General features: G+C 39.1%; 2 protein-coding genes across 3 annotated transcripts; both read left to right on the forward strand.

Annotated features, from left to right (window-relative positions):
- The first annotated feature begins 15287 nt into the window (after positions 1 to 15287).
- On the forward strand, positions 15288 to 36276 carry BMT2 (base methyltransferase of 25S rRNA 2 homolog). Of its 2 annotated transcripts, none has more exons than XM_060777653.2 (5): positions 15288 to 15528; positions 28780 to 28921; positions 30095 to 30259; positions 32023 to 32137; positions 32876 to 36276. In XM_060777653.2, exons 1-5 carry the CDS (start codon positions 15375 to 15377, stop codon positions 33503 to 33505), a joined length of 1206 nt encoding a protein of 401 aa, XP_060633636.2. In that variant the 5' UTR covers positions 15288 to 15374; the 3' UTR covers positions 33506 to 36276. The 2 variants fall into 2 exon arrangements, with proteins under 2 accessions (XP_060633636.2, XP_060633637.2); XM_060777654.2 differs by lacking the exon at positions 15288 to 15528 and adding an exon at positions 15692 to 15793.
- A 3412-nt stretch (positions 36277 to 39688) lies between these two features.
- Positions 39689 to 58332, forward strand: TMEM168 (transmembrane protein 168). The gene is made up of 6 exons (XM_060777652.2): positions 39689 to 40026; positions 45171 to 45266; positions 45739 to 47005; positions 48924 to 49066; positions 50689 to 50963; positions 55085 to 58332. The coding sequence occupies exons 3-6, from the start codon at positions 45869 to 45871 to the stop codon at positions 55630 to 55632; spliced, it is 2103 nt and encodes a 700-aa protein (XP_060633635.1). The 5' UTR covers positions 39689 to 40026; positions 45171 to 45266; positions 45739 to 45868; the 3' UTR covers positions 55633 to 58332.
- Positions 58333 to 68202: the final 9870 nt, after the last annotated feature.

The following is a 68202-nucleotide window of genomic DNA, read 5'->3' on the forward strand; positions in this document are numbered from 1 at the left end:
ATGTCAAAACAATTTCCTATCTAATTTGCAGTCCCCATAGGACAACTGCAAGCATTTGCTTATCGCACTCTCCATAAACAAAGGAATGTAGTATACACTGAGGCTATGCAGTTATGCCGCTTGGATGGTTTCATAAGGTTGTTGACTGAACATTCTTCCCTGCATATGGCTAGGATATTGTTGTCTAATATAGAAAAAAAATAACTGTTTGGCATATGCAGGAATTACCTTGGTCTGTTGACTTCTACCTAAAAACCAAAAGGACTAAACCAAAATTAACATACTTTGGACATATGAGATAACATGGCCCATTGAAGAAGATGCTGATGCTTTAAATGATGGATCGCAGCAGGAAAATAGACGAAGGCATTCCTGGTGGATAACAAGAAAGACATGGCCCTGAGTTTGTAAGACCTCCATTAACCAAAAGGTTTATAACAAGTTGTCTTGGGGCTGAGAACAATAAGTACCCTCTCCCTAAACTACAAAGGCAAGGTTTCCATAGAATGTTATCATCACATTTAAAGTAGAATCATAGCACTATTACTGTACAGTGTGAAATACACCAAATAACTATAAGTTGTAAAATAATATCAACCATTGCCTAGCATGAAATGTCACTAAGATAATGTCTTATAAATGGTTCTGAAGAAGCATCCTAATATATTAATATGTAGTGAACAGGGGAACTATCCAATGGAGGCCCCTTCTACACTGTCATATAAAATCCAGATCATCATAATAATAAAACTTTATTTGTACCCCGCTACCATCTCCCCGAGGGACTCGGTGCGGCTTACATGAGGCCAAGCCCACAGCACATACAATAAAAAAAAGCAATAACAATAATCAATACAAAACAGTTAAAATAAACTCAAAACAGAAAATACACAATAAGCAATAACAATAACATATCGCAACATACAGCATTTAAAAACCTATGTCGGGGCCAAATGTAATAATTCAAATTTAAAATCAAAGAGTGCTGGGCATGAACAAGGTAAGACAAATAAAAATAAGGTTTTCAGAGAAAGATGAGGATGCACAGACAACCCTAAATCAATATTAAAGTGCATTTGAGGACATATTGCTAAGAGTTTTCCTTATTCTGGGAAGGCACACTGAAACAACCATGTTTTCAGGCTCCTCCTAAAGACTGCCAGGTTGTTAACTGGTGCACCTTTCACGTTGGGGCATGTCTGATGTCCCTGGAGAGTGAGTTCCAGAGTCGAGGGGCCACCACCGAGAAGGCCCTGTCCCTCGTCCCCACCAATCGCACTTGCAATGGAGGCGGAAGCGCGAGCAGGGCCTCTCCAGATGATCAAAGAGATCATGTGGGTTCGTACACAATGATGCGGTCATGCAGGTAGGCGGGTCCCAAACCGTTTAGGGCTGTGTAGGTAAGCACCTGTACCTTGAATTGGGACCAGAAAATGAACGGCAGCCAATGGAGCTCCTTAAACAGGAGGGTTGACCGCTCTCTGTAAGGAGCACCAGTTAACAACCTGGCCGCCACTCGTTGAACCAATTGAAATTTCCAGGCCATTTTCAAGGGCAGCCCCACGTAGAGTGCATTACAGTAGTCCAATCTGGAGGTGACTAAAGCATGGACCACCCTGGCCAGATCTGCCTTCACGAGGTACGGTTGCAGCTGGCGCACGAGTCTTAATTGTGCGAAGGCCCTCCCAGCCACCGCCGACGCCTGAGCTTCAAATGTGATGAGTCTAGGAGGACACCCAGACTGCGGACCTGTGACTTCAGGGGGAGTGTAACCCCATCCAGCACAGGTTGCCACCCTATACCCCGATCCGGTTTACGATTGACCAGGAGGACCTCTGTCTTGTTGAGATTGACCCTCAGCTTGCCCCTCCTCATCCAGACATCTTCTTGAACTGGGTGATATGGCAGTGTAGATTCATATAAGCCTGTTCAAAGCAGATAATCCACATTATCTGCTTTGAATTATATGGCAGTGCAGAAAGGAACTGTCTGTTGTAGGCTCCATCTACACTTATTAGAGCATATAACCTACATTATCTGCTTTGAACTGGATTATATTGGTCTACACTACCATATAATCCAGTTCAAAACAGATACTCTGGATTTTTATGGCATTGTATATTCAGCCTAAAACCTAATGGATTCTATATTTTCATTAATAAATTTCACCAGGTGTCCAGTCTCTGCTGCTCACATATTTTTCTTAATAGATGAAGCTTTTATATATGAGTCTACACTGCCATATAATCCAGTTCAAATCAGATAATCTGTATTTTATATGGCAGTGTAGAAGGAGCCTCAGTCATAGAGTTGTAATACACTGATAGCACCTTCAAGCAAATAACAACAGCGGCAAATCATTTCATCCAAGAAATGACAATTTGCTACTTTAATCCAATAGCCTCCTCAATGTGTGTGTGTGTGTGTGTGTGTGTGTTTGTGTGTAAAGGAAGTCACTTGAGAGTTATTTTTTTACAGTAATACATTTCTATAACTCACCTAGTCTGTTAGGAGCCCCCAGTGGTGCAATGCATTAAACCCTTGTGCCCGCAGGATTGCTAACCAACAGGTCAGCGGTTTGAATCTGGGGAGAGCAGGTTGAACCCCTTCTGTCAGCTCCAGCTCCCCATGCAGTGACATGAGAAAAGCCTCCCACAAGTATGGTAAAACATCAAACAGCCGGACATCCCCTGGGCAACATCTCTGTAGACAGCCAATTCTTTCACTCCAGAAGCGACCTGCAGTTTCTCAAGCTCCTCTTGACACTGGGAAAAAACCTAGCCTGTTTTGTTATATTGATTTGTTACATTGATGTGACATTTGCTATTTTAAGTAACTTTTTGTTACATTTGGAAAGATGTTTAAGAAATAGCAGAAACAGACTTTCAAATGCCCTTTAAAATAACTTTTGGATATATATTTTTTCGTACCAGGAGTGACTTGAGAAACTGCACGTCACTTCTGGTGTTAGAGAATTGGCCATCTGCAAGGACGTTGTCCAGGGGACGCCAGGATGTTTTGATGTTTTAGCATCCTTGTGAGAGGCTGCTCTCATGTCCCCATATGGGGAGCAGGAGCTGACAGAGGGAGCTCATCTGCACTCTCCCGGATTTGAACCTATGACCTGTCGGTCTTCAGTCCTGCCAGCACAAGAGTTTAACCCACTGCGCCACCAGGGGCTCCACTTTTGGAAATAATTAGGAAACAATACTTGTTATACCAACAAAATAAGTCACCTACTGCTCATTCTGCTATGGAATCATAAGAGTTGTAGCTTTACAATGTATTTACCCTTCTCTGTCAAAGATTGCTGGTGCCCCACCAAACTACAAAGCACAGGATTCCATAGCACTGAGGCATGGCAGTTAAATAGTGGCGTCAAGCTGCATTAATGCTACAGTGTAGATGGATCCAAACTTTCTCAGGCTCAGGATGCCATGGTAAACTCCCTTTGAAGAAATCGTGCCAAGAAAACCACCGTATAAGTGACCAAAAGTAAGGAATGACTTGAAGGCACCCATAAATGAATTGAAGGCAAGTCTCTTGTATTAGGACCTTCTCATTCTGTCACTACTAGTGAAACAACAGGGATGAACTTTATTCCTATGTCAAGGGTAGCCTTGAATGATATAGGTCCTGGGGCCAAGGAGGCATCAAATAACCACACCATTTGGACTGCATTACAACAGTTTCATCTTCTGTACATCTGCCCATGGACACACCTAGTCACTCATCACGCAATGGGACCCTTAAAGGTATTGAAAAGCCGTTGCCATAGAGCACAATTGCACTTCTATCACTGCAGCCTATAGTTTTGCATTGCCAGAAATCAAGGCAATTTTCAGAGTAAGTGTTTTTGCAACCGCAAACTGCCAGTGTTTACGAGGAAATAAAAAAAATATCTTTAAAGTTAAATCTAGCTGTTTTGCTTTTATATTTACCCCGAGGAAGGGAATCCAGTTGGTGTCACAGCTGCTTTTGTAGCTGATGTCATATCCTGATACACATTCCCTTCAGGTATAAGAGCATTTGAGGAAAAAAGGAGTCATTTGCTGCTGAAGCGAGAATACGGAATTATGTTATCTGAACCATTCCTATGCTTTTTATTTGTGCCTGCAGGTCATGTTAATTGCAGTTCTGACTTTTTTGATCTCCCAAATTATACTCTATAAGCAAAATGAAGTATAACATGTACACGCCATCTGTAGCAAGCAAATTAAAGTTTCCAAAAACAGTTTCTTTTGAAAGGCTAAATTTCCTAGCTGTTTGAAAATGTCTTAGGATTCTGGTTTGCTTCTAAAATGGCAAAAAATGTAAAAAGTACAGCTGTAACATGCTCCCACCATCCACTGACAAGGAACCACCTGGGTAAGTAGATGTCTCCATGTGTTGTATTAATAAATATGGAAACTAAATTAAATGCACATCTAAATGCCCATCTGGTGGGGGCTGTTTACACCTCACAATTATAGCTCTATATTCTACTATAACTTCAATGGCAATGTCTTACAAAAAGCTGGAATTTTTAGTTGGTGAGACACTAGATCTCGAAGGCTGAGAACAATAAGTACCCTCTCCCTAAATTACAAAGTCAAGGTTTCCACAGAATGTTGTCATCACATTTAAAGTAAAATCATAGCACTATTACTGTACAGTGTGAAATACACCAAATAACTATAAGTTGTAAAATAATATCAACCATTGCTTAGCATGAAATGTCACTAAGAGAATGTCTTATAAATGGTTCTGAGGAAGCATCCTAATATATTAGTACGTAGTGAACAGGGAAACTATCCAATGGAGGCCCCTTCTACACTGTCATATAAAATCCAGATCATGTTCTTGAACTGGATGATATGGCAGTGTAGACTCATATAAGCCTGTTCAAAGCAGATAATCCACATTATCTGCTTTGAATTATATGGCAGTTTGGAAAGGGATTGTGTGCAGGCCCCATCTACACTTATTAGAGCATATAATCTACATTATCTGCTTTCAACTGGATTATATTGGTCTACACTGCCATATAATCCAGTTCAAAACAGATACTCTGGAATTTTATGGCATTGTAGATCCAGCCTAAAACCTAATGGGTTCTATATTTCATTAATAAATTCCACAAGGTGTCCAGTCTCTGCTGCTCACATGTTTTTCTCAATAGATGAAGTTTTTAAAAATAATTTTGTAGTGTTGAACCTAACAGCTCTTCCACACAGCCATATAATCCAGAATATCAAGGCAGATAATCCACAATGTCTGTTTTGAACTGGGTTATCTGAGTCCATACTGCCATATAATCCAGTTCGATGTGGATTTTATACAGTTGTGTGTTAGGGGCCTAAGGCCCTTTCCACACTGTCATATAAAATCAAGATTAATTGCTTTGAACTGGATTATATGAAAGTGGATCTGATAATCTGGATTATTTGATTTGATAACCTGGATTATATGGCAGGTTTCCACAGAATCCAGTTTTAGACCCCTTCTACACTGCCATATAACCCAGATTACCAAAACAGATTATCCACATTGTCTGCTTTGAACTGGATTATATCAGTCTACACTGCCATATAATCCAGTTCAAAACAGATAATTTGGATTGTAAATGGCAGTATAGAAGGGGCCTTAGTGTTGTTTTTTTAATTTCATTTGTTAGGATTCCATTTATTAATTACATTAATTTATAAACTATTTTTCACACAAAAGTATACAGCTAGCCTTTCCTGGAGATTAATTTCTGAAAAGAAATATAAAATTGAGAAAGGGGGGATTGGTGATCCTGTCAGTTTCTGCTATTAGGGTTTCATTAGTAATAAATGTAGTAATACTAGCAGCAGAGGAGATACTAGCAGTACAATCCACACAATTAAAACAGGGTCACATAATTACAAGAAAATTATCATTAAAATGATAAAAATAATAAGCAACAGTGAAGATACAGCAATAATTTTAATGTAGAGTATCAGCAAACCAAACTATATCCCCAAAGAAAGCATTTTACTCTAGAAAGAAGTGGGATAAATTGGATAAAATCCATATTTTTAACCTTCCCATTTGAGATATGCTAGTGACAATAATAAATGCCTGATGAAGCACTGCTCAAAAAAATTCTAGACAGACATTTTGCCATCCAGTGTGGTTTTCTGCAGGTCTATACCAGTGTTTTTCAACCTTCCTAATGGCGCAATCCCTTAATACAGTTTCTTATGTTGTGGTGACCCCCAACCATAACATTATTTTCATTGCTACTTCATAACTGTAATTTTGCTACCGTTATGAATCGTAATGTAAATATCTGATATGCAGGATGTATTTTCATTCATTGGACCAAATTTGGCACAAATACCTGATATTCCCAAATTTGAATACTGGTGGGGGGATTGATTTTGTCATTTGGGATTTGTTGTTGCTGGGATTTATAGTTCACCTACAATCAAAGAATATTCTGAACTCCACCAACAATGGAATTGAACCAAACTTGGCACACAGAACTCCAACAGAAAATACTGGAAGGGTTTGGTGAGCACTGACCTTAAATTTTGGAGTTGTAGTTCACCAACAACCAGAGAGCACTGTGGACTTAACAATGATAGAGCTGGACCAAACTTGGCACGAATACTCTATATGTCCAAATGTGAACACTGGTGGAGTTTGGGTAAAATAGACCTTAACATTTGGGAGTTGGAGTTGCTGGGATTTATAGTTCACCTACGATCAAAGAGCATTCTGAACCCCACCAATGATAGAATTGGGCCAAACTTCCCACACAGAATCCCCATGACCAACAGAAAATACTGTGGTTTCTGATGGTCTTTGGCAACTCCTCTTACACCCCTTGTGCCCCCTCCCCCAGGGTTCCGACCTCCAGGTTGAAAAACACTGGTTATACTGACCTTATAATGTAGTTCCAACTGCATTATATAGTTTGGGACCCAGCCACTGTCTACTCAGAAGAGCAGAGGTCTTTCAGACTGCTTGAATATAGTGTATGTTACAAATAACTCGTAGTGTGTTACTTTTTGAGTCATGAAATTACTAATGTTATCATTTTTACAAGTAAAACAAATAAATAAAAGGATAATAAGTTCCTTTTTTAAGAACAATGTTACAAATGTGTTTTTAGAAACGTAATGAGGCTTGCTTGAGAATAAGTTTTCACCAGTGCATCAGATAAAGCTAAGGCCCCTGCTAATGCCAATTTGACCTTTCTGGTGCATGGCTGGGTAAGCATTTTTGCAAGCTGCAGATTTGCAAAAACTGTTCCCTATAAGTTGAGCTTGGAGACATGTTTAAATTAGAAAACGCTATTGTCAGCCACTTTGCCCCAGGAAGAAGAAGAAGAAAGGGCCAGTAGATCACTTGAAAGGAGCACAGGCATCAGCAAAGTAAACTTGTACAAACGCAGTGAAGCCAATGTTTAAGACAGATAAAGGAATCTTAATAGAAAGACTTGGCTGTTTTGAGTCTCCTTTGGGAGATAAGAAGTGGGATATAAACACTAATAATAATAATAATAATAATAATAATAATAATAATAATAATAATATGCTTTTCACCATCTACATGAAACCGCTGAAAAAGGTCATCTGGAGTTTTGGAGTTCAGTGCCATCTCAATGCAAATTACACCCAGATGAAATCCAAGGAAGCACCTCAGATACTGGACCAGTGTTTGGCGGCTGTGACAGTCTGAATGAGGGAGAACAAGTTGAAGATTAATCCTGACAAGACAGAGGTCCTCCAAGTCAGTCGAATGTCGGATAGGAGTATAGGGTGGCAACCTGCGCTTGATGGGGTTGCCCTCCCCCTGAAGACACAGGTCCGTTGTCTAGGAGTCCTCCTGGATGCAGCATTGATGCTTGATGCTCAGGTGTTGGCGGTGACTGGGAGGGTCTTCGCACAACTAAAACTCATGTGCCAACTGCGACCGTACCTCATGAAGTCTGATCTGGCCACAGTGGTCCATGCCTTAGTTGCCTCTAGATTGGATTATTGTAATGCAATCTACGTGGGGCTGCGCTTGAAGATGGCCTGGAAAGTTCAATTTGTCCAGACTGCTAACTGGAGTGAATTACAGAGAGCTGTCTATCCCCCTGTTTAAGGAGCTCCACTGACTGCCATTCATTTTCCGGTCCCAATTCAAGGTGCAAGTTATCACCTACAAAGCCCTGAACAGTTTGGGAACAGCCTACCTTCATAATTGCATTTCCTCCTATGAACCTGCGCAATCCCTTCAATCTTCAGGGGAGGCCCTTCTCTTGCTCCCGCCTCCGTCATAAGTGCAGCTTGTGGGGACAAGGAAAAGGGCCTACTCCATGGTAGCCCCTCAGCTCTAGAACTCGTTCCCCGAGGAGATTAGACAAGCACCCACCCCGGCAGCCTTTAGAAAAAGCTTAAAAACTTGGCTTTTCCAGTGTGCTTTTGAGGAATGAACAACTAATTCCCATACTATGTCCCGTGCCAGTACTAATTTGTCTTTTGATGCATTTATCTCATCTCTTAGTAATAATTTCATTGTTTATCCCACACGAGTCTCCCACTAGACACAGCATCTTACTTATCTGTCTCACCTGGGGTTTTACAATTCTACCCTTTGCATTTGGCTCAGCTTGTTTATGTTACTGTCATGATTGTTATTGTTTTATTCTGTTACTGTTAACCATTTTATTTGATGTTATTGTCTGTTTGGATGTATTTTATTTTGCCTTATTGTACTTACTTGGGCTTGGCCTCATGTTAGCCGCCTCGAGTTCCTTTGGGGTGATGGTGGCGGGGTATTGGTATGGGTATGAAAGAAAGTAAAAAACAAATGTAACAAGCATGTGTCAAAACAAAACAAAACACATGTCTTACTGCCTTATCACATTGAGAAAATTCCCAGTCACAGGACACTTCAGCCTCTTTTCAAGCATGGAGAGGCACTGAGCTCACTACATGTTAAACTACTTCTGGCAGTCAAGCATAGTCCTCCATGATGGAAAAGAGGCAGAAGTGTGCTGAAAGGAGGGAACTCCAGCAATTCACATTGAGAAATTTTCCCCTGATAGGACACTTCAGCCTCTTTTCTAGCATGGAGAGGCACTGGGCTCATCACATGCTCCAGGGATGAAAATAGGATGAAATGTCCTGAAAGGAGGGAGCTCTGAACATCGGAAAGCAATCGTGTTCAGAGCTTCTACCTCTTATCACACTTTACTCCCATGTTTACAACTGAAAAACAGGTGGGATGAGAACCAATAAAGTTTCCCCATACTGTTTCATTGCCCAACTGTCAGCAATATCTTATATCGATTCAGAACAATAGGATCCCATAGAAAGTAATGGTTTTAACCTGGTGCACTATCTCTTGTATCCTCTAGGGTTCCATGAAGATCAACAGGATCCCATGGAAAGCAATGATTTTAACTTGGCTTGCTGCCTCTTATATATTCTAGGGTTCCATGTTGATCAATAGGATCCCATGGAAACCAATGGTTTTAACCTCGCTCTCTGTCTCTTGTATTCTCTAGGGTTCCATGCAAATTGATAGGATCCCATGGAAAGCAATGGTTTTAATCTGGCTCTTTGTCCCTTATAGTCTCTGTGGTTCCATGCAGAGCAGTAGGATTCCATGGAAAGCAATGATTTTAATTTGGCTCACTGTCTGTTATATCCTCTGGCGTTCCATGCCAATCAACAGGACCTCATGGAAAGCAATGGTTTTAACCTGGATCACTGTTTCTTGTATCCTCTAGGGTATCTAGGTTCTACTGGAAAATATACTGTTCAATTATTTTTTTCAACTTGTTTGTAAGTATATGCACATATGTTTTGATCCTAGGTGATGGAAATGAGAGGTGAGCAGAACCCAACAGAGAATTAGACTGAAATATCATCAGTATGCTGACATTTCAATTCAAAGCTCTGTAGAACATCTGTTGGCTTTTTACAGATAGAGGCACACTATGGATCTCTGTGCAAAACCCTAAGCATAGGAGAAAACATGGTCTGCTCACCTCTCTTAATTGACTATTCTAGCTATGGCTGATTGAAGTCCAACTTCATATGAGGAACCACATGTTCTTCGTGCCTGATCTAGGAGAATTAACAACCACAGAAGTTCCCTGTCTACTCCCTATAAGACAATATATGACATGAAAATTTTTGTGATGTACAGTAATCATTTTCTTAAAAGGGAACACTCCTTGCACATACAGCTAGTTTCTTCTTTGTTGACATCTTATTTCGCAAAGTCCATCATTTAAAAATATATTACTTGTGTTTTCTAATATTTGATGTTTTTTTTTTTTTTTGTGGAACTTTAAACCCTGGCTCAATTGGTATCAAAATATATAATATGAGTTTCATTATTTCTGGCCTGTATCTTGGTTCCTTTGTGTTAGAGTCATAATACAAAGATTACAGCCATAATACAAAGATTAAAAGGAAAATCTTTTAAATGGAAGAAAAAAGATTATTTTAAACTTCTGCTTCCAATTTCCCTTATCAAGATGCCCTTCTAATCTTATAGGGACTGGAAAGGGGTTTTTTAAACAGCTATTTCTAAACATTTTGGACAATGCAGACTTCTCAAGGGTTGAAATTCTCCAATCCTGAAACACAGAGTGCATCTGCATTGTAGAATTAATACAGTTTGACACCACTTTAACTGCTATGGCACAGTAGTAAGGAATCATGAGAGCTGTAGTTTTACAAACTTCTTTAGCCTTCTCTTCCAAAAAGTTCTGATGCCGCACAAACTGCAAATCCCATGATTCTGTTGCAGTTAAAGTGGTATCAAGGAGCCCCCGGTAGCGCAGTGGGTTAAAGCGCTGAACTGCTGAACTTGCTGACTGAAAGGTTGCAGGTTTGAATCCAGGGAGCGGCGTGAGCTTCTGCTGTAAGACCCAGCTTCTGTCAACCTAGAAGTTCAAAAACACGCAAATGTGAGTAGATCAATAGGTACCACTTCTTTGGGAAGGTAACAGTGCTCCATGAAGTCATGCTGGCCATATGACCTTGGAGGTGTCTACGGACAATGCTGGCTCTTTGGCTTAGAAATAGAGATGAGCACCAACCCCCCGGAGTTGGACACGACTGGACTTAATGTCAGGGGAAAACCTTTAGCTGTACTTAAAGTGGTATCACTGTATTAATTCTACATTGTAGATGCACTTCAGGTCTGAATGCAGGTTGATGATGTTATGTACCTTCAAGTTAACTCCATTTTATGAGAATCCTATCATAGGCTTTTCTTGGCAAAATCTACCCAGAGAATGTTTGCCACTGCCTTCTCAGCCAAAGTTTCCTAGTTGAGATTCTGGTTTGTTTGGTTTTTTTAATGAACTTATTTTTGAGCTGTCAATGTGATAATGTTAATCCTAAGATTTCTAGAGATCTTTGAAAAATCAAGATCTACAAAGTAAAATGTTGAGAAAGGCTGCTCTTTTTATCTGGTGTCCCAGAGCCCTAGTGTGCATCTACACTGTTGAATGAATATAGTTTGACACAACTTTATCAACCATGTCTCAATGCTATAGAATACTGGGAATTGTAGTTTGATGAGGCACCAGCACTCTTTGGCAGTGAAGGCTAAAGACCTTATAAAACTAAAACTCCTAAGACTCCATAGCATTGAGATATGGCACTTAAAGTTGTGTTGAATTGCATTCATTCGCCCTTAGATGTTCCCAACACTCAAACCACTGTTGCCTGTCTCAAATGTTAAATACTTGTCTCCAATTGCTAATATGGGCTGGTTTTATGATATTTGAACTCAATAGGAATTAGTGTTTTCACATACACACCAAACCCCTCAGTATAAAATATATGACACATCTTGGATTTCTGGGGAGGAAAATGAACCTATTCATGTCAAGTTCGGCTTAATATCACCTTGTAACATCTGTTAGATCTGACTGACTGTTTTAAAGGTCTACAGATAAAAGAATTAGGATTTGATTTGCATCATGTAACACAGATTTGCATCATGAAGTTCATTTGCACACCATTCCAGTTTGTGCCGATTGCACAAATAGCCAGACTTTGGAAGAGTCTAAGATCTATTTTTTCAATCTGGTCAGCCTGTTCAGATTAGCTTTCCCTATACATGCGCACATTCTGTCATCTCGGCACTTGAACTGACTAGTAAGCAAGATTATACATAGCAAGTGCTGACAGAATCATGAATCTGTGCACAATACACTAAACAATTTTGAGTGTCATCACAACTGGAAAGTCCCTTGGACCGAATGGATCTTTTGACAACTTTTGCTAAACTGATAAAATAAACATAAGAATTACATATACTTGTCAAAGTTCAACCAAAAAGAAGGGTCCTTCCACACAGTCATATAACCCAGAATATCAAAGCAGATAATCCACAATATCTGCTTTGAACTGGGTTATCTGAGTCCACACTGCCATATACCCCAGTTCAATGTGGATTTTATGCATCTGTGTGGAAGGGACCAGGATTATATGGCAGTGTGGACTCATATAATCCAGTTCAAGGCAAATAATTTGGATTATCTGCTTTGATAATATGGATTATATGACAATGTAGAAGGGCCAAAAGTACATTAATTGTTAAATGTGGATGCATCCTCAGATACAACAACAACAATTTTACTGATTAGCCAATTGGCCTTATCAAAAACAAACAATGCAGACATAACATACAACCTACAACATACATCTAGTCCTATTAAAATCCTCAGAAACAGAAAACATGGAGCATGGGGAAGGAGCATTGATGGAGCTGGGTTATGACAAAAGCACTTTGCCATGATACTGGGAAATTCACCACAATGGAGCTGTGTCAATTTGGTATGACATCCATATCCACAAGACTGATATTTCACTTATCCAAGATCTTATGTGTTTGCTTGCAACCTCCTGTAAAAACTACACCCTCTTCTCCGTGTCTACGGCTGGATCTACACTGCCATATAATTCAGTTTCAGAATGCAGATTAACTGCACTATTTGCCTTGATATTCTGGATTATATGGCTGTGTGGAAGTTCCCCAAGGCCCCTTCTACAATGCCATATAATCCAGATCATCAAAGCAGATAATACACATTATCAACTTTGAACTGGATTATATGAATCTACACTGCTATATAATCCAGTTCAAAACAAATAATATGGATTTTATATGACAGTGTAGAAGGGGCCTAAGAGTGCATCTACAATGTAGAAATAACACAGTTTGATACCACTTTAACTGTCCTTGCTCAATGCTATGGAATCATCAGATTTGTCTTGGACACACAAGACGTCACATTTTTTATCTCGGCACAGTTCATAAAGCAACTGCTATTTGGCAGCTGACATGCCTTGGATGTTGATTGAGATTATTGTCATAGTTGGTCCTGAAAAGGTCAGTTTGTTTGTTTGTTTGGTTGCATACTGCATTAAGTCTTGTTGTGTCTGACACTGGGTGGTGGTGCTCATCTCTATTTCTAAACCAAAGAGCTGGCATTGTCCGTAGACACCTCCACTTCATTGGCCAGCATGACTGCATGGAGTGCCGTTACCTTCCTGCAAAAGCGGTACCTATTAATCTACTCCCATTTGCATGTTTTTGAACTGCTAAATTGGCAGAAGCTAGGCCTAACAGTGGAAGCTCACCCCGCTCCCCGAATTTGAACCACCAACCTTTCGTCAGCAAGTTCATCAGCTCAGCGGTTTAACCTGCTGTGGTTCTGTTTTTAGGAATTATGGGAGTTGAAGTCCCATAACACCTTGAGGGCCAAAGTTTGCCCGTACCTGGCCCATACTGTCATATAATCTACTTCAATGTGGATTTTATGTGTGGAAGGTGCCTTGTTGGAGTTCCAGCGCTCTTGGGCGGGAAAAGCTAAAAGCCTTGTAAAACGACAACTCCTATATTCCACAGCATTGAGCTACGGCAGCTTAAAGTCATGTCAAAGCTGTAAATGCAAGCATCTTCAAACTACGGCTCTCCAGCTGTTTGGGCCTTCAAATCCCAGAATATCTGACATTTTTTGTCATGTCAGGAGCGACTTGAGAAACTGCAATTCGCTTCTTGTTGTTCATTCGTTCAGTTGTCTCCGACTCTTCGTGACCTCATGGACCAGCCCACGCCAGAGCTCCCTGTCGGCCGTCACCACCCCCAGCTCCTTCAAGGTCAGTCCAGTCACTTCAAAGATGCCATTCATCCATCTTGCCCTTGGTCGGCCCCTCTTCCTTTTGCCTTCCACTTTCCCCAGCATAATTGTCTTCTCTAGGCTTTGCTGTCTCCTCATGATGTGGCCAAAGTACTTCAACTTTGTCTCTAGTATCCTTCCCTCCAGTGAGCAGTCGGGCTTTATTTCCTGGAGGATGGACTGGTTGGATCTTCTCGCAGTCCAAGGCACTCTCAGAACTTTCCTCCAGCACCACAGCTCAAAAGCATCAATCTTCCTTCACTCAGCCTTCCCTAAGGTCCAGCTCTCACATCCGTAGGTTACTACAGGGAATACCATGGCTTTGAGTAGGCGGATTTTTGTTGCCAGTGTGATGTCTCTACTCTTTACTATTTTATCGAGACTGGACATTGCCCTCCTCCCAAGAAGTAAGCGTCTTCTGATTTCCTGGCCACAGTCTGCATCTGCCGTAATCTTTGCACCTAGAAATACAAAGTCTGTCACGGCCTCCACATTTTCTCCCTCTATTTCCCAGTTGTCAATCATTCTTGTTGCCATAATCTTGGGTGTTTTTTTTTATGTTTAGCTGCAACCCGGCTTTTGCGCTTTCTTCTTTCACCTTGATTAGAAGGCTCCTCAGCTCCTCCTCGCTTTCGGCCATCAGAGTGGTGTCATCTGCATATCTGAGGTTGTTAATGTTTCTTCCAGCAATTTTCACCCCAGCTTTGCATTCGTCAAGCCCCGCACATCGCATGATGTGTTCTGCATACACTGTTAAAAAGGTTGGGTGAGAGTATGCGGTCGCTTCTAGTGTGAGAGAATTGGCCGTCTGCAAGGACGTTGCCCAGGGGACGCCCGGATGTTTTGATGCTTTACCATCCTTGTGGGAGGCTTCTCTCATGTCCCCTGATAATTGAACAAGTTGGAGGCCCAAACAGCTGGAGGGCCGCAGTTTGAGGATGCCTAGTGTAGTGTTTCCCAAACTCTGGGCTTCCAATTGCTTTGGACTCCACTTCCCATAATCCCTGATCATTGCCCAAGGCGGCTGAGGCTTCTGGGAGTTGAAGTCTACCAAAAACAAAGGAAAGGTAATGGCGGTCAGTCCTGTTCTAAAAGAAACCACACTTCCCAGCATGCGCCGGGAGCTGGGGCGCGTCACGTGACCGTCTCCGGCTGCGAACTTTCCCCCTGGAGTTCCGCGGCCGCCGCCCCCTTCCCGAGAGAGGAGCCGGGAGAGCGGGCGATGGAGCTTCAGGCGGGGGCTTCCAGGGACGACGTCTCGGCCTCCGTCCCGGCCCGGCCTCCGCCCCGGGAGCGAGAGAGGAAGCTGCAGCAGGAGAAGCTCTCCGGGGTGGTGAAGAGCGTCCACCGGCGCCTCCGCAAGAAGTACCGCGAAGGTGGGCTTAGGCCTCTCTCCCCTCAGAGAAGAAGGGGGAGGGGCGCCTCTCAGGCCTGGCCTGGGCCAAACGGGGCCCGGCTTCTCCCTCGGCGAGAGAGAGGCCTGTGCGGGAGGGAGGGCAGCCTGGGGCACCGCCCCCTTCCTTCTCGGCCTCCAGCCCCGGGTGCAAATGCAGGGGGAGGAAGGGAAGGAGAAGGCTTGGGCTCCAGGGCCAAAGAAAGGGACAGTCCGCCGTCTGGCCCGTTGAAATTGGATGCCTGGAGGTAGGTAGGTCGGTAGGTCGCCCTTGGGGCTGCCACAGGTTGAGCTTCCCTCATCTCAAAGGCTTGGGAGAATAAAGGGTTTGGGATTTGTTTTTCTTCATATTTTTGGCTTTGAATATTACCTATATGTCAGGCCCATATGGGCAAACTTCAGCCCTCCAGGTGTTTTGGACTTCAACTCCCACAATTCCTAACAGCAGGTAGGCTGTTAGGAATTGTGGGAGTTGAAGTCCAAAACACCTGGAGGGCCGAAGTTTGACCATGCCTGCTATATGCAAAGGCAGGCATTCCAAAACATAAACACACATACAGGCAGTCACCAAGTATGTAAGTCGGAACAGGTATGTTTTTGAAGTGTAACGCCAGCCAACTCTATATTTAATGGATGTGTGTGTATCAGTGGTTCCCAGCCTTTTTTTTTTTTTACCAGTGACCATTCTCCAACATTAGTATCAAAAGGGTTACGAATCAGTTTTTGTTCAACTTTAGATTCGGTGCGGATTCAGAAAATTGCATTGGCTAGACCACATCAGCTCTAGTTTCTGATACAGAATATATGCCACGGTCAGCAACAGGGAAGGAGTGGCAGATGGTGTGAAAAGAGGAGAAATAAAATTTAAAAATGTATAAATAAAATAAATAGGAAGAAGGCTTGCAGGCCAGATTTTTGTCCTCGTGGTCCACTGGTGGTCTGCGGTCCCCAGGTTAAGAACCACTGATAGATAGATAGATAGATAGATAGATAGATAGATAGATAGATAGATAGACAGACAGATAGACAGATAGACACACATACACATACACACACACACACACATGTACCTTACTGGATTAAATCTAGACTTGGAGATGAGACCCTAAACTGAAATCTATATACACAGTTTATATACACAGCCTGCAAATTTTAATCCAATATGCTAAATAATTTATATACATGTACATAATATGATATCTTAGAGATGCAATTTACATTTCTACATTCCTCTCAACTGAGGAGAAAGGAAAACACCACACCCCATTTTAGTGCCAAAGTCCTAATCTTCACTACCACAAGTGGTTTTCAACAGGATATTTTGATAAAACCCAAGTCTAAGCCAAAATCCATATACTCTTCATACACATAGCTTGAGAATTTGCTTATACATAATGTTTTGAATAATTTACATAGGCATATATGTACACAGTGAGATATTTCGGAGATCAGAACCAAGTCTAAACTAACATCCATATACACAAAATAATGTACAAAATAACTTAAATAATTTACATAGACATATATGTATGTGATGAGATACATTGAATCCAAGTCTCATATTTATGTTTCATATGCATCTTATAGACATAGGTAATTTTATGTGCAATGTTTTTAATATTTTCATGCATAAAACAAAGCCTAAGTATATTGAACCATCAGAAAGCAAAGGTGTCACTACCTCTGACATCTGTGTTCTTAACTTTTGGTGTAATTGGGAATTCTGGATAAAGGATGCGCAACCTATCCTTCTAGATGAGAGAAAGGTGTCTCTCTCCTACACTTCACATTCTATATGCCTCTAAGTTGAGAGAAAAGGAAAAAGTTTAAAAGGCTATGGAGGATTTCACATGGTTACAAAAATGGGAAGTAATTTACTCCGTTGGGAAAATAGTTGGACATTCTGCCATGAATGTAGTTGCAAGGAAGGTGTTGGGCAAGAGTGTTAAGAATAAAAGAAAGTACAGGCAGTCCCCATGTTATGAACAAGATAGGTTCTCTAGGTTTGTTTTTAAGTTAAATTTGTATGTAAGTCGGAACAAGTACAATTTTGAAGTGTAACTCCAGTCTTACACACACATACACAAGATTTGGGTAGCATAGAAAAGGATTAACAGGATTGGTGAGAAAGCTTTGGTGGAGACACCGTTATCCCTAGATAACTCTTCCAGGAGTGAATTTCCCTTCTGGGGGGTAGATTTCTCTCACTTTCTGTTGTCTCACTTCCATTCTTAACTATGAGTGGTTTGTAAGTCAGATGTTTGTAACTTGGGGGCTGCCTGTAATCAACTCCATCTCCCCAACTCCAAAGGTGATAGAAGAACTGAGGGTTCCAAGTTCCATGAAAGGTATTATTAGCACAGGTACATATTTTGGGTGCCATTGGGTTTGGAGGTGCACTTCCGTTAATCTTCCTGTTGTAAAAGTCCACTTGTTAAAAAAGAGTTTTGAATTATCCTGCACCATGACCCTAACCTAAACCTACTGTCTTCCCAGCCGTTCCATCAGGCTACAGCGTGCATAGAAAATTTCAATCTCAGGTTTGAAGAGTGAAGCCAGACAGAAAGATTCATACTCTTACTTACTTACTTAGGCGATTGCTCGTTGTTTGAGTAGGATGATTCTCCAGGGTCTGTGTGCAGTGTGCGGTGGGTCCATAGGTGACTCTGCAGCCCTATTCTTTATTTGCACCTTGGTTTCCAGATGGAAGGCGGTCCCAATTGGGGTTGACTTGATGTGTCTTCCTCATGGCACGTTTCTCTCTTTCGCCCTCCATTCGTGCCTCTTCAAATTCTACAGCACTGCTGGTCACAGCTAATCTCCAGCTTAAGGGTCAGGGCTTCCCAGTTCTCAGTGTCTATGCCAGAGTTTTTAAGGTTGGTTTTGAGCCCATCTTTAAATCTCTTTTCCTGTCCACCAACATTCCGTTTTCCGTGTATTGTTGAAGGCTTTCATGGCTGGAATCACTAGGTTTTTGTAGGTTTTTTCGGGCTATAGGGCCATGTTCTAGAGGCATTTCTCCTGACATTTCGCCTGCATCTATGGCAAGCCTCCTCAGAGGTAGTGAGGTCTGTTGGAAATAGGAAAATGGGTTATATATCTGTGGAATGACTGGGGTGGGGCAAAGAGCTCTCTGCTGAAGCTAGGTGTGAATGTTTCAGCTGACCACCTTCATTAGCATTTGAAGGCCTGTCTGAGCCTGGGAAAATGTTCTGTTGAGAGGTGTTAAGATGTGCCTGGTTGTTTCCTCTCTGCTGTTTTGCTGTTGTAATTTTAGAGTTTTTTGATACTGATAGCCAGATTTTGTTCATTTTCATGGTCTCCTCCTTTTGAAATTGTCCACATGCTTGTGGATTTCAATGGCTTCTCTGTGTAATCTGACATGGTGGTTGTTGGAGTGGTCCAGCATTCCGTTTTCCATTCTTGAGTTCAGAGTAGAGCAACTGCTTTGGGAGACGGTGGTTGGGCGCTCGGACAACATGGCCGGTCCAACGGAGTTGATGGTGGAGGACCATCGCTTCAATGCTGGTAGTCTTTGCTTCTTCCAGAATGCTGACATTATCTGCTTGTCTTTCCAAGAGATTTTCAGGATTTTCCTGAGGCAGCATTGATGGAATCGTTCCAGGAGTTGCATGTGACATCTGTAGACAGTCCACATTTCTCAGGCATATAGCAGGGTTGGGAGGACAATAGCTTTATAAACAAGCACTGTGGTATCCCTACGGATGTCCCTGTCCTCAAACACTCCCTGCTTTATTCAGAAAAAGGCTGCACTCCCAGAGCTCAGGCAGTGTTGTATTTCGGTGTCGATGCTGACTTTGGTGGAGAGGTGGCTGCCAAGGTAGTGGAAATGGTCAACATTTTCTAATGTTACAGCATTAAGCTATATCTCTGGTATTGGAGAGGGATTGGCTGGTAACTGCTGGAAGAGCACTTTGGTTTTCTCTATGTTCAATGCAAACCGAGCTTCTCGTATGCTTCTGCGAAGGTGTTTAGAGTGGCTTGTAGGTCTTCTTCTGAATGCGCACAGACGACGTTGTCATCAGCATACTGGAGTTTTATAACAGATGTTATTGAAACCTTGGTTTTTGCTTTCAGTCTTCTGAAATTAAATAGCTTGCAGTCTGTCCGATAGATGATTTCCACTCCTGTGGGAAGCTTCCCATCAACAAGATGAAGTATCATAGCGATGAAGATGGAGAATAAATTTGGGGCAATAACACATCCCTGTTTGACATATGATTCCACCTTAAATGGGTCGCTTTGGGAGCCATTGCTGTCCAAGACTGTTGCCATCATGAAGGAGCCGCAGGATGTTCACAAATTTGTTAGGGCACCAATTTTTTTGGAGGATGGTCCAGAGAGCTCTGCGATTCACTGTGTCAAATGCCTTTGCAAGCTCAATGAATGCCATGTACAGAGGTTGATTTTGTTCCCTGCATTTTTCTTGGGACTGCCGTGCAGTGAAGATCATGTCCACTGTTCCTCTAGAGGGGCAGAAGCCTACTCTTAAGACCACTTCTAAAACTTTTTTTAAGGCAGCCACTTGTATAGGATTACATGAAACTGCAAGTTAAGACCTAACTTAGGTCTTACCTACAGTGCCATATAATGGAATTTGAAACTGCATAATACTGTCAATGTAAGCCTGTATAATGCTTGACTGTGGTTGGAAATGGGATCTTGAATTTTGGAAATTTTGAATGCTTAGTTTAGGCATTCCTCACTCTTGATACTGTCATTTCTCATTAGTCCTTTGACCTTTCAAAACTTCTGTGTCCTACTTATCCACCCTATTGATAACTGTATTTTGAAACAAACACTATGTGCTAAAAAATACCCTTTCACTTGTTGGATTTTTCCCAGGCATATTGGAACAGACAATTGTGAAACGGCTAGTTTAATTTCTTCTAAACTAAATCCTAATACCAAAATAATTGTTCTCATATTCTAGAAAATTTAAAAATAGAGATTTCAAGAAAAAAAATGTTGCATGACTCCTCTCCAAAATGCTGAGGACAACTATGGTCATTGTATTTGCATTTTATATCTCTCGTGTCAAATACATGTGTGAAAGGCCAAAAAGAGTTTGTATAACCTATTTGCTGTAAACTACTGAGCTCACTAAAACAACTTATTGATCTTCATGCCTTTCAAGTCACAGACATCTTCTCCGGGGACTTCTGAATCAAGAGGATTTACTAAGACAAATGTACACATTATCTGATAGTATATATTTTGCATAACATGCAAGATTGCTTTAGTAACCTCATTGATTAAATCTACAGGCAATGAGTTCTGCAGTTCAAAATATCGGAGGTCTTATATTGTTTCTGGTGCCCATTCTTCAGACCTTCCCTTTAATTCTCCATATTATTTTATTTATTTGTTAGTGATATATTCTGTACAATTTGGATAAAACAATAAAAATACACTAGAGTCTCACTTATCCTACCTTCGCTCATCCAACGTTCTGTATTATCCAACACAGTCTGCCTTCCATCCGGATGCATAGCTGTTTCAATGCATTGTGATGTTTCGGTGCTAAATGTGTAAATACAGTAATTACTATATAACGTTACTGTGTATTGAACTATTCTTACTATCGACTTGTTGTAAAACATGGTGCTTAATTTATTTTTGTTTTTTTTTAAGTACCGGTAATTTGACATTTAATGGGCTTTTCCTTAATCCCTCCTTATTATCCAATAATTTCATTTACCCAAAATGCTGCCAGCCCATTTATGTTAGATAAGCAAGACTCTACTGTAGTTGCATTTTAGGGTACAGTAGAATCTCGCTTATCCAACATAAACAGGCCATCAGAACATTGGATAAGTGAAATGTTGGATAATAAGGAGAAATATACATGGTAACATTATGTAGTAATCACTGTATTTACGAATTTAGCACCAAAACAGACAAGGGTTCTTTCTTTCTCCCATCCTGGACATTATTCTACAGGTAAATATACACTCCACTTCCCTCACCTGTGGATCCGTGCGGGAGACAGATTGCATTGGATAATACAGAACATTGGATAAGTGAGGGTTGGATAAGCGAGATTCTACTGTATTTGGCAATAGCATCTACAAATGAACTAGATGGTTCTGTACTGCAGTCTTTTCAAACATTTGCTTCAAAAGTAAACCGTCTTGAATTTACTGGAATTTCTTTTCTGTAAATGAGTGCTGGATTACTGTGGAGTCTTGTATGAATCTTCATAGTATTTATCTGAGTGTAAGTTTGTGTACATACCAAAATGTGTCAGTAATATTTTGCATGCACAGTTTCTGCAGAGGTGCTATATTAATAGAAACGTGTGTTATACATTTCAGGGCATTAATTGATTTAAAAATACTCAAAAGAATTACTCAAATTAAACTTTGAAATTTTGAAATCCTCATTGATTACTGAATGAAGCTTAGTGTTCTCATTTCCTCTTTTTCTTCCCTTGTCCTTCCTCCTTTCTTTTCCATTTTCTATGAATTGTGGATGGGATTTGCCAGACTTAGCTCTTTGAAATCCAGAAAAAGGGGTGTGGCATCCACAATAAAACTGCTGAAATTATTTCCAGTGTATTAAATATACTGTCTTGGTATCTGAGACTTTTCTTACAGATGTTTGTTTAATCCATACACGCATGCACTTAAAACCAATCACTTGGTGCCACTGTATCTATAAGATGAATCCCTAGTGTTTTTTTAATCTTTGTCCTGGAGCTGTAATGTAATCCTGTAGGTCCCTGTTAAACTGATGGGAAAACCTAACATACTGTTTTTTTAACAAATGCTCAGTCTAATTCAAGTAAGACTTTCAGCTTGACCTGCCTGGAGCAGAACAAAGAAATGGAAAACTTTCAGCACATAGTTACTGAAAGTAGAACCTTTCCCTATTGGAAGGATTTGAGAAAAAGGGCCTCAGGTCAGAGCTAGATTTCTTGCTTTTAATTCTGTGCTTACACATCTTTGCTGGTTTGCACTGTTCATCTCTTGTTCAGCAAGTGGGAGTTGAATATGTACAGCTTTGTTGCTGGGAGAACTACATATCAGTGCTCTACAGCTTAAGTTATGTTTTAAAATTGTTGAAATATGTAGCTTTTTCAGTGAAAAAATCAGGGGAAATTTGTTCTTTGCTGCCTTATGGAAGTGAAAAACGTGGTAATCCTGCAATCTAATCCTAATTAGTTTGTGACAGTGTGTTTTGAGGCATGGCTGTCAATACATTGGCTTTGTAGCAGTGTTATATATTTGGGACACTTCTGTCATTAGTGCTGGTAATGCAGGTTTTGGCATTGAGATGTTAGATTTGTTTTCCGTATTCATTATGAAGACACGGTTGAGTTATATATTTCTGATATTTTTGGCTAGCAAATATCTTGGAAATTTGGAAACTGATGTTTGACTAAATGGCTGTTTTTGTCGGTCCTTTTTTTCAGTAATGTGTTATTGCCAACATAGGGCTGTAAGGAGGAGATCTAGAGATGAATGAACCAATAGTTTTCTATGTAGCAGGGGAGTATTTTGTTTAGTCACCAGATGTTTTCAATCACTATTCAACACCTTACCAAATCCTCTGGCATGCGCAGAAAACTTGAGGCGAGAGCAGGAATTGGTCTGTCACTTTTGTGGTGAGTTTTGATGCCAAGAAGTGATGTGAGTTGCTCCTTGTGTTTTCGTGTCTTTGGAGCCTGGTATGAAGTGAGAAACTTGTGTATCAAGATCTCTGCAGGGACCGGATAATATGGATCTCAGTGTTAGCAAGAAGTAGGTGTAATTGGAAGAAAAGGAAAGATCATTACCGCTGGAGCCTTTGCTTGGGGTTCGTAATATAGCTTGCAGATTTCTCTCCCAACAGATGTAGTCATATCTTTTTTTTAACAAGATTTTTTCCAGTCTGTATTTCTATTTTCTTTATGGACTTCCTATTTTAGCTTCATTTAAACTTTTTACTGCAAATGAGATGTGTGCACTTCAAAGTTTGTATTAAATTTCTCATATCTGACCCACCTACAAAGTACGTAGAAAACTTGGTAATTTTTCACTCAAAAGGACAAGGAAAGAGAAGCTTCAGAGATACCAAATTAGCAATGATGTGATTTGCCTGAAATTTTTGCTGCAAAAAACTAGAAAATGTGATGTAAATTTAAGGTGTTGTATAAATATCTGAAAACTGTCCCGGTAGTTAGAAGTAGCTGAACTGAAAAATACTTGATTAAGAATAGAAGGAACCACCAAGGTACATAATGTGGTCTAAAAACTACTTTGAGACAAATTTAGAGCTTTAATTTAAAGCTATTTTTATTGAAATATTTATAAATACCAAAAGACAGGACAACTCAAAAGCTTCAATTTCCATCAGATTATTTATATTTTAAGGAAGGAAATGAAGACAGAAAGAACTGTTCACATTAATTTTAACGTGTTTGAAGAGCTGTGCTTAAAAATGTAGTTATTCTGGTTTTATTTAATACTATTGTATCCATTTGTTACCCAATTGTAATATTTTAATAATAGCGATCTCTAAACCGTAAAAAAGAGAAGTTCAGTGTGTCTAACAAGTTGCATGTGAAAAGAAACAACTAGAGTCCATGAACTTTGTATTAAGTATAAAAAACATTTTGAACTTTTTATTGGCCATTTCTTCCAAAATGTTTCATGAGTAACATTGTTTTCACCACCTCCACTTTCCTTTTTATTTCCATTTTGGTGATGAAAATTATAGTTCTGAGCGGGAGGGGATGTTAACATACTGGATCTAGCAAAACCTAGACACATAATTACAAATCTACTAATTCAGTTTACTTTGAGATGCTGAAATACAAACATAGTTCCTTTCTTAATTTCGGCTAGCATATGAGACAACATAATCAGACAAAAATTAAAGTGGAAAGTTGAAGATATATCCATAAATCAGAATGCAGCCTGGTATTTTCAGATTGACATCTGCCTCCTTGGTCAAGTAGATACAGAAAATACTCGTTTTTAGGGTAAAAGATGGAATTTTACTCATATTAAGCTAAATCTAATTGATATTAACAACCTTTAGCGAATCCATTGATTCAATGGAGTTTAAACGATAACATACCAAGATCCAGTAGTCTGTTATAGTTGGGACCAATGGTTGCACTTAGTCCATTAAAATATTATTTATTAACTTTGTTATGGGATTAATGGAGGGTATATTTTCTACCCCACTTTCATATCAGTGATTCTGTTATACTGAATAGAATTGTGCTGTATGTGGTACTTAAGAGAGAAGCTTGCCAAGTGCTTTATTTATAGGTGGTCAACTTGTGTTTTGATAGAAGCTGCAGTGCTTTATCCAATGTTCTAATAGGCATCTTTGTATCCACCTACCTCTATTTCTAAGTAGCCCCTCTATTTTTAAGTAGAGTATATGATTGCATGGTCAAAATTGAAAAGTTGGAGATAGTGTGTTGCTTGCGCTGCCCCTTCATCTGGAGGCAAGGGAAAAACAACTTGCCCAAGATTTGTGAGGCACAAGCGTTTTTTAAATGTTTAAAATCCCTTGTCAAAAGGAAGGGCAACAGTGTCATTTGTCATGCTTGGCATTATATGTAGGCAGAGCTCAGGTAAAACCTGTTCGGAATGCTCTTCTATAATACTTGTTTATGTTTCTTATGTTACATCCATTTGCAAACCTCTGCATATATGAAAAATGGAATGTGACTTTCCTTCCGGAACAGAAGTAATCTTGAACAAGTATGTCTTTATGCCAAATGGCTATGACACATACTTGTTCTTATTTTCAAAGCATTTTTGAGAGGATTTCTTACAAAGTAATACGGCTTATTTAAAAAATCTGAACCTAAACAAACCAAATGTGCTAGCTGTAAAAATACTAGATATAAACGTATCTCTTTAATTTTATACAATCTATAAATTGCAGAATAATATTAGCTAATTCCAAGGGGGGAAAGAATATATTTCGTGAGGAGTACATTTTGTAGAATTTTATGTCTTTTAAAAATCTTCTTTATGACTGTGACCTTCTAGTCAATAAAAGTTATTTGAATTACCTTTTCTTGTAAACTCTTTTAAAATCCCCATGGTATAGTAAAAGCTGCATAGTCTCCTGCAAATGGACCTTTTTTAATTAAAACAAGAATCTCAGAGATTTCCTTAATTACAAAACAGTTTTATAAAGAAAAACATTTTGTATAACAGAGGCTATCAGTGAGCTAAAACCAAGTGTGTGCCTGTAAGGCTGTCTGACCTAAGAATAATAGCATTTTTATATCAGATTAATGGCCTGTTTGTTATAAATTATTTGATAGTGGTAAAGCATATACATATGGAAATCTACAAGCAGAAAGAAACACTCCTGCCTTCCCCCTCCCCCCAAGTGTTGTTGAGAGACTTGCTGAATAGCCTCTATAAATGTGCCTAATCTCATTTGAAAGGTGACTCAGTTGATATCCATCGCCACATTAAATAGTTTACTCACAAACTAGCAAGAGTGGTCTGATTCAGATGTTTACGAACTGATTGTTTTGAAGCAAAGATTGGCTTTTCCATTAAGAAGATACAAAAAAGTCAAATGGCCTACTAGTTAATCTTTGTGGACTATAGAGTTGCTTCTTTCTAATCTTTTGTTTCTGTTAAGGAAAATCTCTACATTGTTAACTTTCTTGCAAAATTGCGAAATTATTTATAGTGGCTGACAAACCAACACGAGTTGCCAACGTAGTTCTGCATGTAACAACTAATATTCTGAAACCGGATGCAGGCAACTGTGGTACCAATATTCATTCAGTATCTATAAACTAGATAATATTCTATTGAGTAAAAATAAAAGTTAGAATGATAAATTGTGGAGAGCTTGATTAGAAAGCTCTTAAGAAAATGGCAGTGGCTCACTTGGAGAAAAGGATAATAAGAGAAGTGAGTCATTAGTTTGTATTTTTAAAATAGCAGAAAGATAATACCAGATCTTTTCAGACCAAGCCCTGTTGGCCAATAGATTAAAGCAGTTGGAAAGTTAGGATAACTTCCAGATAGCCATGGCCATTGAAAAAAGCCAAGGCAAATAAGTTGCGGAATTGTAGTCCATAGTGAACAGCTGGGCAGGCATCTCTCACAAAATTAATTATGTAAACATTCTGTTTTTAGTGAGCAGCTCCAGTTCAACATTAGTTTGTTTTTTTAAAAAGCTTACAGTACTGTAATGGGAGCCCTCAATGGCACAATGGGTTAAACTCTTGTGCTGGCAGGACTGAAGACCAACAGGTCACAGGTTCAAATCTGGGGAGAGCGCGGGTGAGCTCCCTCTGTCAGCTCTGGCTCCCCATGCGGGGACATGAGAGAAGCCTCCCACAAGGATGGTAAAACATCAAAACATCTGGGCGTCCCCTGTGCAACGTCCTTGCAGACGGCCAATTCTCCCACACCAGAAGCGACTTGCCGTTTCTCAAGTTGCTCCTGACATGAAAAAAGTACTATAGTCAGAACTGTGTGCATAGAAAACTTCAGATTATCCACTTGTGGCAACCTCAAGAATTTCGTATGTCTTTTTCGAGAAGGGAATACTTAGGAATGGCTTTGCGAGTTTCTTCCTCTTACCTGGTATTCCTTGGCAATCTCCCATCTAACTACTAACTAGAGCTGTTCCTACTTTGTTCCCAAGATGGGATCTGGGGCATTTAGGCCATTGAGCTTACCTTGTCTTCACATTGAAGGTATTGACTAGATGACCCAATAAGGTCATTTGTACTTTATTATTCTGTGAAGATACAATGAAGCATAAGCACAATATATATCCTGCCAACTACTTCTGTGTTATGAGAAATTGAAGTTGTTGTTACAGTTATTATATTACAAGAATTAACACAGAGAAGTTGTTCCAACTTCGCGTTATGTCCCAAATGGATGTACTCACGTATTGGGTTTACATTCCCTTAAAGTTATCAAAACATTCATATGACATGTGGATACTAATGTATATGGCTTTATATTGCACTATACAATGTTTTAATGTTTAAATTCATCCCTTAAGGTGCTTAACTACTTACCTGTGCTTCCTTGACCTGTCCCTAATTGTTACCACAGCAAAAAAAAAAAAAAACCGATTTAAGGAAGCAGCGATGGAAAAAAGGCAGTTGGGAGTGTGTGTATAAAATGGGAATTAATTCCAGGTGCAGATGGCTTAGATTCAGATATGTTCAGTTGCCAAAGGGGAAAAAAGACCGTGCTTGCAAACAAATAGCAGACTTGTAGCTTTCCATTTTGTGCAACATTAAGTGGTTACTGAACATGATCTGATTAGAGAACATCTATCAGTAATTTTGAATGGATTACACAGCTTTCCATTGTTGTTTCATCAGCGTGGTTAAAAGACTCAGGAAACAGTGGTTAAAGTAAACTTCAGCCTTCAACAGTAAAAGGCTTGTCTTATTAGTAATCTGATATGATAGTTTGTTTGCTGAGCCAGAAAAACAGCTACAAAATTTCCATTGAGTGTTGAAGGTCTAACTGAAGACATAGTAGGGAAGAGTATGAGTGAATTACCTCTGCTGCTAAATTTGTTCATTTCAGCAGAATTTGTGCACAGGATGTGTATGCTTTTTTAACATGAGATTGAAACAAAGTACTTCACCAGGTAATGTCCTCTGAGCTAAGTTCTCAAGCTAGTCTGAAAGCAACACGTTTTGGGAAAGTGTAGGGTTCTGTGCTTTAGATATTGGTTAGTATAACTGTACTGCTTGTTCCTTTCTTTTACTTGAAATTGGTGTATTTTGCCTATTGTGCCTATTGGTCTAAGCAACTTTCTTAAAAGCTCAAAGACAATATATTGAGGGCATAAAATCTGTGGGATACATGCCTGTCAAGAAATGCTCTGAAGCAATTGTTTGAAAGAATGTTCATGTTTTTCAAAAATTATTGTAATAAAATTGTTTGTATATAACACTTTTCATTGAGTGAGGGTATGATGATTATACAATTTCTTCCAGAATTCAGCATCTCTTTATTCAATCTTTGAGTGGAATTTCAGTATTTAATATATCTTTTTATATGACTAGATGCATTTTGGGATATTATACGCACTTCCTAGAAATCCAAGTGCCTGTCTTTGGTTAGTTGGTTTCTGTTACTCTAATATTGGTACCTCCCTCTCTGTGACGAACATTTGCACATAGGGTTTTGTTGCTTCACCTTTTAATAACTATTCATCTTCTACTCATATCTTTGTTTCATTTCTGTGTGCATTTTAGTGGGAGACTTTGATAAAATCTGGCGTGAACATTGTGAGGACGAGGAAACTTTGTGCGAATACGCTGAAGCAATGAAAAACTTGGCAGATAATCACTGGACTAAAGCCAGCGAAGGAGAGGGCCGTATTGAGTGGTGCTGCAGGTAAGGCTTTGCATGGTCTACCTCAATGGTTCCCAAGCTTTTTTTGACCAGGAACCACTCTCCAACATTAGTACCAAAAGGGTTACGAATCAGTTTTTGGTCAACTAGATTTGGTTTGGTTATTTGGGGTACTGATTCAGAAAATTGCATTGGATAGACCACATCGGTTCTAGTTTCTTATACACAACATATGCCATCCAGTAGTCACCATCTGCTTGCCCACAGAAAACCATATTTAATAAGCCTCGGCACTATAAGAGGGTTTTGTGAGACCAGTTGCTCTAGTTGCAACGGTGTAGTAACATTGAGGCCATGGACCATATTTGCAGACCACTGGTCTAGCTAATGAGAGCACAAAACTTTTTGTAGCATTTTCAAACCTCTGCAGGAGAACAGTTTGTGAAGTTGTGGTTGCTTTGGGTTTATTTGTGTGTAATTGCTTACAGATTTTGGGTATCAGCATCTCGGATTTGTAGCAGTCTTTACATTTAAGCAGTTAGCAGGGGGCATACACCTGGGGGGGTGTCAAGGGTTATGAAAGGTATTTGCTACCAAACATCCTTTTTAAACCACATGACTGGCATCAACTGAACTGTGGATTAAGACCAGGCATTGCAGACATATGGGGATTAAAAGAAGTTTTAGTCTGTTCCAGTTACACAAATAGCTCATTCTTGTTTCTAGAGCAGATGTTGCCAGTGGTGATGCAGTTCTGACATCTGTAGATTATACTAGACTGCTCTGTGCAGTAACATGAAGCCCATGGGCTTGACCTATACAAGCAGATTAAAGTACTTGTGTTTCGAATGGCTGGTTCTACATTTGTCAGGTGGAATAGAGAGTTGAAGGAGAGCCTAGTATAAGCGGAAGCTTGATTGAGAAAACATTGTGGAAGATAAAGACTAAGGAAGTAAATTGAATGTGGGAAGGAAGCGGAAATGGTGGGTTTTATAGAATTCTACAATGCAGTCCATTTCATTGCATCTTAATGAGTTGCACTGGAGAAACAGATAATAGAATACTCCCTGAGACATCATCATTAATGATGTGATGAAAGTAAGTTATTTTAAATAAATAAAGGAATAATTACAATATGTTTCAAGTTATATAATAATGAAGTGCCTCATGACAGTATGACAAAAGCGTTTGTGAATTGTCTTGCCTTTTTTGAAGCGTATCACGGGAGTATTTTCAAAATGGTGGAAAACGGAAAGCTCTGGAAAAAGATGAGAAAAGAGGAATCTTTACAAGCAAAGTTATTCCAAACACAGGCATTCACCCAACTCCAAAAACTGAAAATTCTTCAGAAAATTCAAATCATGCTTCTATAATGGATGAGTAAGTATATAATAGAGGTCAGATAATGATTTCAGATGTGGTTGTGGGGAGATAGTGTTCTTAAAATTTCATAGTGTAAATATAGTCAGTGAAGGAAGTAAACGTCAGATTTTATCATTAAAATCAGCAGGCTATAAAATGCTTCACTTTGGCTTAATTGAGCTAATTTATCGTGAATATTTATGCTACATTCTCATTCTAATTATGGGTGCAACATACTGCAGAGGATTTAAAATGTTACAGAAAAGGGACAATTGGATTTTAAAAGTATAGGAGTTTTAAGAAAGTTTATGAAAATGTTAATTTTAATTAACATCTAATGTCATGTAATAGATTTACTTTATGTGTAGTCATGTCAACTAGAAGTGACATAACTTAGAAAATCATGTTTTTTTAAAAAAAATAATGGTTCATTCAGTTAGATCATATATGGATATGAACTAACCCAAAGTTCATTAGAGTGGACAAGAGCAAAAGGGACAGTGCTCTCCCAAAGCAGACAAGGCCAGAGAGGCCCAGAGGTTGTTCCCATGAAAACCCTGTATTTTCATGCTAGTGCTCCCTCTGGCTCTAGCTCTTAACTCAAAATGCTGTTTTTGTGTGAAAGCAAAACCCGGGGAAAGTGGCAGTCCTTAACTCAAAATGTTCTTTATTTGGGACACTATTAAGTTGAGGTTTCACTGTATGTAGGTAAAGTCGGAGTATAACTAATGTTTAGCACTTAGAGGTCAGGAATTACTGTTCAATAACTGATATTTAAAATTACTGTAATATATAGTAACTTAACTAACTTGAAAGGAAAAGTCGTAGATCATCTAAGTGTGATATTAGCTGACCATGTTGTTACTGGAATGCTGTATTTCCAAGTGATGCCTCGAGGTTCTTGAAACAATGTTTGAAACAAACTAAGGGACACATTTTATTTATTTATTTATTTCACAGTTTTCTATACCGAACTTCTCAACCTCATTGAGGGACTCAGCCCGGTTTCCAGCCATAAAAAAACATATACACTCATTAAAATATCATATATCACAATTACAAAAACAACTTTAAAAACACTATATATAAAACTACAGTGGTCAGTCGTCCTATTAAGATGGATCTACATCAACTTCCATCCAGGGTCCTCATTCATCGAAGGCCTGACTCCACAGCCACGTCTTCACCCGTTTCCTAAATGTTAGGATGGATGGGGTGGTTCTGGCCTCCAGAGGGAGAGAGTTCCAAAGTCGCGGGGCCACCACCGAGAAGGCCCTGTCCCTCGTCCCCACCAGCCGCACTTGCGAGGCCGGTGGGACCGAGAGCAGGGCCTCTCCAGATGATCTTAGTAGTCTTGATGGTACGTAGGGGAGAATATGTTCGGAGAGGTAAACAGGGCCGGAGTCGTACAGGGAGTTACTTTATAGTGGTGGAGAAGAATAGTGTAGCTAGCTATTTATTGACACTTTCAGACATAGCCACCTCTAAAAATGCATGTTGGAAAGAACTTGTTGCAAGTTGCTCTACAAGACTTAGGAAAGCTCCACTTAACCCAAACCACTGGGGGCCATCTGTTGCTTTTAAATGTAATCTTATGCTTTTATTTGAACCCATATGGACCCCCAAAATGTGGGAAGTTGAAAAGAAGGAGGAAGACATGTGCGTGTTGTCAGTAATTAATTTTTAAACGACAAATCATTACTTGAAGCAACATTTGAGATTTAAAAATATTTCATAGCTTTTTGTCAATGTGGTCTGACATTCAATTTCTCTCTATCTAGATTGCTGCATCCTTCAGGAAAGATCAGATTACTTGATGTTGGCAGCTGTTTCAACCCATTTTTGAAGTTTGAAGAATTTTTGACTGTTGGCATTGATATTGTTCCTGCTGTTGAGGTATGGAAATTGTGAGGAGAGGTAAATAAATCCTAAAATATGTACCATTATTCACTTACTCACTCGCAATACTCGTTATTTATACTGAGTTGAGGTATTTTTATAATCATTATAATTTCCCAGCGATAATACCAAAAGAGTAAAACTAATAATGATTATAATAGTGGAGTTTCTTAAAAATGGTTATAACTTTTCCTGTGGTACAGGTAAACTTGTAAACTGGCTTTGAATAGTAAGACTGTAGCCGAACCTAAATTGTCACTGATCTGACCAATGTTGTAGCCTATTTATTCTCACTTTGGTCAACATTTTGCATTAATCAAGTGTTTTTACCATTTTTTTTTTGTATTTCTCAAATATTTATAATTATTTAAAATGCAAAGTATTCTTCAGGTTATGGTCATGTTGTATAATTAGTTGGTTTATTTAAAAAATACTTTAATTTAACCATCTTTCATGGGTGGGGATGATAAATGAAAATAACTGGGGAAAGAGCAGTTGGTCATCACCATTTTAGAAAGCATTTCTTCGATGGAATGCCTATTCTAGATGGTTGCCTGCTAGCAATCATGTGCCTTAACGAAAAGTAATACATGCTATCTATAAAATTTAAAAGGCTATCCAAATGGAAATTGAATTAATTGTATTTAATTGGGTTCTAACTTTACTTGAAACAATGTTTTAATAGATCCAGATGGTACCCTTAGAGTCTTTTACTATCTCTGTTTCTTCCTTTAGACGGTCTACAAATGTGACTTCTTAAACCTTCAGATTCAGCAGCCTCTTCAGCTTGCACAGGATGCCATCAATGCTTTTTTGAAGCAGCTGAAAAATCCCATTGATTGTCTGCCTGGAGAGTTATTTCATGTTATAGTCTTCTCCCTCCTCCTTTCTTACTTCCCTTCGCCCTATCAACGGTGGATATGTTGCAAAAAGGCCCATGAACTCCTTGCCTTAAATGGATTGCTACTCATTATAACTCCTGATTCATCCCATCAGAATCGCCATGCTATGATGATGAAAAGCTGGAAAATTGCTATCGAATCCTTGGGTTTTAAACGTTTCAAGTACTCCAAGCTCTCTCACATGCATCTAATGGCATTTAGAAAGATATCTCTCAAAACAACTAGTGACTTGGTGAGCAGGAACTACCCAGGAATGTTGTACATCCCCCAGGATTTCAACAGTATAGAAGAGGAGGAATTTTCTAATAATTCCTGCTATATCCGGTCAGATGCTGAAGATGAACAACTTGCATATAGTTTCATGGAGCTCCCAGACGCTCCTTATGACTCAGACTCAGGGGAGAGCCAGGCCAGCTCTATTCCTTTCTATGAGCTAGAAGACCCTATACTGCTTCTAACTTAGTGTAACTGTTGAAATCTTGAAGCCCAAGCTCCATTTACTGTAAAACTAATCTTGCTAAACTGACATCTGCTCTGCACATAAAACATTTGTGGAAAGGAAGTACAAAAAGATTTCAGAAAACTGTCACTATTTTTTTCTACTTCTGAATTTTAAAATTTATTCTTGTATTGAAAATTTGAAGCGTGTGTGTTATGCAGAATGGCTCATGTGATCGCATGAACAAGGTTTACTTTAGTATTTGTATCAGTAAAATATTACAGAAAGGTACTATTTATCCTTCCCTCCAGTGCTGTGAAGCTGTGATTCTGAAATATATACCAGTGTATCTTGATTTGATTTTTTTATTTTCTGCATTGCTTGAGATTCATGCTAGTATTTCTCAGTTGTTTGAGCATAAGCGATAATATGCACTGGTGATGTCTAAGAAAAAGACTTAGCTTTTGACTTGAACAAACAACATATAGAAAGAACAGAGTTTAGTGTGAATTGATCTTGATCTGGTGAAATGAAAATATCTGCTTAATATAACTTGTCAGTAAATGTGCAACTGGAACATTTTGTAGGATACCATCCTCTCTGTCCTTGGGATAATACATAACATGCAGGTTTAACTAGCTCTCTGCCCCCACTTCTGATAGAATATTACAATATTCTGACATTTCATATTGTACCATTTTACAAAACATTATGCAGTAAAGTGTTCAAGTAGGAAATGTGAACTTTCAAAATTCTTGCATTAAATGATATTGACAAAATTTTGATAATCCTGATATTGTAGACATTAATATTTTTCTTTGCAATGTGTCCATCAACTGTAAGTGAAAATAATTCATTTTGGAGGGCTTTCTAGAGGCTAATCTGCATATATTTTTAAAAGATATTTGGAATCAAAAGAGTTAGTTTCTTTGGTAGTAATTTTAAAAGTACGTTATGTTCACAACTCTTATGCTGAAACAATCCCCTTTTAACCAAGTTTGCTTTACTTCCTGCACTAACTCTTCTCAGCTGCATCATATTTTTAACTGTAAGAATTGCATTCTAATGCTTCAATCCAACACTTGATAGGAAAGTGATTTTGTATTATTATTATTATAAGGGTGTAAAACCATTTGTCAAGTATTGGCATGAAGCATTTCTATTTGCCTGACTCTGGGTTTCGGCCAGTACATATTCTGTAGTTTCAAAAAGATAGTGTTAACATTAGGCAGACAGTTATGTAGCCAAGTGCCATTTTAGGAATATCACTACACAGCTTGAAAGGTAGAGAGGGGAGTGTGGTTTCTTTATGAAATACATGCAATTCTCACACTCCAACCAAAACTTTGCACTAAGGTTTCACAGTTGACTTCTGCATTTGCTTTTTGCATAATGTGCTAGGTAGTTCATATATAGAAATAGTCATAAATTGTGATGTCGCTTTGTATGGAAGCATTTTCTTTAAGCTCTTTCCTGCAACCGATCTTTAAAAAGCCCAAGAATGTCCTAATTTCATTTTCAAGCAGTAACCCCATTAAACTTTTTTCATAATGCGACATCTAAGTATTTCTTGGAATAGCAGCCTCAACTTGTCATAATTCTTGGGCCACAATAGCATGCTCTTCTCTCTCTTTATTGCTGATAGGTCAGTGAACCTTCAATCTAAATGATGAGATTTAGAAATACTATCTTGCTGATTCTCCATCTGGTCAGTTACTTTTCTATGGCTTTCTTCTCAAGGGTAGTTTTTTACTGCAAAATTGAGGACGGCTGCTGAAATGAAATGAAACTACTGTTGCTGGAAACCAGTATCAGCTTGAGAAATATCCTGTCCCTTCTCAATATGCATCAGAGAATCGGCCAATGAAAAGTTGCATACCAAAGTTTCTTGAGTTATCCCTTATCTATATTGAATTCAATGTTAGAATATGAACTTTTAAAAAAGAAATATTAGTCAGCAGCTTCCAGCCTCTAGGCAAAATTTGACAACTCATTTGTATTCAAGCTAAGGTGGACTTTGGATTAACTACATCTCATAACAGTAGTTGATAGTTTTGACATATCACATTCTAGTGGATTTTCAGAAGCCCTTGAACAAAACAAGTTGCTGACCAAGCAAATTGAAGTTTTCCTACATCTCATGCTTAATATTTTTCATAACTAGATTTTGAAAAGCTTCCTAGTTTTTTTAGTTCTTGCAGTAGTTAAAAACTTGTTGGTGCTGTCCTTTCAATTGTATAATACTGGTTATACTTCTCTAAAATGTGCATGATGTGCTGTTTATTAGCAAAAAGTCCTAAGAACTCCTTAGCACAATGCACTTCTGTTATATTGTATGTATTAATGTCACTGTTTTCCTCATTCATGCACACAATGGAATCTGGGTCATGGTGTATGTAGATGAAATTGAATGGTAGAAGTTGGCCAATAATAACGGATGGCTTGGTGACAATGTTATGGGTGTTTCATTAGAAAAAAAGAGCTTTGATTATTGTTGTTGTTTCGGTACCCTAATGTAGATACATCTTTCAAAATGATGTTTTTTTCCTGGAAGTGATAGTTGTTGGTATGGTGATTTTTTTAAGCCATTGCTTTGCTTCTTTTGAGAAATTGTCACGGGGGTTCACTAGAAATGCAGCTTTCAGGATGCCTATACAGATCTGGAAGACTTCTTGAGATTCTAATGGAAAAGAAAATATCCAGATCTGTGGGAAGAAAGCGTGCCACCAAACTTTGCATTTGTTTTTTCCTTCTGTTCTGTGAGAGAGTGCATTAAAAGAAAAAGTGTAAACAGATTTCTAAGTGTGGTTGATGCATTCCCAGTTTCACCAACTTGACATTTTGCTATCAAGACAACACAAATTGTAATTACTGCCTTGTTGCAAAACTGAAGGAATGGTAGAATATTTTGATATAGAAACCAGATTTTACACAGTCACAAAAGCAATTGTTGACTAATGAAAACATGCTTTATATATAGAAACATAATACCTAGTGCTCATCCTGCAATTTTCTCCAAATAATCACAAAAATATGCATTAGGGAATATTTAAACACCTTGCTCTGTAGTAAGAGAAAATGTCCAAAGCATCTCAGTAGTTGAGTCAGCCTTAGGGCCCTTCCACACAGCCCTATATCTCAGAATATCAAGACAGGAAATTCTACATCTGCTTGGAACTGGGTTATCTGAGTCCACACTGCCATATATTCCAGTTCAAATCAGAGTTCCATCCTATGAAATCCTGGAGTTTGTCGTTTGGTGAGGCACTGGAGCTGTCATCTTGAGAATTATAAATATCGCTCCTTAAACTGCCAGGCTTAGGACTTCAGAGGCCAGAACCATCACAATTAAAGTAGAATAATAATTTATGTCATTTACAAGTATAATATCAATACTCGCTGTAAATTAAGCCGGATTACATAAATTATAGCTGCTCTAGCTTTTCAAAGAATATTGAGGTGTTAAGGACTTCTATGTTTGCACAAACTTGGCTTTGTGTTCTGACAAAGCAGCTTCCATTGCTCTTTTTCAAACACATTGGAGGGGAACCCAGTTGTCACAGTGACATAATTAAAACTATGAGAATTGTATGTTTAGTTAGCATACCAATGCAACCTACTTCTCATTTTATCATTTACATTTCTGCTTCCAGTACTGGAACCTTTGGCAGGTAATATAAGGGTGTGGCTTGCTAGTCTTAACTGTTCTGGAACAACATGTGGTTCAGTTCTTTATGTAGCTTTCCACACCTTGCCACTGTATTCACGCTGGCATTTTTTCCTCTGTCCAAAACTGGTTGGAGGTAGGGAATCCTATGCATCATTATGTATTAACCTGATGTGGTACATACACTCCTCTTCAATTGTTGCCATGTGCCTTCGAATTTCTGATTTATGGCAACACAAAAGTGAACCCATCATGAGGGTTGCTTGGTAAGATTTGTACACAGGGTGTTGCTTTTGTCTCCCTCTGAAGTTGAGAGCGACTTGTCCTAGGTCAGCCAATTGGCTTCCATGACTGTGTGGGACTATGAACCCTGGTCTCCAGGATCATAATCTAACATTTAAAGCACTAACTTAAGATGGCTCTCCTTGTTCGATTACTTGGATATAAATCCCATTGTATATAGTAGGGCATGTATCTGATTAAGGTGCAATCCTAATCTTTACCTAGAAAATTAAATGAATAGGATGTATTGATATTCACTCCCAAGATTTAAGGGCCCTTGGGTATCATCACCACAATGACACTCTTAGGGCTCTTCTACACAGCCATATAATCCAGAATATCAAGACAGAAAATCCCCCAATATCTGCTTTGAACTGGGTTATCTGAGTCCACACTGCTATATATCCCAGTAATACCCTTCCCTCCAATGAGCAGTTGGGCTTTATTTCCTGGATTGGTTGGATATTCTAGCAGTCCAAGGCACTCTCAGAACTTTCCTCCAACACCACAATTCAAAAGCTTCTATCTTCCTTCACTTAGCCTTCCCTCTGTTTGTTTGCTTTGTTCCATTAGAAATGTAATATAATTGACTGGCTGCCCTGACACGTATGTTACTACGGGGAATACTATTGCTTTTACTATGTGGATCTTCGTTGCCAGTGTGAATATCAAGGCATAATAACCCACAATATCTGCTTTGAACTGGGTTATCTGAGGCCCCTTCCACACAGCTGAATAAAATCCCACATTTTCTGCTTTGAACTGGAATACATGGCAGTGTGGATTCAGATAACTCAGGTCCCTGGCAATAGTATGACAGCTGGAACCCTATGCGCAATGTGGGTATGAATTTGGGGAACACGTGCGCGAGTGAGCCCACAGTCCTATATCCCAGAATATCAAGGCAGGAAATCCCACATCTGTGTGTGGATTCTGATAACTCAGTTCAAAGCAGATATTGTGGGATTTTCTGCCTGGATATTGGATTATATGGCTGTATGGAAGGGCCCTTAGTCCACACTGCCATATATTTCAGTTCAAAGCAGATATTGTGGGATTTTCTGCCTGCATATTGGGTTATATGGCTGTATGGAAGGGCCCTTGGTCCACACTGCCATATATTTCAGTTCAAAGCAGATACTGTGGGATTTTCTGCCTGGATATTGGGTTATATGGCTGTATGGAAGGGCCCTTAGTCCACACTGCCATATATTTCAGTTCAAAGCAGATATTGTGGGATTTTCTGCCTGGATATTGGGTTATATGGCTGTATGGAAGGGCCCCTGGTCCACACTGCCATATATTTCAGTTCAAAGAAGATACTGTGGGATTTTCTGCCTGGATATTGGGTTATATGGCTGTATGGAAGGGCCCTTAGTCCACACTGCCATATATTTCAGTTCAAAGCAGATATTGTGGGATTTTCTGCCTGGATATTGGGTTATATGGCTGTATGGAAGGGCCCTTGGTCCACACTGCCATATATTTCAGTTCAAAGCAGATACTGTGGGATTTTCTGCCTGGATATTGGGTTATATGGCTGTATGGAAGGGCCCTTAGTCCACACTGCCATATATTTCAGTTCAAAGCAGATATTGTGGGATTTTCTGCCTGGATATTGGGTTATATGGCTGTATGGAAGGGCCCTTGGTCCACACTGCCATATATTTCAGTTCAAAGCAGATACTGTGGGATTTTCTGCCTGGATATTGGGTTATATGGCTGTATGGAAGGGCCCTTAGTCCACACTGCCATATATTTCAGTTCAAAGCAGATATTGTGGGATTTTCTGCCTGGATATTGGGTTATATGGCTGTATGGAAGGGCCCTTGGTCCACACTGCCATATATTTCAGTTCAAAGCAGATACTGTGGGATTTTCTGCCTGGATATTGGGTTATATGGCTGTATGGAAGGGCCCTTAGTCCACACTGCCATATATTTCAGTTCAAAGCAGATACTGTGGGATTTTCTGCCTGGATATTGGGTTATATGGCTGTATGGAAGGGCCCTTGGTCCACACTGCCATATATTTCAGTTCAAAGCAGATACTGTGGGATTTTATTCAACTGTGTGGCAGGGGCCTATGTTACCTGAGTCCACACTGCCAGATAATCCAGTTCAATGTGGATTTTATACAGCTGTATGGAAGGGGCCAACATGAGCTGCCAAGGAGTCATGGTGGAAATCTGCCTCCTCCTTCCTCAGCCTCTCGCTTTCTCTTTGGGAACTGAGGCAATTCCCAGCAGCAAACTCCCGTCTAAACAAAGGCGTGTGTCCCAGCAAACACTCTGCCCCACATTCCTTTGAGAGAGTGACGTCTTGAAGGGTTTCATAGGGAGGGCCTGTCCGTGTTGGGAGCGCCAAGCGAACTCCACCGCCAGGCCAAAGGCGAGAGAGAGAGAGAGGAAGGAAGCGCCGAAGAACCAAGCCGTGTCTTCTTAGGAAGTAGGAAAAGCGGAAGGCGCGCGCCGCCGCCGCCCGCTACGACTTCTGCCTGGCTTGAGCCCCCGCGCTTCCCGTACCCGGCCGGAGCGCTGAGGAGGACGGGCCAAAATGGCGGCGGGAGGGGAAGTTTTGAGAGGAAGCGGCCGCCGGTGAGTTCTGAGGAAAGTGGCGGCGCGGAGGCAGAAAGGGCCCGGCCCTCCCTCTCTCCAAGGCGGAAAGGAGGGGGAACGGGGCCCAAGCGGGAGGCGTGGGCCTCTCTCGGCTGCCTGCCTGCGCCTCTCAGGCGGGTTTGTTCTCTGGAGGCCGCTCTCCGTGCCTTCCAAGAGAGCTGCGGCCTTTCCCGGCCCAGTTCATGCCCCCCTGTTTCCCAGTAGACAGTTTATGAGGGAGGAGGAAGCAAAGAAAGAAAGGAGGGAGACCGACCTCCTGTTGCTTCTTTGGAGCAGTCGGGAAGTTTGCCTTAGCTCCACTCTTCCTTAGGGCCCATCACACAGCCAGCCATATGACCCAGACTATGAAATCCCACATATCTGCTTTGAACTGGGTTATCTGAGTCCACACGGCCATATATTCCAGGTCAAAGCAAAAATGTGAGATTTTATTCAGCTGTGTGGAAGGGCCTAAGGGCCCTTCTAAACTTCCCTTTATCCAAGGATCTGATCCCAGATTATCTATTTATCCCAGGTTATCTGGCAGTGCGGAATCATATATTTCAGTTTAAAGTAGATAATGTGGGGGGGGGGGGTTGGGTTGGGTTTTTTTTTTTGTTTTGTCGTGTCAGGAGCAATCTGAGAAACTGCAAGTCGCTTCTGGTGTGAGAGAATTGCCGTCTGCAAGGACGTTGCCCAGGGGACGCCCGAATGATTTGATGTTTTGTCATCCTTGTGGGAGGCTTCTCTCATGTCCCGTATGAGGAGCTGGAGCTGATAGAGGGAGCTCATCCGCCTCTCCCTGGGTTCAAACCTGCGACCCGTCGGTCTTCAGTCCTGCTGGCACAGGGGTTTAACCCACTGTGCCACTGGGGGCTTAGATCCTGGGATAAAAGGCTGTGTGGAAGAACCCTGGGATATCTGAGTCCAAATAGCCATATATTCCAGTTCAAAGCAGATAATGAGGATCGCAGCTTGATTGAGTCTGAGTTGATGTTTTTATATGTGTATGTTCTTTATTTCATTGTATTTTATATTGTATTCACTTTTATGTTTGTTTTTAGGCACTTTGTGCTGCCTATAAGCTGCCCCGAGTCCCTTCGGGAGATTATTATTATTATTATGTGGGATTTTATTCAGCTGTGTTAGGAATGTCCAAACATTTGGCTTCCCTGGGAAACATTGTAAGAAGAATTGTCTTAAATAAACTTACACTAACAATACCTGGTGAACATTTTTTAAAGGTCTGTATATATTTTTGATACTTGCTAATAGTAATTCCAGTTACACTATGGTCCCTTCTACACAACTGTATAAAATCCACTTTATCTGCTTTGAACTAGATGATATAGCAGTGTAGACTATGGCCCCTTCCACACAGCTGTATAAAATCCACATTGAGCAGATTATATGGCAGTGTGAACTCAGATAATCCAGTTCAAAGCAGATATTGTGGGATTTTCTGCCTTGATATTCTGGGATATAGTGCTATGTGGAGGGACCCTGAGTCCCTGCCATATAATCCAGTTCAAAGCAAATAATGTGGAATTTTATACAGATGTGTGTAAGGGGCCTTAAACTGTGGGTCCCAACCCCAAATGGAATCCCTTTAGCTCAATGTTGGGTTCACAAAAATGGCAAGAGGAAAAAGTTTCTGAACACTATGTAGACAAATCTATTAGCAACAACTGGTCATTTTTGCAGTGGGTTACAGAAAATGCTTCAGATGTATTCCACAAAAAAAGGAAAATCAGCTTGTTTAGCCAATGTTGATTGCCAATGGCTCACTGGCGGGATTTTAATTTTTTTTTAATTTGTCTTGTCAGGAGTGACTTGAGAAACTGCAAGTCATTTCTGGTGTGAGAGAATTGGCCGTCTGCAAGGACATTGTCCAGGGGATGCCCGGATGTTTTTGTTTTTTTTTAAAATAAATTTTTATTAGGTTTTATAGAATACAACGAAAGTAGGAGAATAATAAAAGAAGATAGAAAAGTAGGAAAATGTTCCCCGCCCCCCAAGAAAGAAAATATCCAAAAAAAATGAAATCCAAAAAAGTCCAAAAAGAGTCCAAAAAAAAAAAAAGAGGACTCCCTTCTGATTCTGCTCAGATAACATCATTTAGTTGTATTTGTATATATATATAAAAAGAAAAAAAGTAACGAGAGCCCCCCTCATAAAAAATAAAGAAAAGAGGGGGGTTCCCCATCCTGTCATCCATATAACCTCGTGTTCTTTATGCAGATTTGTCCATATATTCTTCAACCGTTGACCAATTCGTCTCCTTTATTGGATTTCCTGTGTTCTTTTTCAGGAGAAAAGTCAGTATGTCCATGTCTTTTATTTCATTTAATTTGTTCAGCCATTGAGATTTTCCTGGAATGTCTTTCTGTTTCCACATCTTGGCAAAAACCATTCTTGCAGCTGTTGTTAAATATACAAACAAAATGTCCTCATTAGAATCCAATTTGATCTCATCATCTACTATTCCCAGCAAATAGTATTCTGCTTTTCTTGGAAAATTCTTTTTAAGAACTTTTTGAGTTTCATCATGTATAATTTTCCAATATTTTTGAGACTCTTTGCAACTCCACCATAGGTGAAAGAAGGTCCCTTCATGTTCATTACATTTCCAGCAATTTTTTGATACATTCTTGTACATGCAATTTAATTTTACTGGAGTTATGTACCACCTATGAAACATCTTTAGCCAGTTTTCCTTTAAGTCCATCGCATAGGTGTACTTTAATTTTTTCTTCCATATTATTTCCCAGTCAACCATCGCAATAGGTCTTTTGAGATTTTCCGCCCATTTAACCATACATCCTTTAATTAATTCGGTCTCCGTTGACCATTCTAATAGGGATGCCCGGATGTTTTGATGTGTTACCATCCTTGTGGGAGGCTTCTCTCATGTCCCCGCATGAGGAGCTGGAGCTGATAGAGGGAGCTCATCCGCACTCTCCCCGGATTCGAACCTGTGACCTGTCGGTCTTCAGTCCTGCCAGCGCAGGGGTTTAACCCACTGCGCCACTGGGAGATCCTACTGGTGGCATTGATTCCTTGCTTATTCCGATACAGAGCCCAAAGACTGGGTCTACACTGCCGTAGTTCCCAAGATCTGATCCCAGATTATACTACGTAACACTAATTTTGTTCCTGGGTTATAAATGTCATTTCCTAATTGTTTCAATCATTAAAAACATGGAAAAAGTTTATTTAACTGCAAAAACGTTGTTTTGCGGAACATCCTACAGCACATTTGCAATAGCTTTTCAATGAATATCTCATTGACCACAAAAAACAAAGTTTCTGGAGTATACAAACCACTTTCAAAGTAAGTACTGCACAATTAAACAGGAAATAACACTTTCAAACACATCATTTTTCAAATTTTGTTACATAATGTTATGTACCACCCCATTCTTTTAAAACTGTGCAGCAGGTCTCTTGCCAAAACTGTTCACAGTTATAATGCACATTACAGATAACACAACTATATTTGTGGATGTAACATACTCTGATTATTCCATTCTATCTACAAAGTTTGTGCTTGAAAACCATGCAATTGGCTTACACAAGAAAGCTCATAATGGTTTTAAGTAAGTTTATGTTTTTGTGTTAAGCCACATTCATAGCTGTCCAGGGCCACATGCCTGATGTATATGATGATATGGTACTGTAAAATAAAATAAAAATTATAAACAAGTTATTAAATGTTGAAACCCATTTTTTAACATTTAGCCCACCCTATAGAAGAGACACAGTTTTATAAGTATTTGTGTATAACGGGACTTGAGCATCCAGGGATTTTGATATCTTGGAACCAAACTCCAGTGGATGCCAAGGGCCAACTGTACTTATTAAAGGCAATAATCTTCTCATGGAGATTGCAATTAACGCTTTGGAAGGTGGTGGAATCAAGAGTGATGATGATGATGATGATGCCGCCCATGATTGAGTGGTTTTTTATGTCCTGAACATGTTGTACCAAGTGCTGCTATGACAAAAAAAAATCAAGACTTTTTAAAATATGTGTAGTCAGCCCTCCACATTTATTCATTGATTCAAGTGTTTTCTCTAGGGCCCCTTCTATGCTGCCATATAAAATCAAAATTTTCTGCTTTGAACTGGATTATATGGCAGTGTAGACTCATATAATCAAGTTCGAAGCAGCTAACGTGGATTATCTGCTTGATTATCTGGATTATATGGCAGTGTAGAAGGGGCCTTAGTTCAGTATATGTCAGTCTCTGACTATATGTTGTTTCACATGACTCCAGAAGAGATAAACCCTCATTTAAAGTTTTAAATAAGTATAAGGGGGTTCAGTTTAATGTTTACATATAATTATTACAGTTCAAAAATTCAGCAATAAATCAAAATAAAGAATTATGCTTTAAATTGTAAGAAGCGGGCTTGCATATGTGAAACTGTAGAGCAGGGATGGGAAGCCTTAGAAATGGGCTCAGGGTTTCCAGATTCCTCTGGGCTGGAGGATTTTAGAAAGTGGCCATGGTCCCTGCTATCTCCACATCCCATGCTGAATTTTTCCAACTGGCAGTTCAGTCAGGGACCCAGCATAATACCTGTTCGTGTGGAGAGGACAAAGGGGTGCTGAAGTGAATTTAGCCAGGATTTTAGGGAGCAAGATAACCTTTTAGGTAGCCACAAAGGAGTAGCAAAATGTACTGGCACTTCAAAGTACTGAGTCCAGACTCAGACCCTGCATGTGGAAGGTGATGGGAGAATGATGTGCTCTCGGTTGGAGATTTGAGGTCCAGCTGAGTATTTTTAGACCAGGAAAGGTTTTGGTTTCTGTGGAATTTGCTCCGTTTACCCCTCCTCAGACCCCTCCCCAACAAGGAGATGGTGCTGTGAGAAACAGTAAAGACACAGCTTTTTATTTTGTTCTTTTCTTTCCGATCCTGCATTTGAAAGGAGGGAATTCCAGAGTTGGGAGCACCCAACCTTCACTGTGAGATCTGATTTAACTGTCTTCTGCAGTGGCATCTGAAAGTACCCAGTTAGACTACTTTTCTCTCTATAGAGATGACAAGGGATGATACGTTAGACTATGTTCAGCTGGTTCCTGAAGTGTCAGCTCATGACATCTTAACCCCCATCCTCTTGCCTTCCCTGTGCAGGACGATAAATTGGAGCAAGACTGAGATTGCAGTAGACTTACCAGCAAAAGAAGTTCTACTTGTTACTCCAGCTGAGGACCCAGCAGCACCAAGCATGTAAGCATGTCCCTGACATCAGTCTCCCTGTGGACTCCTGTGGAAAGAGTTTAATTCCCCACCCTTGCCCTAAAAAATCCGTACATCTTATTTAAAACTTGCTTTTTGTCAGACTGAAGATAAAAAAGTAACTCATGAATTTCATGTATGTTTACTGTAGCCAAATGTTGGTTGCAGTGACAGAATTGTTTCCATTAGCACAACTAAGAGGTCATTATCACCCATACAGATAAACTCTCTGAAGCAGTTTTTAAGGAGTACTCATGTTTATTTTTATAGGTAAATAATAAAGAGTCATATGACATGTTTAAAACTAATAGATTACTTTCTGGAGATTTTTTTTTTTTTTTGCATGAGAGGCATTGAAAGCTCTATATGGAGGAAAAAGCACTGTTGGTATACTTGATGTGGTGGGCCAAAGCTGTACATCTGATATATCTGTCTAACTTGATGATTCTGTTTGTTCTTTCAGGACTTCAATAATCCAAGACTATTGTTGGTGAAACTATACTCAAGAAACCTGATTTTGCATCATATTCCTTAAATGAAATTCAAGCTCTCATTTTCTGTGAAGTGGATAAAAGCCCTACTAACCAGCTTACATGTGTAGATCATTGCGTTACTGTGTTAGCCATTGTCTCTATGCAGCAATGACAAGACTGGAAGAAGCAAATCGAGAAATGAACATGCACTCCTCTGTCCGGTATCTGGGCTATTTAGCCAGAATTAATTTACTGGTTGCGATATGTATGGGCCTTTATGTCAGGTGGGAAAAGACTGCGGATGCATTAATACTCGTAATATTTATCCTAGGACTTTTTGTTCTTGGGATTGCCAGTATACTTTATTATTATTTTTCAATGGAAGCAGCAAGTTTAAGTCTCTCTAACCTTTGGTTTGGATTTTTAATTGGCCTTCTCTGTTTTCTTGATAATAATTCTTTCAAAAACGACGTGAAAGAAGAAGCAACCAAATATTTGCTGCTTTCCTCAATAATTATAAGAATATTATATGCATTGGTTCAAAGAATATGTGGCTGCATTCATCATCGACCCACTTTACTGACAACAGTTGAATTTCTTGAGCTTGTTGGATTCGCAATCGCCAGCACTACTATGTTAGTAGAAAAATCCATGAGCATTATCTTATTGGTTGTGGCCTTGGCAATGCTGATTATTGACTTGCGCATGAAGTCTTTCCTAGCAATTCCCAATTTGGTAATCTTTGGAGTCCTTGCCTCTTTATTATTTTTTCCATCCTTAAACATACCAACCAATCCATTTGCCTTGGGATGCTTTTTTAGCTGTTTAGTAACAGACCCTCTTCTTGACATTTACTTCAGTGGCCTCTCAGTAACAGAACGTTGGAAACCTTATTTGTATCGTGGAAGAGTCTGCCGAAGATTTTCAGTCATTTTTGTCGGACTTATTGAACTTATTTCTTTTATTCTGTCAGCCCTTAAATTAGGCGATTTGGATCGCTGGTATTTTGTGATTCCAGGTTTTTCTATTTTCGGCATTTTTTGGATGGTGTGCCATGTCATTTTTCTTATAACTCTCTGGGGATTTCATACAAAATTAAATGACTGTCACAAAATCTATTACACGCACAGGGCAGAGAACAACAGCCTTGATAGAGTCATGGCATCTAAAGGAATGCGCCATTTTTGCTTGATTTCAGAGCGGCTTGTCTTTTTCAGCCTTTTTTCAACAGCCATTTTGGGTGCTGTATGTTGGCAGGTATGTTCCAATCATTTTACGTTACATTCTCTTGTCTGTATTGATGGAGGGGAGATTATATATAGTAGTTTCTAGCATGTATCACCTTAGCTGAAATGCTTAGCTGAGCTATTTTTCATGGTACTGTGGAGAGTTTTTCCTCTGATATACTGTAAGTTGTAAGAATGAGTAATGTTGCAAGTTTTCTGCAGTAAAGACATGAATGTTTTAAGAACTGCATTTTAATAATTTGGAAGCAAACTGCATTTCTGTAGTGGGCTGGTACATGTGTATAAGAGAAAAAGGGAACTTACATTGAACTCCTCACTTAAGTGCAGTGTGTGTTTATGACCTGCCTCGAGCCACAAGGAGAAGCGGATAAGTTGTTGTGGTTGTAGTACCTGACACTGATAGAGAATTGATGGGTTGTGTTCAGTGTGTAGTGTCTGATATTCCTGTTAATAGGTACTGAATGGCCTATTAACCATTGAGTGGTTAATAGTGGGCTTTTATTCCCATTGCAACATACAGGGCAGCCCAGGAACAAATGGTAACCTTTGGTGAGAGTTAATCTGCTCCTTGACTATTTTTAACTCTGTCCAAAAAATTTAAATAAGAATCATTCTGAAGTGGCCACCTGTCTTTATGTGGCTAATCTGAGTTGTATTGATAAGCTGGTTGTGAGTTACAGATTTGGAAACTGACTTTTATGTGTTTCAAAAACATCTATCTTAAACAGACTGTTATACTTTTGCAATGTCAGCAGCCCTTATTCCACATTTTAAAAGTACTGATTAGTTCTAAAGAAAAGAGATTCTCTTTCACCTTGCATGAGCAATGAAATCCTTTATATTTTAATGTATCGTCGAAGGCTTTCATGGCCGGAATCACTGGGTTGCTGTAAGTTTTTTGGGCTGTATGACCATGTTCCAGAAGCATTCTCTCCTGACGTTTTGCCTGCATCTATGGCAGGCATCCTTAGAGGTTGTGAGGTCTCTTGGAAACTAAGAAATTGGGGTTTATATATCTGTGGAATGTCCAGGGTGGGAGAAAGAACTCTTGTCTTTTAGATATGTGCGAATGTTTCAATTGGCCACCTTGATCTCTCTCCCACCCTGGACATTCCACAGATTTATAAATCCCATTTTCCTAGTTTCCAACAGACCTCACATCCTCTGAGGATGCCTGCCATAGATGTTGGTGAAACGTCAGGAGAGTATGCTTCTGGTACATGTCCATACAGCACCCCAAAAATTAAAGCAATCCTTTATATTTTGTTGGAAGCCTAATAGTGTCATGAGTAATGCCAGAACTATCATAATCAGCATGTAGATAACATTCATATAGTTTATCTTTGAATCGTTTAAAATACTGCTGTAGTTCATTACTCTACTTTCCGGTTTTGCTTTGAATGCAACTTTGCATATTAAGCCCACAGAAATTACTATTCCACAGTTCCTTTTAGAATTTACCTGAACATTCCTTCTTGTGTAAGATATTTGAATCCCTGAGAATGCTTTCTTTTGGAATTGGAAAGACAAGGATATAAATCTTCAAATAAATAAATACATAACATATTTACTTATTTTATCAAGTCTGGTTTAATGGCTCTGTAAGTAAATGTTTATGTAATGCTATATAAAGTTATGTTGTTCAACCCACAGTGTATGTACAGATCTTTGTACACGAGAATGAGTTTAGAACCAGATTCAATTTTCTTGTTGATGAAGACAATCCTATTTCAGATTAAGTTTAAACGAATGTTGAATTCAGCTGTTTTCCTAAAATGTAGATTGTAATCAGATGTTTTAGCTTGCTTTTTGATTTTTTGCAAAGTGAGATCTGTTTAGTCTGGTGGACGAAAACAACCAAATTAATTTTTTGCATCCTTTATATTTATGTGCTCCTCTAATATAACTCTATAAATCTTCTGTTATAGAAATCCAATGGAATCTTCATGAGCGTGTTTCTGATTGTTTTGCCTCTTGAATCCATGGCTCATGGCCTTTTTCATGAACTGGGAAACTGCTTAGGAGGAACTTGTGTTGGCTATGCAGTTGTGATTCCTACAAATTTCTGCAGGTATCCTGATGCTTTTACAAGTGAACAGTTAATCTAAATTGTACAACATATTGCGTGTATCAGCATCAGCTAAATATTAATTTATTGCCTTGATTTGCTGAACTTCTGAATATGATATAATTGTGATTTGAAGATGTAATTATGTGTCATTCAAATTAATTTGAAAGCCTCCTGAGATACATGAAACCTCTTTTAAGGTTTATGATGGAGAGAAGGTTGTTGAAATTTTGATTTCTGCTTGTTCAGTATTGGAATCTTAGTTCAAAAACTAAATCTTGGCGGAATCCAAATGCCAACTGGAATGACAGAAAATAAAACAGTCTCATAAATCTCTTGCTTTTCATCTTCTGTCCAAAAATTATATCAAAACACTTAGAGGGATTTTAACATTTTTCATTATTTGGAGGGGGGGGGGGCATTTCTGTTTAAGGTAACATGTCTATCTTCTTGCCCTCTAATGAGAAGTACATTTAAGCATTCTGAGGGCAGAATTACTTAAGACTAATTCTCTACTAAATGAACATGCCTTATTTGCATCAAAAAGTGTACTATTCCATTCTCTTAGATCAGTTTAGTCTATTTTAAAAGAACTCTGTGTGCTATAATGTCCTGTTCATTTTAGCACATCCCATTTTAATAATAACTGTAATAAAAGAGCTGATTGTGATCAGTATTTCTATTTACTGCTTAAATTGCTAAGACTGTTAAAAGGCCTGCCAAATTTCAGTTGTACTATAAAACACTGTGTGCTGCTCCTGTGTTGAAGCGAAATGGATTTTACATGCTTCTGCCCACTTTAAATTACTAATATGTCAGATCAGGCTGTTTTTGAACACAGAATACTCAATACTGGACTTTCTCCAGACTGTTCTACATTTAGAAAGACAGCAACATAAGATGCCACAGAAATTCATCTTTCTGTATATTAAGCAATACCAAGCATGGGACCAAAGGGGCCCCAAGGTTGGGCAACAATGTATGGGTGATCAGCTTCTGCACTCTTTTTAGAAGGTAGTGTAAGAAAGCTCACCAACTTAATAGACCATGTGTGATTTTCTTCTAGGCTTTGAGATATGTATTGTTTCCATTACTTTTGTTGACTAAGAAAAGTCCTAATTAAGATTGAGAACCATTGTGCAGGTTGAACCAGTGAATGAATTTGTCCTCCATGTAAAAGGGCATGCCAGGGAGGTGATAGAAGGATCCATGTTTACTATTGTTCTTAGATACAATACTAATTGTATGTGCTACCTATAGCCCACAGATCTATTTAGTGGCTTTGGCTTGGTTTGTTTTAAAAAGTGAGTAACCGAACATATCAATTTTTAAATTCTTGAGTTATTACAGTGATGATGGAGCTCAGGTTATGATGCTTGGCAAGGTAGAAGGTAGTAGAAAAAGAGTAAGACTGCTTTATAGATAGATAACGTGAAGACCTCAGCAGGGCTGTTGAAAACAAGAGGATTTGGAGGTTTTCAGAGAGTTGTTTTAAGTTGAATTTGACTCGCCAGCAGCTAATAACAGGTAAAAACATTTACTAAGAGGTAATACCTACATCAATGCATGTTAGTAGAGAAGTATTAATGATAATATATGTGTATTCTCCTTTCCTCATCATGTAGCCCTGATGGCCAGCCGACATTGCTACCGCCTGAACATGTACAAGAACTAAATTTGAGATCAACAGGCATGCTGAATGCCATTCAAAGGTTTTTTGCGTATCATATGATAGAGACTTACGGTTGTGACTACTCCACAAGTGGACTTTCTCTTGATACACTTCATTCTAAGCTGAAATCATTTCTTGAACTTCGGACACCTGATGGACCCCGACATGATACCTATGTGTTATATTACAGTGGCCACTCTCACAGTTCTGGGGAGTGGGCTCTTGCAGGTAACCAATTTTCAATAATCTCTTCTTGAATGTATGTATTCCTTCAGCTTTTATTGTACCTACTTAGGTTTTATTATACCTACAGATGTTTTGTATTGGAATTTGATACTGCATATTTATGAATTATAAGGGGTGAATTTGGATCCTTAGAAATATGTAAGCAACAAGTGTCTTTTTGCATGGAAATGGAAGGATCAGAAAATGTTTATTGACATATTTTACTCATATAATCTCTTTCATATAAAAGCTTAAGATGGTAACTTTCACGTAATTTATTTCCATTTTGAAAACTAAATGTACTAGCCTCTAATTCATTTGAAGTATACAAAGAAGACTCTTGATTTTTTTTTCTGTTATTAGTAGAACATTCCTACCAGCCAAATCTGAGAATGAGATTTATTCTCTGTTGTACTTTCATCTTGCATCATTTGAGGCTTTCATTTCAGGTTATTTCATTCTTCAGAAGTATATGAAAGCAGATAGGACTGCATTGATGTCATTGAAGAATCTAGCCTGTTGTCTGCTGAACAAAGTGTAAAATGTAAAGAGGTGCTGACTAAAAATACTGCAGGCTGCTGCGGCTGTCTGAAAAGACAACATATAATTCAAAGTGACTTTATTCAAGATGTCAAATTGAAAGCGATGCCAAAGAAATAGGGGAATGTTCCATGATGGAATCATATGTGAAGCTTGCATTTAGGCACTTGACAATATTTTCATGAAAGAAAATACCACTCAACTAAAAGAAACAAAGAGATACTAGATATAAATTTTAAAGGCAATTTTAGTGTATTTATTGTATTTTAATTCTTTTTTTACCACACTATGACTATTTAATTGTTTTTTTAAAAAATGTATTGCACTTTTTAAATTTGTCTAGTGTGGACTGTTAGCTGCCTTAAAAAAAGGTGGGATATAAATAAAATTAATAATAATAATAATGACAGATTGCCTTTGGATCAGTTTTCTTGATGGAAACTGTAACATGACCCAGTGTTTGAATGCAAACAGATATAAATTATAAGTGTGCCTGACTGATGTGTCTTATGAGACAAGATATTATTTTAATTCTGAATAATTTTGCAGTAGTAGGTAAAATAAATAGCCTGTAGTCACTGCTTGGACATGGAATCCCATTCAGTGAATTTCTGTACTCTCTTTGCCTAAGTGAAACCCAAAGGCAAATTCCTCCTGAAAAACTCTTGCCAAGAAAGCCCTGTGATAGGGTCACTATCAGGTGAAAATTTTCAGAGGTGCACATCAACAAATGCCACAAACAATTTGGAAAGTTGAGTTTTCTGACTAAATGTAGAAGCAAAATTTGGACCAAAAACAATTGTATTATGAGAACTGCTTAGCTCCCATCACTGTGAACATCCATGTTAAAAATATTTCCTCCTTGTAATGACTTAGATGGCTCAGATACAAAACAGCACAAATTCTTCATACTTGGTTAAAATAAACAGTGCCTGAATATTTTTGTTACAGGAAGGTTGCAAGATTAAATTACTTTAGAGGTTTAATATCCTTCTTACTTAATTGAATTGAAGACACTCTTAGCAGTGTTAGCAGCATTCTTTTCTGAACTGGGAACTGGGAACTGGTTACAATATTAGTCTGCTCAAACCAGATTGTTTACATTTGAAAACATTACTAGTGAAGTCTGGTAAAATCCTAAGATATCTGCCCCTTCCCAGCAGGGGGGGGGGGGGGGTTCATTATTGTTGCTTTCTGCAAGTTAGATAATAGAGACCTGTTAATGATAATATTAAGGATATCAATCTGTTTACAGAATGGCAATCTAATGGTATATTGCAGTATCTTGTATTTATTCAACAACAACAACAACAATAATACATTTTTATTTATAGACAACCCACTCTCCTCAAGGGGACTCAGGACACACACAAAAAGCAAACATTCAATGCCCAACTCAAATACAAACATTTTAAAATAAATAGAATATTATAAAAATAATAACCATAAACTTGTGACAAAACAGAAATTAACATCAAAATGAGAGCCAAATACAAATAATAGACTAAACCTAGTTATACTAATAACATAAATTAACCATTTAGATATAAATCCTAGAAAGGACAATTAAAATACATTAAAATGACTATCAAGGTTGTTCTTCTCATGTATTCTCATGTAAAATAGTCTACAGTAAATTCGAATGCTTTTTTAGAATACCATTTCAGGCTTATAATCCTTACAATCCTTTCTTCGATTTTGTCATCCTGACTGTTAAAGATCTGATGAAAACTATAGAGCAAATAACTCTTCTAATAATAAAAAAAAGATCAATTGCTCCTTTAATGCTTTGGAAAGCTGTTTCAGTTACTGCTGGTTATAGCCCATTCTGCTCCTTCTAGAACTAAAATGGAAATTCCTAATCATTTTCCCCATGTCTTGGCAGTTTTAGAATAATTGACTTGATTGAGGGATATGATTTTTAAAATGTTTCAAGAAGTTACTCTAAGATTATCATCTGAATACCTTTAATATGTCTGCTTTGAGATCTTCTGTAGGAAGCATCATAGGAGGAATGGGGAGAATCTCGGGATTATGCATCTCAGACAGATAGATGTTTTTATTTTGGTTTTACTGTCAGGTTTAATAAATCACCCCCTCAAACTAGTGATTGCATTTAATTCAGCAATCCTTCTCATGTTCACATTAGAGTATTCCTTGAGTTTCTAAATCTTAGACACAGATTCCAGTGGATTCATAAGAGAAGGGGAAGGCTGAGTTCCATCATGTCTAAGCCAAGCACTAGATGTAAAGGAGAGAAAAATTGGCAGTCACAACTCCATCATGTCTAAACCCAGTAGTGGATTGAAGGCCCTTCCCTCCATCCCAATGCCATTGCTCTAGCCTTGAAAGGAGAGAAGAAGTGACAAATCAAACTCCAAGAATGCCTAGGCCCGGCAATGGATTAAACCCCGCTGCCTCCATCCCAACTGCCATTGCTCTGGACATGGAGGGAGAGGAGGAAGCAGACACAGCTCTATCATGCCTAGGCTCATAAACAGATGAAAGACCCTCTATCCATTCCAACTGCCATTGTTCAGGATTTAGAGGGAGAGTAGAAGAGTGGAGCACAACTTCATTGTGCCTCATCAGATACTGCCCAGTAGCTGATGGATTTACTCTTCTTTCCAACTATCATTCAGTTTTCCTAATTGTTTGTGTCTTATTTAGATCATAAGCTTGAAGGCAAGGAACTGTCAAATTAACTGCAGACAGTCCGCAACTTGTGAGCTAAATAGATTTTGTAGGTTTGGTTATATGTGTATGTATATGTGTGTGTGTGTGTGTATATAAACACATAATAAAACACACATGTGTTTTGTGTGTGATTCTGTAGGTTTGTTCTTAATCTGAATTTATTTGTAAGTCCAAACAGGTACATTTTTAAATTGCAAAACCAGCCAAATATATATATCTTTTAGCTTTGGATAGCATAGGTAATAATTAACAACCCTGCGGTGCTTGTTTTACTATCTGTGCCAATGTTCAAAAGATTTCACCTCACTTTCTAGGAGCCCCTGATGGCGCAATGGTTAAACCCTTGTGCCGGCAGGATTGCTGACTGAAAGGTCAGTGGTTCGAATCTGCGAGACAGGGTGAGCTCCCAGCTTCCCATGCGGGGATGTGAGAGAAGCCTCCCACAGGATGGTAAAGCATCCAGGTGTCCCCGGGCAATGTCCTTGCAGATGGCCAATTCTCTCACACCAGAAGCAACTTGCAGTCTCTCAAGTTGTTCCTGACATTAAAAAAATCACTTTTTGTCCCTGTGATAATTGAATTTTGAAAATGTTGACTTCTTGTGGAAACAAAGATTGGCGAGAAAGCTTCAGTGGAGACACCTTTTCTCCATGATAACTCTTCCAGGAGTGAACTTCCCTTCCAAGGGGTAAATTTCTCTCACTTCCTGTTGTCTCAGCCCTTTCTTAACTATGAGTTGTTTAAGTCGAATGTTTATAACTTGGGGACTGCCTGTATTTCTCAGCCACTCTAGGCCACTCTTAAATAGATAGCCCTAAAGATTGGCTAGTCCAATAGGAATGTCATATTCATTTTTATGTAACATCCATATTTCTGTTTTGCTGTAGGGGGGGATGCACTACGTCTTGACACACTTTTGGAATGGTGGAGGGAGAAGAATGGCTCTTTCTGTTCACGGCTGATCATAGTGCTGGACTGCGAGAACTCTCAGCCTTGGGTCAAAGAAGTAAGAAAAGTCAGCGACCAGTACATTGCAGTTCAAGGTGCAGAATTGGCCAAAGTGATAGACCTAGAAGAATCAGACCCTCCCCACCTTGGTGATTTCACTAGAGAATGGGTGGAATACAACTGTAATCCCGACAGTAACATCAGCTGGTTTGAAAAGGGGCGTACGGTGAAAGCCCTCTATGGAGTGTCAAAGCGATGGAGTGACTACACTTTACACTTGCCAACTGAAAGCGATGTTGCCAAACACTGGATGACGTATTTCCCACGCATCACTTACCCGCTGGTACACCTGGCAAACTGGTTCTGTGGTCTTAATCTTTTCTGGATATGCAAAGTGTGTTTTCGGTGTTTGAAAAGATTAAAAATGAATTGGTTTCTTCCCACAGTATTGGACACAGGGCAAGGCTTCAAACTTGTCAGATCTTAAAAAACCAAAGATGAGCAGAACTTGAGAACTCGTAGATCTTGAAAACATAACGGACTTGTAACTGTTTTATTTGTAACAGTTTACTGTTTGATAAAAATTGCTACTTTTGTGGCTATATTCCTTTGCTCATTATCCTGAGCAACTATAATTTTGTGAAGGATAAGAAACTCCATTGGATAACAAGGGCAGTATAGATATTAGATATTAATTTAACACTGTTATTGAGTTGGATCTGAATTGTTTAAAAGCTATTAAATACACCCATGCACTTGCGAAGAAGTTGTGTGCACTTGTTTGCTTTGGATAGAATAGTAAAAAATAATAATACCAGATTTTGTACTATTAGGTTAGAATATCCATATCAGTCCTGCGTGAAAGGGGAAGAGCTGGCTTAGGCTGGTTCTACACTGATCTATATCCCAGGATCCGATCCCAGATTATCTGTTTTGAACTGGTTTATGAGAGTCTACACTGCCAGATAGTCTGGGATCAGATCCTAGGATATTGGGCAGTGTAATCCAGCCTGAGAGGCTCCTTTTGCTTTGGTGCATTTCAAGGCTCCAACAAAAGACAATGAATCAAAATTAAACAAAGTTATCTGGCAAGTAGAGCTAATTTTAAGGCTAGTCCAGTTCACATTAAGTGAATGTAAGGTGGATAGGTTTTTTGGCAACTTCCATATATAACACATGTAGAACTACAAGATTATGAATGTTACTGATATTGGCAACATTTCTTTCCAAGAATTTTTCCAACAATATTTTCATGTAGGAAATTACAGTTAATAACTGATACTAGTTTCAAAAGATCCCAATATCTTCCATTACAAATCAAAGAAAGGCAGCCACTATCGATTTGTGGAATTAAAAAGAAATAGACTTAGTATCAAATCAGTGTTGTCTTCTTTGCTAATTTTACAAGGTTCTGAATTAGTGGAGCAAATTACCTTCATCATAAGGGGGCAAATTACCTTCATCATAAGGGAATTAGAAAAGCTATTGGTGAGATAAACAACCTGTTCTTTGGCTTCCGAATCTGGTTTTAATCCTAAGTAAAGCCTAGAGCAGTGTTTCTCAAACTCTGCTACTCTAGGTGTCTTGGACTTCAGGTCCCAGAAAACGCAGCCAGCTTACCAGCCATTAAGAATTGTGGGAGCTGAAGTCCAAAACATCTGGAGGAGCAGAGTTTGAGAAACACTGGCCTAGAGCATGAGCTGGAAAAATGTACTTGTCTGAAACAGATATTAAGACACTTCCTTAATATCTAGCTCTTAGATTTTAGACTGGTATCTCCATAACAAAATACTATATATAACCACACTTCTTTAATTTTAGCACTCTGTTCTAACTTAAATTTTAATCACTGTAATCCCTTCCAACCCTAGTTTTCCTTATTGGAGAGGTTTAATTGGTAAGCTTCTATCTCATTGATCTTCCAAAGTGTATTATGGCATGATGAAAATTTAATACCAAGGCAAAGCTTTTCCTGATTATTTTTAAACATACCTAGTTGCATCCATATTCTTGTATTGACTTTTTAAAATGAAAATCTATTTATAGCTCTTTTTCAGCTGTGAAAATTTCTGCCAGACACTAAAAAAATGTATTCACAATTTAAGGCAATAAGAACAGTTTTTATGTCCAAAAATGATGCACTTTGCAGAATTCTGCTTAGAAGTATATCCAAAAAAACCTTACCAATGGGAGTTCCACTGCACAAGAAGCCTTTCTCTTCAGTCAATCATGGTTTTTTCATTTCAGGAAAGTACGGGTGGCAGATCCTTCATTTTCATTAACCACAATAGAACTCATGCTCTGTTGAGACTCGCAGCCCTGAACTCTCCAATTTACTGGTAGAGATTATCATGAAGCAGGTTGTACAACCCAGGCATTGCCATTTTTGACCCTCCGTAATGACTGAAATGGAATGGAAGTCTGATCCAATGTGAGAGATGGTACTCCAAAAGGAGTTATATACACATCTTGCTAAGACTTGCCAACAAAATGGCTTGTTCTGAGACTTACGGTGATTGTTATATATGTAAACAAATCCAAACAAGATCAGCAATACTCTTGCCTTGGGCTGAGGAAGAAGACTTTAAAATACTTTATTGTGATTTTGGAACAAGTTTAACCGAAATGATCCTCTTCAATTCCAGATTATTAGTGTTCAGAGACCTATATAACATCATCCTCAGTGGAGTTCAAGAGACCAGACTGAAAGTGATTTTCTATGGCCGGCTTCTCCTGTTTTATTTTTTTAATGAAAGACTGTTTTATATTGAAATGTTTCTGGGCAAAGATTATCTTGGCTCTTTATGCTTTATTTGTCCTCTTTTTATACCTCTCATTTCCTATAATGTGCAAATGCTGATAACTCCAAATTGCTTACATCTAATTGCAAAGCAGATAGATAAGCAACCTCTGCAAAAAGGTTAAGCCATTTCCTTTGTATGACAATTGCACTTTCATCTATTCCAATTTCCTTAGCAATGTTTTGAAGTGTTTTTCCTTTAGTCTTGGAAAGTTAACATTTCTCTTTGATATACTGTGTTTCCTTGGGGTTATAAAATGCTAAACTAACTTAACAGTGAGCTAAACCTGTGTGTTTAAAGGGTTTATTGCCAGCAGTGGGTAATTTCCTTCTTACCATTCAGGGTTTTTAAAACTGAACTTGTTCTATAAAAATATTATTTAAATATATGTGGCTCTTTTGTATTATTACTTTGCATTTCCTTCTGCAGTCCTATGTTTAGCTATCTATTTCAGTACTCATTTTAAATACATTTTATGTAAAGATATAAATAGCTGAATCAACCATTTCCTTTGTTTTTAGATAGCAAAACAGAGAAAGATATATCTTTATTGGTTTTCTGTTGAAAGGTTCTCTGTATTAGTTGTTCGTCCATCCCAAAACTAAAGATAGAAATAAAGCCAGGCCAGCTCTGCAGTATGAATCATAGTACTGTGGTGAAGAGACACTGTTGTAGTTAAGATATGCCAACTTCACTTTTGCAAACTTGATTGGATTGGATTGGTTTAAAAACATCTCTTTTCCTGACATCTCTTCAGTAATCTATTATCATTCCTCTATATCATTGTTTTTAGCTGATGTTAAGATGCATCCACATGAATGAAGCGTTAAATATTTAGTGTATTTGTGTTTATTGAATATTATTGGGGAGTGAATTAACGCCACAGATATACTTTTATACCTTTTGACTGTGCTTCTCCAACAACTGGAGGCTCTAGATTAGTGGTTCCCAACCTTTTTTTGCCCAGGGACCACTTTGGTCAGGGAACACTCTCCAACATTAGTACCAAAAGGGTTACAAAACAGTTTTTGGTCAACTTTCAATTCAGTTTGGTTATTTGGGGTCACTGTTCCAACGCATGATGGCGACTGAACTGTCAGGACAAAACTTTATACTCCCGCCTCTTGAAGGAGACCATTAGCGCTCTGCTACGTCTTCAACCGACTGAATGGCACGCATTTTGAAAAAGGAAGTTATGCTGCCTCACCCTGTATTAACTGGGGTTTGGTCCCAGATCTCCCTGTGGATACCAAAGTCCGTGAATGGTCAAATCCCATTACATAAGTAGCATCATGAAATGGCGTCCCTTACATAAAATGGCAAAATCAGGGTTTGATTTTGGATCCCATTTGTGGGGTATGTACAAGCTGTGGATGCAAACTGGCTATATTTTTAGATTCTTTGCAGTGACATTTATTTATTTATTTGTATACTTTTTCCCCCAAAGGGCCTCAAGGCAGCTAACAGTTATGTCTCCCCATCTTAAAACATAAAAAGAAGCAGGCAGTTTTCCCCTTCTGTTTTTAAAATACAAATGCATATTATAGTATTTGTGTAATTATTACAGTCCACTTTGCGATCTCTGAAAGGGGAATAGATTTTAACATTTGGAACAAGGACAAATGTGTAGAATGGAAAACTTTTGATAAGAAATAATAGTTACTCAGAGTTTCACATGTACCTCAAGTAATGCATATCAGTGTCATTCTAAGACATTTGAGTTGAAAAAATATTTCTATTTGAAGTAATAAGCCAGCTGGTGATTGCGTACATAATCTTCCTCATAACATTCGTCCAGTTTTACGTAACAAAGTTTCTTTAACCACAATTGTACAGAATCAACAATATGAAACATGACTACTTGAACTCCTCCAACTTTATAACTTTCTACAAATTTCTTTAGAATGCAATGCAGTTTATCATAGAATAATATTTTGGCAGGGAAAAGTATAAATACCTGCCACGGAGGCTTCTAGAGATTTTTTTTTCATGTCAGAAGCGACTTGAGAAACTGCAAGTTGCTTCTGGTATGAGAGAAATGGCCATCTGCAAGGACATTGCCTAGAGGATGCCCGGATGTTTGATGTTTTACCATCCTTGTGGGAGGCTTCTGTCATCTCCCTACATGGAGAGCTAGAGCTGACAGAGGGAGCTCAACCCACTCTCCCCGGATTCGAGCCGCTGACCTATCGGTCAGCCGTCCTGCCGGCACAAAGGTTTAACCCATTGCGCCGCTGGGGGCTCCTTATAGAGAACTGAACAAAGTGCAACAAAACATTTGTAAAATGTAAATTGTTTCATAGGGACAAACTGGATATGAAGAATGCCTATTCCTAGAATTTAATCCACTTTCCTTCCCATGGCAGGTTTTCTTCAAAGTTACACTCCTCTGCAGTCAGATATGCAAGTCAAACCAATGTGTTTTTCAGTGACCTCTCACAAAGGCAAATACAATACATGCAAGATATATTAAGTGAGGAAAAATAATCTGCTATTTCTCTAAGCACTTGGATAAGAAACTTCACAAAAATATAATAAAAACACAGTCTTGTGTTTCAGAAGTATGTTTTCAAAGCAAAGTTACTCGTGGGCATTTCCTACATTGTCAGAAGTTCTTTTCTCCTATGAATCGCAAATACATCTTTTAACTTCCTTATGTTTAAAACATCTTGCAGGGTGGATGTGGGGAGGTTTAGTGTGCCAGCTTGAATTACTGGTTTTGTTTTGAAATAATACAAACAGGATTGAAAACAGCCAAGCTGAACAGGGAAGGTCAGCACTGAAGGAGAGACATTGCTTCTGGATTATGAAAACAAGCACAAGAAGAGCTGCTGGAAAGTACTAAGAAGTTTAAACTTCCTTAAAATCAAAGAGAGGGAACACCCGCCAGTATTCTATGTTAGCTATTATGAAGAACTCACTTCTGGCCACCCAAATCCGATGCCAACATCATTCATCCATGGTCCAATTGCCAAAATGACCCACTGTTCCACATGCCTAGGAATGGAGGGGGGGTTATTGCAATCATGGCAATGTCACTGATGCGACTTCGCAATTGTAAATATGGAACACTTTTCTAGGCATGGTGAACTAACTGTTCTGTAAGAGCAAATATAGAGTAGGACACTAGGAAACCAGGGCTCGCATCCCCATTCATCCTAATGTTTAGGTGAAATTTCTTTTCCTTCAGTTTAAATCCATTGTGTCCTGGTCTAGAGCTGCAGAAAACAAGCATGCCCCCTCCTCAATGTGGCACCCTTTCAAATATTCAAACATGGTTATCGGAGCCCCCGAGCCCCCTTGCTGACTGAAGGGTTAGCAGTTCGAATGCAGGGAGTGGGGTGAGCTCCTGCTGTTAGCCCCAGCTTCTGCCAACCTAACAGTTCAAAAACATGCAAATGCGAGTAGATCAATAGCTACCGCTTCGGTGGGAAAGTAATGGCATTCCATGCAGTCATGCTGGCTACCTGACCTTGTGGGTGTCTACAGACAATGCCAGCTCTTCAGCTTAGAAATGGAGAAGAGCACCATCCCCCAGAGACGGACACAAGTAGACTTAATGTCAAGGGGAAACCTTACCTTATTGTTTTCCCTCTCAATCTTTTCTTCTCCAAGCTAAACATACTGCACTCCCTAAGCTTCCCCTCACCTTGGACCATTTTGGTCACCCTTGTGCTCTCCCAACCTCAGAGAAAGGCAAGGGCAACCCCCTTCTGAAGAAATCTTACCAAAAAAATCCCCATGATGGGGTCACCATAAGTCAGAAATGTTTTGAAGACACAAGACAACTGTTCTCTATTCATGATCATGGCTTAACCACAATTTTGACACTATTACAACTCTTCCTCCCTGATCTATTTTACTGGCATCAGCTGCCTGGGGAAAAGGAGGTCCATTTTGCCAACTATCAGAGAATGGGTGAACAATATTTCCACCAGGTTTGAGAATTGTGCAAAAAGAAGTTTATTATTATGTGTACTTTACCAACTACACATCTTTAACAATTAAGTGCAGTTAACCTAATAGCCATGTGGCAAAGCAAAATACTAACCTAAATGTTTTGTATTATCTCAAAAATAGGAACTGGAATATAATAGTTGGATGTTCCTTTGAAGCAGGGTTGGGCAATGTGCAGCCCTCCTATTAGACCTAGCTGAGGAGCAACATCTGGTGTGCCCCATCCATAATATTCATCACCAGCAGCTCTAACAGAGCAGCCACTGTCAACTCTGCTGGCAAATGCATTCGCTTTAAAGGGGAACAGAAGTACTTAGTACTTGGAAGTGGCTGTAAAGGGCAGCCAGTGATCATTCTCTGAGTTGCATATGAATAAGAGGAGTCATTTGAAAAACTGAAAAAGGCTGCCAATAACAATGTCACTTTGTAAATATTTTCATGCTTGCTGTGTTATTCTAGCATAGATGCATATCATGAGCTCTCTAGATGTTGCAATGCAATTCCCAGTACACCATCATTGGCTGTACTGTCCAGGACTAAAGGGAATTGCAGTAAAGAGATATGGGGGGAGGTGGTGCACAGCCACATCCTTCCTCAATAAAGATACTGTGTTTTAGTCTGGTCTGAAAGAGGACAGTGTTGCAAATTATTTATGTGGGGGAGTGAGAAACTTTACGGTGACAGTCAAGCATATCTGTAGAGAAGCTTCCTTCCAATTATGAGTGGCTTTACTAAAGCTTCACATTTGACAGAAATAAAAGAAGCTAGTTAAATTGATATGCTTTCCTTGTGCACTGAAAGCCCATAATTGGAAAACAGTGTGTACCAGCATTTCAGCCTGTTGCCAACCAGGGTAGCGCCACTTGAACTGTGTTTCTGGACTGGGTTTAAGACCACCATGTTCAATCCCTTTTAAAAGGCAGGAATGTTTGGCAAACCAAGCAAAGACAAAGAAAAAGAACACTATGGGAAGCATACTCACATACATATCAAAGTTCAATATGCTTAAGCCCATAAAAATCATTGAACTTAAGTCATAAAGCCTTCACACGCTTATTTGGAAGTAAGAGTTGATGGAATATACTTTTCAGTACACCAGATGTGGAACAGCCATAGGTCAGATCAATTTTATGCAAAGATGTATAACTGGTTGAGGAAATGATATGACACATGATACAAATTTCTAGACCAGAGAAAATATGAGATTGTTTCTGTCTTCCCTAGCAGTTTGCTGAAAAATGAATGTCATGAAATGGCTAACCATGATGACTCAAAGGACTGCAGCAAATGTCTAGTTGACTCATTCAAATCCACCTAAAGAAAGATTAAAGGATTTAAAACTAATTATCTTATGGTGAATTTCTTAAGACTAATAAGTCCCTCGATATACTGATTCTTGTTTATTATCAATCAAACCCAAAATAGATTCAATATAATTCTCAGCTTGTCCTGGACATGCAAGTGGAATAGAGATCTAATTGACTTGTGTTACTAGGCATCTTTTCTTTTCCAATATTTCTATATAACTCATGGCTCTCTTGAATGCAGCACCTTCTGTGGCTGTTTCAGTTGTCTGCACACTTTCAATTTAATGTTGTCAGTTTCAACCAGCTGGCTCTCACCCTACTGTCTATGCATTTAAACTGCACACATTATGGTTTTTGGGTTTCCAGACAACTTTTGGTGTTTACTAGTAAGAGACAGAGAAACCACATTTTTTTAAAAAAAAAAAAACTTAACAATCTGGCATGGTATAACCATATGGTAGGTGCACATGGAAAAAAAAAGCTTTCCTTCAAGACATAGTCTAGGTCAGGCATGCTCAAAGTCTAGCCTGGGGGGCAATTACTGTCCCTAGTCAAATTTCCACGAGTTTTCTTTCTCCATGCTTCCCTTGCTTCTTTCTTTTCTTCCTCTCTCCCTTTTTGACTTCCTTCCTTCCTTCCTTCCTTCCTTCCTTCCTTCCTTCCTTCTTTGCCTCTTGTGGATCAGGGCCTCAGAAAAGGTGGGCTCCTTGGAAGGAGAGAAAGAAAGATGGCAGCCTCTTGCATCCCTTCACACCAATTACGTGTCATCTCAGGTTGCTCCAGCCTCAGGCATCCCATCCCAATGGTCCCTTGCCTCTCTCTCTTTCCCCACAAAGGTAGCATATGCCACTGTCTGAAATGACTCGAAGGCATGCAACAATCCTAATTACCTTGAATCTCATCATCCAAAAGCAGGCCCACACTGAAAATTGTTCTTTGTTTTATATATTGTATTGTTCTTTCATGGGTTTTTTTGTACTACAAATCAGACATATGCTTTCATATTTTTTCCCAACAATATTATGCTGCCCCCCCCCCCCGCCCCCCAACAGGCTGAGAAACCGTGAACTGGCCCTCGGCTTTAAAAGTTTGGGTACCCTTGGTCTAAGTTGATGTGGGTCCTACTATTTTTACTGAGAAATGTGAAGCACCTGGTTATAACTATTCCTTCAAACCACTACATCACATTTTACTCTCAATTTCCTTAGAAGCACATTGTTATTAACTTTGGTCAAGTTGCATCACTTTCATAGGGTATATCTACACTATGGAAATATTTCCACTGCCATAGCTCAATGCTATTGCTTCCTGGGATTTGTAGTTTGGTGAGGCACCAGCCCTGTTTGGCAGAGAAGGATAAAGATCGTGTAAAGCTACAACCTCTAGGATTCCACAGCCCTGAGCCATGGCAGTTGAAGTGTTGTCAAGATGCATTATTTCTACAGATATATCCATAGTGACTGAGCAATGGGGGATTTCCAGCTGCCAAACTCAAGGGCTCTCTGCAACATCCTGAAGCACCCCACTCAAGCACCACACACTCCTCCATTGCTTGGAATTTAAGGTGTGAGTTGGAAAGTATTTATGATCATAGCAATATGACTATAATTGTGAATACAGAGCATAGCTGCATACAGGGCAGTTACAGATCCATAACTCTACATTACAAATCCATAATGGCATTGCAGGACACCAGCCTTTACTTATGGCCCGTGTTTTCCCTGTAACTGATTCAAAGCAGTTGATAAGAAAAGATGAGAGATGCAGTATCTGAACTACTACAAGTTGCCCAACTCCGGGTTGTCTGCATGCAATATGTGTACTTTTAGCAAAATGTTAAATCACTACATGTTAATTGGAGAAACTATTCTTCAAGCCCAGAATAAATCTTTTTTTTAAATAAATAAATAACATAACATAGCACAACAGTGGCTCTATTTCCATTAATTTATCTACATGGCAGTGTCAGAAGACTGTTCAGCTTGGTGGTTCTTGGAAACCTCTATGTGTTCCTTTTGTTGAGACAAACAGGGATTTTCTGTTGGAAATAGCATCCTTCCAAGCCTCCACTAACAGTTTGTAAGCGTGTATAATTGTTAACTTACATTGTATGTACATTTTCATTTTCCAGTTTGATTATACCTCTTGGTGTGGGAGGGGCTTCGGACAAAAGACTCAATTTTTGTTATATAGTATGCTCTTAGATCTCAATGGAGGTGGATTGCAGTTTGTCTCCTTTCAGACTCCATTGAGTACAATTATACAGTTTGGACTATATCTATATGCTTAAAGACATTGGACACTAGTATGCTGAATATATACAAGAAGTTTGTTAATAAACCTGAGATGTTATTTTTTTAAAAGAAGACTACTTTGTTTTTTATCTTGAATGCATATTTTGACTAAGAGGTTTTAAGGGAGTGTATATCTTTTGGGCAATTACAACCGCAAATTGTACTTCAAAGAAACAACCATCCTCTGCTAACCAAATATATATTTTGTGGTGGTATGTCTTTATCCTTAGCATTTTAAAGACATGGTTCTTCAGTTTAACAGCTGAGTTACCTGTGTGTAATTACAAGAATGCTTATGAATATCACTTGTTCAAGGGGTTGACTTCTACCAAGGTCATGCTTTTCTTGACTAGTGGTTTTCAAAAGGTGGTCTCCACATGTTAATGGAGATTCTCATTTGTCAAATGGATGTGACATCATTTTTACCCTTTCAATAAGGTTATGATGCAGTTAATTCCAATAGGTTAAGGAATTTCCAATATTTTCTTCAAGTAAATGAATATTTAGGTGCTGACACCTGGGAAATCTTACTAGATTAGTGTATTTGCATTTTTAAAATTCAGAATGTTAATTATGAACTTAGGTCAATTCATCAGGAAGTTGCCTATTTCAGCCTGTCAGACAAATAGCCTTCACTGTATAGTCTGTGCCTAGCTGTGCACGAGACTGGTCTCAGTTTAAATGCTTATTGCTTGCCCTGGCTCCTCTGCTAAGCAGATTTCAGTGAGCCCTTTCCCCCTTGATTCACAGTGAGATGTCAAAGGTACTACTGCTACTGATTTGCACACACTAGAAGGCTGTATGAAAAAATGACATCAATTTCATGGTACAAGATTTAGTTAAACAGCTAAGAGCAGTAATTGCCTGCAATATTTCAAGGAAGAAAACAAGCCTACAAATATCAGGCATTGCTTAGGTCTAGTCCTCCATGCAGAGCTTTATTTCTATTCATGAATAATAGATAAAGCTTCTTGTGTCTCATTGCAAAGGAAAAGATGAGCATTATGCAAATACAATGTCTCAAAACGGTCTCCTGTCAAACACATGCAGTTTTCTGCTTCTATGTTTTAATGTAATTGACAAAATACTGGATAGTACTGATTATGCCTTTCCTTGTAAACAACTTGTTTCATTCCCAGAAACAGCTGTGTTTACGCTTCTATAAAATTCTAACTTCATTACAAAGTTGTCATCACACTATGAAAGAGCTCCTAATTCTAATTCCTGCAAATGTAGGTCCACTTATGAAGACACAAGCCCCAAAAAGGATTTTGGCCAATATTAATAAAAGTACAAGGAATATTGTAATTATTAATAAGGGGGGAAATTGTTCGGAAGCTTTAGACATTGCAGTATTGAGCAGTGGACAATATTGATCCCTAGGAGGTGCTGGCAAGTTACTAGGCGGGGGGGGGGGGGGTGGCAGCAGACAGCAATAGTAGTCTGGGGTGCAGTTGAGGAACACTGAATAAAAATATGTAACTATTAATAGAAACATAATGGAAACATAGAGAAAGAGAAAAAAAATGGGGGGGGGGGGAATTCTAACATGTTTCATCTGTTGTTTGTGTAACATACCGTTAAAGTCATAGTGGTTACTTAATTTTCCAAATTAAGTAACCACTATTACAATTGCATTTTGTGAACACACAAAATGCAATTGTAAACAATCATTAGTCAAGTCCAGCAAGAGGTTTCAACAAGCAAGAGGTTTCAACAAGCAAGGTGAGTGTGTTGTGCGTTGTCAAGAAGTCTAGCATGCATCAGAAGGATTATGTGCATGTAATGACTTGTTTACAATATGATACTACAAAAAGGCGACTTGTATGAAATCTAATATAGATTTTTTCTGAACTGTGTGACAGTCATCAAGAGCAGGGGGTCCATTCTGCTGGCTATTGGAGTGTGGGGGGAAGACATTTCTACCCCTACACCCAAAGGAAAGTCTGTGACATGGAAGTGCAACAGGGTTCAAAGCTTCTGATTGTCACAACTTCAACTTGTGGTGGGAGGTAAATGGAAACGGCATCCACCCGTGTCCTGATCACAAACTGAATGGGCCTCCTTCTCTCAATGTAGCCGATAAATAGGTCAGGGAATCAATTACAATTGTGACAATGAAGCCATGTGTAGGGGTTCAGCCTGTGATTGTCTCTTTGCCACAGGACTCAATGGAGAATGATTATGACCCTTCAGAGGTTCCCATGTCTGACTTAAATGATTAGGTTTCTGATGATTCCCAGAGTGAAACTGAAGATTCTGGGATTGTTGGTTCACAAGGCAAAGATGTCTCAAGGCAGCCTGAGACAAAGGCCAAGGTCAAACAGTCAAAGTTAGATAAAGATAGCGAAAGGAATTTACTAATGAGCAAACCGGAGGAGGCAATCTTTGATCACAAAGGCCAAATCTATCAGGTTCGCCACCTGGATTTTAGGGAAGAGGCGCTCAGCAAGAGGAGTCAGGGAGAGGTTTCCCAAGGGAAACTGAAAGCTTTTCCTATGGCTTTTTGAATAAATATAGGGCCTGTGAATCTATACTTTTCAGTGAGTCCAACTTCTGGTTTTCATGCCTGCTCCATGCCTTCTTGTTAATGCTGAGACTCATGTATAATCTTGCCTTGTATTCATGTTCATGCTGAGATTTTTGTAAGTTGTTTGTCCTGATTTTAAGCTCCTGCTTGTGGATTGTTTGGTTCAGT

Source organism: Anolis sagrei, chromosome 5 (assembly GCF_037176765.1).
Source record: "Anolis sagrei isolate rAnoSag1 chromosome 5, rAnoSag1.mat, whole genome shotgun sequence".
Classification (NCBI taxonomy): Eukaryota; Metazoa; Chordata; class Lepidosauria; order Squamata; family Dactyloidae; genus Anolis; species Anolis sagrei.

What these genes read in the sequence shown, in the direction of transcription:
- BMT2 (XM_060777653.2), top strand. Translation starts at nt 15,375, where the DNA reads ATGGAGCTTCAGGCGGGGGCTTCCAGGGACGACGTCTCGGCCTCCGTC. An exon ending in CATGCTTCTATAATGGATGA is followed by an intron (nt 30,260 to 32,022) that starts GTAAGTATATAA and finishes CTCTCTATCTAG; the next exon opens with ATTGCTGCATCCTTCAGGAA. An exon ending in ATATTGTTCCTGCTGTTGAG is followed by an intron (nt 32,138 to 32,875) that starts GTATGGAAATTG and finishes TTCTTCCTTTAG; the next exon opens with ACGGTCTACAAATGTGACTT.
- TMEM168 (XM_060777652.2), top strand. Translation starts at nt 45,869, where the DNA reads ATGTGTAGATCATTGCGTTACTGTGTTAGCCATTGTCTCTATGCAGCA. An exon ending in TGGGTGCTGTATGTTGGCAG is followed by an intron (nt 47,006 to 48,923) that starts GTATGTTCCAAT and finishes CTTCTGTTATAG; the next exon opens with AAATCCAATGGAATCTTCAT. An exon ending in ATTCCTACAAATTTCTGCAG is followed by an intron (nt 49,067 to 50,688) that starts GTATCCTGATGC and finishes CTCATCATGTAG; the next exon opens with CCCTGATGGCCAGCCGACAT.